The 60948-nt window shown below is 32.2% G+C and overlaps 4 protein-coding genes across 6 annotated transcripts; 2 read left to right on the top strand and 2 right to left on the bottom strand.

Annotated features, from left to right (window-relative positions):
* The first annotated feature begins 6381 nt into the window (after positions 1-6381).
* LOC120198350 (probable serine/threonine-protein kinase PBL21) lies at positions 6382-9580 on the top strand. Of its 2 annotated transcripts, XM_039199690.1 has the most exons (7): positions 6382-6996; positions 7069-7104; positions 7207-7370; positions 7502-7691; positions 8412-8803; positions 8941-9290; positions 9375-9580. In XM_039199690.1, the coding sequence occupies exons 1-6, from the start codon at positions 6897-6899 to the stop codon at positions 9250-9252; spliced, it is 1194 nt and encodes a 397-aa protein (XP_039055621.1). In that variant the 5' UTR covers positions 6382-6896; the 3' UTR covers positions 9253-9290; positions 9375-9580. The 2 variants fall into 2 exon arrangements, with proteins under 2 accessions (XP_039055621.1, XP_039055620.1); XM_039199689.1 differs by having other exon boundaries at positions 8941-9580.
* Positions 9581-17819: 8239 nt separating this feature from the next.
* On the top strand, positions 17820-30104 carry LOC120198445 (NPC intracellular cholesterol transporter 1-like). Its single transcript, XM_039199793.1, is given in 37 exon segments — positions 17820-18010; positions 18569-18624; positions 18926-19025; positions 19244-19351; positions 19698-19814; positions 20119-20269; positions 20352-20599; positions 20727-20912; positions 21148-21224; positions 21308-21348; positions 21351-21424; positions 21930-22013; positions 22655-22750; positions 22874-22975; positions 23443-23508; positions 23732-23827; positions 23935-24042; positions 24156-24269; positions 24458-24541; positions 25260-25388; positions 25563-25761; positions 25867-26010; positions 26143-26192; positions 26301-26381; positions 26471-26538; positions 26630-26707; positions 27235-27304; positions 27494-27805; positions 28124-28189; positions 28505-28598; positions 28892-28928; positions 29059-29116; positions 29224-29334; positions 29418-29485; positions 29631-29697; positions 29783-29851; positions 29940-30104. Coding segments are annotated over 37 exon segments (3759 nt in total). The 5' UTR covers positions 17820-17947; the 3' UTR covers positions 30027-30104.
* Positions 30105-30556: 452 nt separating this feature from the next.
* On the bottom strand, positions 30557-34042 carry LOC120198645 (protein NLP4-like). The gene is given in 6 exon segments (XM_039199949.1): positions 30557-31042; positions 31045-31851; positions 31961-32921; positions 32990-33037; positions 33141-33691; positions 33694-34042. Coding segments are annotated over 6 exon segments (2724 nt in total). The 5' UTR covers positions 33977-34042; the 3' UTR covers positions 30557-30968.
* A 19524-nt stretch (positions 34043-53566) lies between these two features.
* On the bottom strand, positions 53567-56765 carry LOC120198362 (catalase isozyme 1-like). Of its 2 annotated transcripts, none has more exons than XM_039199709.1 (8): positions 56663-56765; positions 56162-56258; positions 55618-55895; positions 54549-55325; positions 54297-54386; positions 53939-54006; positions 53751-53844; positions 53567-53629 (listed from the first exon to the last, which is right to left on the bottom strand). In XM_039199709.1, the coding sequence occupies exons 1-8, from the start codon at positions 56675-56677 to the stop codon at positions 53570-53572; spliced, it is 1479 nt and encodes a 492-aa protein (XP_039055640.1). In that variant the 5' UTR covers positions 56678-56765; the 3' UTR covers positions 53567-53569. The 2 variants fall into 2 exon arrangements, with proteins under 2 accessions (XP_039055640.1, XP_039055641.1); XM_039199710.1 differs by having other exon boundaries at positions 53567-53669; positions 56663-56677.
* Between the last annotated feature and the right edge of the window lie 4183 nt (positions 56766-60948).

Genomic DNA, 60948 nt, shown 5'->3' with positions numbered 1-60948 from the left:
AAAAACAAAAAATGGCAGAGTGCGATGGAAACGGGAAAACAAGGGTAGTTTAACCCTTAACACACGGAATCAAATAATACCTAAGGGGGTGTTGGGGAATAACATTCCCAGGAATGTTCACTGTTGGGAAATAAATCTTATCTTCACTTGGGAAAGCATACTGAACCAAACATGGGTATCATTGGTCAGGAAAAAAAATAATCCTACCGGGAATGTAAGATTACTCCATCCAAACGCACCCTTAGCGGTATCCAATTTAACTCGAAATGTTTATAACCTTTTATGATAACCTGTAATAGTGTTTTTATTAATGAATATTATCATTTGAAAATGATTATTTATTTATGGGTAAACTACGAGGTTAGTATATAAATTATTACTTTTGTTTTATTTTGGTATCTAATTTTTTTTTTCAAAATCATACCTAATGTTTGGTTTAAGTTTCAATTTGGTACCCTTAAAAAATTAATTGTTAATGTAACATATTGTATTTTTTCAATGATGTCACGGCATTACCTTATGGTGACACGTCAACATCACCGTTAAAGTTTTAACAGCAGGATACCAAAATGAAACCTAAACTATACATTAGGTATGATTTTAAATTTTTAAGCTGAAATAGAACAAAAGTAATACCTTAGGTACTAAATGTGCAATTTACCCTTTATTCACTTTGATAATAACAAGTCTTTGGGAAGCGTAGGACATGGCTTTACAGCTAATTCTTCATTCACTTTGAGACCCAAGGTTGTGCTTGAAATGCACACAAAGCTCATTCTTTTTTCTTACGATTCTCCAGACCTCATACTCTACGTGCCCCTCCACACCAGATTTATGTGTTGACTATTATATATATCTCTTAATTGTTTTATATTTTAACTCACTCCTGACATGAACTAAACTACTTCAATGATTAAAATAATATTTATTATTTTTAGAAGTCCTAGATAATACCAAAGATTGTAAGAACGTTTAAACTTTTATTATTAAATGATTACAATTTTTTAGGACATATACTACTTATAATCACTCTAGATTAATTAAAAAAAAAACTCACTCCTTCCTTTTCTTACGTTCAATAATAATTAAGTAAATATATATATATAATATTTAATAAAAATAATATATATATATATATATATATATATATATAATTAAAATCGGTCCAATTGGCAGAACCGTTGCTTGTTTGATTTTATTCCACGGTTTATTCAGTTGGATTACAATTTTCTAATTGGGTAAACTACATAATTAGTATTTAAGCTATTATTTTTGTTCTATTTTGGTGCCTAAACTTTATTTCTTTTCCAAATTGTACTTAACGCTTAATTTAAATTTCTATTTGGTATCTCTTCATTTAAAAATCAATAGAACTGTTGATATAACATTTTTTATATATTTTTAATGATGATGTGGTATTACCTTGCAGTGACACGTCAATATCACCGTTAACCTTTTAATGACAGCGTACCAAAATGAAACTTAAACTAAACACGTCAACAACGATAATTTAGATACTAGACGTGTAGTCTACCATTTTTAATTTAACCGACCAGTTCGATCCGATTCTAATAACAATGAAAATATATCCGTCAAAATGAAAAAATATGCCCCAAAATCCTTGATTAGTAATGTATTGTTCAATTTAGCCCAGAACCATGAAAGATAAAACAGAACAGAGGCCCAATAGAAATTTTTGTAAATGGCAAACTGAATTATACCCGATACCCATTTGAAGTTGGGCCACTTTTCGGGTGAGAAATATTGGGCCTTATATGATCCTTATTCAATTTTATTTCTTTTTTATTAAGACGGAAAAGGAGTTCGATCGATGAGGGATGTTTAAGATTTAAACCCTTACTTAATTACCTTTACTTACGGGTTATCGTAATCAATTTTCGATAATATACTCCAAGACGTTATTTGTGATTAATATAAATTCGTATTCTTTTAATAAATAAATAATAAATTGATTATTTTAATTTTATACTAGTTCAATTATTTAATCGAATTATTCATTTATTATTTTATAAAACCAACCCGATTAAAATAAGATTTGATAAAATAAATAAATAAAACCATTTATCTCAAGTACTTTACTCCTGAAGTCAATAGGGTTAGTAAGAATTCACGCTTTGGTGTTGGGTAAAAAGTAACAAATATTAAATAATACGTAGGAGGAAACATGACTGTACCCCTATTTTTCTTTTCATTTTCCAGTTCCTTTCTCATTATAGAAAAGGATTAGTGAGAATTTATTTAATTGTGTTAAACATAGTAATTAAATGTCATTAATGGTAAAATCATATTGATAATCCTCCCACGTTGGTAATTAAATCTCCACGCGTAAATCTTTAAAACAACAAACACTAATATTGATTATTTTAATAAATGTTTACGGTGAAGAGAAACATAAGGAGAAGTTTCGTTAATAATGCTAGATAAGAGTTTACTAATTCGAAAAAAAAATAATATCTACATTTAATTTGAACTGAAATGATCGATTAAATTAATAGAATTAAAAATAAATAATCTAACTAAATTAACTAATAATATATAAATAGAAATATAACGAATTGCTACGCACGGATAAAAAATAAAAATGAAATAAAAGACGGTTCAAAGTATTTTTATTTATGATATTTTAAAAAATTATCACATGACTCTTTCTTATCAGTTCGCAAAGTGTTTTCTTGGCTGTGCCATGTCATCGTAATGCTTTTTTCTTCCTTAATTGTTCTAGTAAAATGCACCAAAGGGTCACTAAATAATACTAAAATGACCATTTTAATTAATAAATTTTTAAAAACATAAAATAAATCATTAATTATTAAAATGATTCAATAAATATAATAATAATTTTACAATTTTAATAAAAATATTTTTATATAATTCAATGATACTTTACCTTATGTTAATTTAAGATGAAAACTAAAAAGCAACCAATTTACAAAGTTTGAGAGTGATTTGCAAGTGATCTAATATACATGGGAAACGTTTTGTCTTATTTAGAAACATCACATGGACCTGACATGTTCCATTCTTACTTTTTTCCCGACACCAAAAAATAATAATTAATTTTAATTTTCTGATATTACTAAGATCAAGAAAAAAAATTTCGTAATGACCTAAATCTAAAACCGTATCCATTTCTCTTTTTTTTTCTTTCTCTCTCTAACCTAAATTTTTCTGAATATTTTTTATTTCTTTTATTTTTTATTTAGTCGATGATGATATTAATCTAAAAATTAATTATCAACCGTCAGTTATTATTTTTTTAATAATATGTTCTCTATTTTTCTTGAAAGTTTTTAATTTTAAATAAGAATTTATGTATTTGTGATATTCTTTGCTCTAATCTAGTGATACTTTTTTTTCTCTTATTACGACTTTTGGTACGTTTTTCATATATCTTTACGCTTTGCGGTCATGTTAGTGCTTGCATAACTCACTACATTTGTTTTTTGATTGGATTGTAGGTGATCATCTATTGTCAGATTCCCTCTTTGGTAAAAAATTATTTACTGATATAATAATAATTATGTAGCAAAACATTCATCTAAATTATTTAGTTCACTCATCACTCTTTTATTATTTTATAAAGTGTCTCATTTGACGGAGACAAAAAATTATAAAGATTATTGGATTTTTTTACATTAGACGTTATTCTCATGGAAAAGTTTCATTTTTCTTCGTATTTTTGCGTTTAATATTTTTTGTTCAGGTTTGGATTTTTTTGCAACAATGTTCTCTTTTTCTCTATGTTTAAGTGTATTGTAATTTTAATTAATTTTATTGTTTTTACTAATGAGATAAAGTCCTATGCTAACAGTTGTTGTAAAGACCAAGACATTGAGACATCGGGAGTGGTGCTAGTAGCACTAAATCAATAATAAACAATAGATTAAATAAATAATCAATTCAATTAACTGAATATAATAAGGAGTGTATAAATTCGAATATCGGATTTGATCTGAAAATTCAGATATTAAAATTTTTTGGATATGTAAAATAATTATATGTATCTGATCTGAGAAAATCAGATATTCGAATATAAAATTTAGTTTGACAAACAAATTTATTTTAAGATCTATATTTTGTGACTTAATGTAGCTTATTTGATATCTATATTATATATTTGACTACTCCCGCATAATAAATAATTAAATATTTTAATTTTTATTGGGCTTGAATTTTAATGTGTTATTTGGTTAATCACTTTTTGGGCTAAAGGCTATCTAAAATTTAAAAGTTCATTTTTCAGATTTTCAGATAATTCAAAATTAAAATTTATTTAATTTGATTATCTGACACTTTTTTGGATATCTAATCCGAATTATTCGAAAATCAAAAAATGGACCGAATATTTGAATTTCCAGATTATATCAACAAATTAAATCGATCAGATCGTATCTTTTTGCACACCCCCTACGTGTGAGTCCTTTAATATTTTAATTTAACTTTTATTTTACGGTGAATTACATATTTGATCACCCAATTATTCTCGTTATTTTATTTTGATCCCCAACTATTTTTTAAAAATTATACATGAAGTTATATTTTTGTTTTATTTAGTCACACACTGTTAAAAAAAATAAATAAAGTTGCTGATATAATAATTTTTTATATTTTCAATAACGATGTATCATTATCCTATGATGACACATCAATATCATTATTAATTTTCTAACGACGAGTGATCAAAATATAACTTTAGGTATATTTTTAAAAAATAATTGAATGAACAAAACAAAATTACTATAATAGCCGGGTGACCAAATATGTAATTTATCATTTATTTTATGTAAATCATTTAAACATGTTGTTGTGCTTATAATAATTAAATCAGATTATAATTTAATTTAATACTTATTACTTATAATTATATCTTAAAAATGGATATTATTAATTAAAAACGATGGGGTCATGAAGCGGGATCCAAGGGTAGTTGAAGGAAAGAATCAGGACCGTTCCTTATTGCGAGAAACCGTATCACCCATCCAACGGTCGGTCCCATCTCCATCACGGGCAATAAAAAAAATTCAACTGTGATCAGTGTAAAATGGCGTAATAAAAGGGAGGAGATAGAGGGCAAAACGGAGAATTAAAGCGGGCAGGCAAGGCTGCGGCGGGGCCACCATCCACGCGACGGGAGACTAGTCGAGACGAGGGGAGAGGGAGAGAGCAGTAAGGTTTAAATGCGGAAAGAGGAGATGGAGAGTGACCTGCAACAATCATGCACGTCATATGCCTCCTGCATCCTTGCATTCAATTTCACCTTCAATATTCAAAAACCCTAAACATTTCCAATTTACGGAACAACCCAACGCTAACCCATTCTCATTTTACCTATATCGTGTATTTTAAATTGATTATTAAGTTTTTAAATATAATTAGCATCGTTATTTTCTTATATCCCATTTTCATTTGTTATCTTATTCATTTTTACTAATTATTAATAAAAAATTGTTTTTTTACTTTTCGTATATTTTATACATGTTTGTATGTCTTATTGGCATATCTTAACATTGCTCTTTAATATGTTTTACTATTGCTCATGTGACACATTTCTTCTTATATTTGTGGTAAATATATGTTCGTGTATAGTTTATCACTTCGCTCGTATTTAATTTGTGATTGTTAATTATTCTTTAGTACTTAGATTTCTTTTTGTAGTTGTTTGTCGTTATATTTAGATTTATTTTAAGGAGCAACATGTAAGTTTATTTTTGATTCACTTACCACTCATTCATCATCTCTAAAGCGTCTAGTTTGATAGAGACGAATAAATACTATAGATGATAAACATCATATTCAAAAGAAAACTTCTACCTCTATTGAGTCTCTCTGTTTTATTTTTTATTTTATCTTATGTTTGAATTTTTTGATGATCCCTAAAACTCTCTAATTAGTATATTCATTAAGGTTGTATTTTCTTTTGTTGCAATAAAAATTCAGTATCATTTTAAAATTAAAAAATACTTTAATTTTGTTTTTAAATTACAATTCTCGTTTTAAATTGATCCCTATATCTTTAAACATTTTAATTTTATTCTTAAATTATATCCCTTATTTTAATTTCATCCCTTTATTTTAAGTCGAGAGCTTAAGCGATTCGCCATGAGCTTGACCATGCGGGAGTGTACAGTACAAAGACTTAATTAGTTAGAAAGGATACTGTAGAGAGACTTTGTACAGGATTTGACCTTTTTACTTTTCAAATAAATAAATAAAATTAAAAATAATAAAATACATAGAAGTAGTAAACAAAAAGGCAACCTCATTATTGTTTGCCGCTAAATCTGGCCCTTGATTTCTCGCTCACATTCACACACTAAATTTTGGCACCATTATTACAAAACATTACTCCACCAAGTTCTTCTCATTTTTTATTTATTTCTCTCTCTTTTACCCTTCCCCCAGTCTTCTCTTGCTCTCTTATAGTTGTAATTTTCTTGTTCCAATCCACTTCCATTATTACCATTTTTGTTCTTTTTCCTTCTTTTATCATTTTTCGTCATTTCCCATATTTCTGCTCCTTTTCCTTTTTAATTATTGGTTGAATTTTCGTGGTTAGTGTCTGTTCGGTCCGTTTCTTTCACAGATTTCCAGTTCATTGCGTTGCCTTCTGCCGTTTGGAATCCGAAAAGCATAAGGCTGTGCTGAAGTTGAGTCTTTTGTTTGGACTTCGTTCTCCCTTTTGGGTTTTTTTCCAACAAAAAAACGTTTCTTTTACATGCAGAAAGGTGGATTTGGTTCAAGACCTTTTGGTTAAGAGAAAGAACCGATGGGAGATTTTCGTTAATGAAATCTGTGAGTAGCTTTGTGTGTGAGTGTTCAAAGTTCAAATTTTTCGTTGTTTAATTGCACTGGTTGTGGAGATAAGCAGAAAGAAGATGAGTTGCTTCCCTTGCTTTAATCCTCGTTCTAAAGATTCAAGGATCGACATTGACAATGGAAGCCGAACTACCTCTCGCCATTCCGCTGATTCCTCAGGTTCCCTTTTTCTCATTACTTTTCCGTATAATTTTTCTTTTCCGTTAACGTGTTCTTCGTTTTTGTATCCAGTTTCCAGCGCTACGAGAAGAAAGGCAATTTTAGAAGGTAATGTTAAGGTTTCTTAACATCAAATTTCTCGTAAAACTTTGTTTTTTCCCCAGTGGATTTGATTATTAGTTTATTTTTGTTGGAAATTTTTGGTAACAGAGCATAAGAAAGGAAGTGATAAGGGACAAGGCTCCAAAGGCAATGGGGCGCGTAGTTTCACATTCCGGGAGTTAACAACGGCAACAAGGAATTTCAGAGAAACCAATTTGCTTGGGGAAGGAGGATTCGGAAGGGTTTTCAAAGGTCGATTGGAAAAGGGGGAGGTAAAGTTGCTGCTTTTCTTTTCAATTACATGTATCTGTTTGTCATTTTTTCCAGAATCTATTGTCTATGTTACTTATTGTGTATCTTTTGAAGTGTGAGTTCGATCTTTTATGTTTTCGTATCCAACCAGATTGTTGCGGTGAAACAACTTAATCACGATGGTCTTCAGGGCTATCAGGAATTCATTGTTGAGGTTCTTATGCTGAGCCTGTTACACCATGTTAATCTGGTCACCTTGATTGGCTATTGCACGGCCGGGGATCAGAGGCTCTTGGTTTACGAGTACATGCCGATGGGCAGTTTGGAAGATCATCTTTTCGGTAATTTATATTAATTGCATAATTTGATCCAGTATGGCATTCTTGTATTTCAACATTATCTACTGTTTGTAGGACTTTTGCTAGTGTCTGTTCTACTTTAATGATGTAGAACTCTAGTTCTCATGTGAGGATTTTCCTGTTTTTTTTTGGAGCCATGTGAGGAGAAATTCGATTTCGAATCAACTAATGCTGTTTGTTTTGCTGATTTTTTCTTTAATTTATCGGCATTACGTGTAAAGCTGCCGTGATTTGTTCAGGCATTTTACCCTTTCGTTCCATGAATTTTCCTCTTATTATATGAATTAAAGACAACTAATTTCGATATTCATCTTGAAGCAAGAGTGCATAACATCCAAAGCTGGTAGAATATGCTTAGATTTTGTGCTTTGTATGGCTTTGCATTGCATGATCATCATCCGTGAGCTGATGAATGGTGTCTTTTTGTTTTCTTTGGATTGTTCATATTCATTATTGAATAAGCCTAGCACTTGAGAATGCAAATCTTCAAAAAATTCGGCCCAAATGGGATGTATTTTACCTTGCCCTCTCACTTGGATGCTTGGTCATTTAACTACCTTTATTTGTATGATTTCATGTAGGTTTTAATCAGACCGTTTCGATATACAAAAAGACTGTTGTAGATGCATGTGAAAGCAATAATCATTCTTCTGATTGTTATTATGTTTCCTCATATGTCCTTGATCAAATTTGTTTCCGCAGATTTAGAACCAGGACAAGAGCCTCTGAGTTGGAATAATCGTATAAAGATAGCAGTAGGGGCTGCTCGAGGAATCGAATATCTACATTGCAAGGCCAATCCACCAGTCATCTATCGTGACTTGAAGTCTGCAAATATTTTACTTGATAATGATTTCAACCCTAAACTCTCAGACTTCGGCTTAGCAAAATTGGGACCTGTGGGTGACAAAACTCATGTTTCAACTAGGGTGATGGGAACATACGGGTATTGTGCTCCGGAGTATGCCATGAGTGGGAAATTAACTCTTAAATCTGACATATATTGTTTCGGTGTGGTGCTATTGGAGTTGATAACCGGGCGGAAGGCGATAGATACAACTAAGAAGCATGGAGAGCAGAACTTGGTTTCATGGGTAAATTAGCCTTCTGTTTATTTATTTATGTTCTCTCTCACGCTGACCATTGCGTCCTGTGCTTTGCTTGGCTGATTGTTGTGTTCCTTCTTTTCTTTGTTTTTATAATCATTAATATATTCTTTTTCGTGTTGCAGTCCCGTCCGTATTTAAAAGACCAGAAGAAGTTTAGCCTACTGGTCGATCCTGTAATTCGGGGATGTTATCCTCGCCGTTGCTTGAACTATGCAATTGCAATTACTGCTATGTGTCTCAATGAAGAAGCCAACTTTCGCCCACTTATCAGTGATATCGTAGTTGCACTTGAATACTTGGCTTCTCAGAGTCAGAATTGGAGCCCAGAATCACAGAATCCCGAGGTCTGCAATGCCTCACAGTCCTCGCCGATACAAACAGAGAAAGGAATCCCTCGTCGATCTAATTCCAGAAGGGGTTCGACTGCAGTTTGAAGTTATTCAATAAGAACTATAAAGAAAACTGTGATCAAGTAAGCTGCAACTCATTAATGATCCCTTCTTCAAGAATCGAACAAAACTTACTTTCGTATTCCTTTTCATATAAACCGATATAGGCTTGTTACCTCTTCGAGCATAGAAGAAGGGTGTGATCTGGAACAAAATAGACTCCGTCGAGTGAGTACATATGCGAGTGTATATGTGTATCCGTGGAAGGGCTCGGCGTTTCATTGGTGAAAAATATGGTAATAGGAAGTGTCGAACCTTTTAAGTTAATTTGCATGGTGTGGGAAGCAACATCAACGGTTGTCAGCTTTGTTTTGAACTCTCATTGAATGCACAATAGATTTTCTGTGTACGGACATGAGCTCTGTTTTTTGTAAATGGAAAAATTATTAGATTGATATTATATACATGTGGTTTCGGATATTAAGAGCTATAGAAGTGTTTGTCGTGTTCTTACGCACCCCACAGAGTTTGGAGTTTAGGCATTGGGAGTCTGAAGCAAACAGGGAAACATTAATGTTGGTCACATGGATGATGTAATTGGGGTTTTGGATATTTCTCTTTCATCCTTGTGGGAATTGTACTGTCGTGTCCAATCATTAAAAGCCCAAGCCCCAAGGGGAATAACTCCTTGTTTCTGGTAAAACTATGGTGTGCCCCCATCTTTGATATTTTTGGGATCTTAAGTTTTTTCTCTCATGGAAACGTGAGTTTATTATAGCAATTAAATACTTAATTATTTAATTAATATTAATCAGTAAATTAATTGTTATTATTTAGTGGGCTAAATGATGTGACAATTAAAATGTTGATATAACTATATATTAAGTCTATAAATTCTACCAACTTAATCTTAATTTTAATTAATTTATTTATTTAATTAGATGATGATATGTGTCATCACTTGATTTGAAGAAAAATTTATTGAATTAATTAAATAAAAAATTTAGAAACTTTTATTTAACTAGGTGGTGATGTGTCACTATCTGATTACATTATTCTATTTATTGAATTAAATTAAAATTAAAATTAAATTGATAAAATGTATAATAGTATGAATCACATTGTAATTATATCAAAATTTTTAATTATCACCTCACCTTCCCTACTAAAGGTTACTTCTTAATGATTTAATTGATATTATTTAAATAACTAAATGATTTGATAGATAACTTTAAATGATCGATGGAGCTTCGATAAAAAGTCTCTCCCAATAAATGAACGTCAATATATTACCTACGTTTAACCTTTAATTGTACTCGAGAATTGAAGAAAATGATAAAGGCATGGAGTTTTAATTAATGAATATAGTAAGTAAAAAAATATGTTTTTTAATAATATGAGGTGATTTACAATATATTATTTGTTCATAATCGTTTTTAGTCATTGATAATTAATACTTCTTACGGACGTAACTGCTGTAACCTAAAAAAAATATTCTTCTTAATCACTTGGACCTTTGAATAATAATTTATTAGGACTAGATGGACATTCCTTTAACAACATCATCCATGTGACCAATATTAATGTTGTTAGGACTATATAGGATTCCAATGAGAGACTATCGAATAGAAAATCCTGATTTGAACTGAACTTTGGATTGGATAAAACATGTTTGGATATAGACGAACTCCCATATTAATGCAACATTTCCCCATCTTTTCTTTTATCTGTAGCTTTCACGCCTTTGCCGGAAAACTTGAAAACGGTGTTTACAGTACGGAGTTCCCCACCTAGAAGATGAGGGCTGAAGTTGCCCTAGAAACCAAGGATTATTTTATTATCTACATACTATATATATAATCATCTATATTTAATTTATTATTCGATTAATTCAAATTAACCATTATATAAATTTCTTATAAAAAATAACTTTTTTATTTTAATTTTTACTTTCACAACATGAAAACTTAAATTTATTTAAGAAACACAATGTTTATTTTTGTTAGAGTAGCTAATGATTATATATTTATTTATTTATTTATTTATATTAATAAATGAAAATCCCATATCATTATAAGTTTGCTTTCGGAGCTGTCATGGTATTTCATGAAGCAAATAGCATCTTTTAACAGACAATATGAGGTCAAATGAATCATTATTATTCAAACAAACGTTTTCTTCTTCAAATGAGTTTTTATTTTAAAACTTCTAAATGAGGAGCCAAAGAACATGATTACATGAAAACATTTGCATAAAATTATTTTATGAGTACTTTTTATACTCAACCGATGTAACATACATAAAATCTATTTGAACTGTCTAACAACCACCACAATCACGGATGGATAGAAGGGGAGGATGAAACAGTCGTCTCTAAAAATTTAAATTAATATATATATTTTAGATTTTTTATATTTTTAATTAATAATATATTTTTCGTTTTATAAAATTTTATAAATTCATATCATGAAATCTTTTGTCCGGATCTAACTGTATCACTCCTGTGTCATCCCTATTTAGGTAAAGTTTAAAAAACCAAGCAATGATTAGGTGTGCTTGCAACTAGGCCCTAACCTTTGAACCCTTACTGATGTAATATATGGCACGCTTTACTGATCCATAACACACGGCTAAACTTCCAGCGGCTTTCTAATCTTAAAATATATATGTTATTCTTATTTCATAGGACAAAGATGACAAGGGGTCCATTTTGTAGGCATGATTCAACATTCAAAGTAACACAAAAGGCTAGACTAGGTAGTATGCAATACGATAACTTAATTTAAGGTTAAAAAATAGAAGAAAAAGAATGTAATTGAAATTGTGATAAAAAAACATAATATTTTAGGTTGCGTCTAACCTAAAATATTATGTTTTTAATTACATTTTCAGTTATACTTATTTCTATTGTTTTTTAACCTTAAATTAGATTATCGTTAATTAAATTTTCCTACTTATAATAGTTTTGTGGTATGGTAACCTAATTTAAGGTTGAAAGCCAAAATAGGTTGCACCTATAGCTTTTGAGAGCCTACTTCCTCCTCATCTATAACATGACCTTGTCGCGGATGGGGCATTGTTTAAATTAGGGGCTTGTAGCTTTCTTGGGCCGGGACAATAATTTAGATGCCTAATATAGCAAAATTGATTGATGATGTTATGAAAAAAATATATATATTTTTATAAAAAATGTTTAGGTGATTACTTTCTTATTTAGGGTAAACGTTATAGTGCTCAATGAAAGACGTTTAGAAAGCACAACGATTTTGAAAGATGTCTAGAGGACACATATTCTCCAATTTCCATGCACGCCCTTTGAAACTGTATTTTCAAGAAACATTGAAGACGTCATATTTTATAGACAACTTCAAAAAATCATTGTAACTTATGCCCGTCTTGTATTGAACACTATAACATTCACCCTATATGAGAAAATAATTACATTAACATATTATATGAGAAAATCATTTTTTTCAAAGCATTATCTGACCAATTTTACATGCATGATATATATGTTTAATTAAAAATTATGGGTTCATATATTTTATGCATCTAAACTAAATTTGACAATTAATTGTTTTGTTTTGTTTTTATTTTAAAATCAAATTGTTAATATTTTATAAAAATATATCATCAAATAAATATATTATACCTAATTAGGTTCATAATTTTATTTAATTAAAAAACTTTTAAATTCTCAAATAAACAATCTTAAAATCTCTAAATCCGTGATTTTTATATCCCTAAATCTCATATGCTATAATTGAATCACTGTCGCACATTCCTTCTGTGGTTGGACCTCGCTCTTCTGTCGTTCATCCCCTATCGTACAAAACTCTCGAATTTCGTTCTACCATTTATTGATTCGTCATTATCAATGAACTTACATTATTCTTTAAATCATTAATGAGTTAAATGATTTTAGGGATTTACTTTTTTTAAAAATCAATAAATTTTGAAATTTATGAATATTCATATTTTTATTTTGAATAACTATAAATAATACGTGTCAAAAAATTATTAGATGATACATTTTAATTATTTTTAATTCTAAAATAATAAAAAAGTAAACATTATGTATTATTTTGAGTATAAAATATTAAATATTTAAATAAAAATGATAGTATAATCAAAACGCAAATACGTATATGGGCGTATCTCACACAATGGTCACGGCGCCGGATAGCCAGCGCAACAACCAACAGCCAAATACGCAACGCAATTAGCGATCCGCATGGGAAATTTGGTTAGGCCTTAGGAAAAGGCTAAAATAAAGAGAAGAATTTCGTACACGAATCCACCTGGCAGTTTGCACCTTTCTTGACTTTCCCTGTATGAAAAGGACAGTCTAAATCTTTTTTAATTTTGTGAGGAATCTGCTTTTATGTTTGAGTTGGAAGCGTCGTCTCTCCCGGTGTCCATGTGGCATGTGGTGTGGGTAAAAGTTCGCATGATCGAGGCGTGGCGCCGAGGGTCATGATTTACTTTGATGAATACTAATCATCACTACGGATGGGAGCTTTGTTCCTAAAGTTGCTCTTCGCCCCTGCACTTCGTTTCTTCGATTACCTCACTCGGATATCTAACATTAAATAAGTTTTGAGTTTGGATGAATTTAATTTTTTAGTTTTATATATTTTTTAATATCGTTAAACAAATAAAAATAGATAATTAAGATTATTTTCTTATTTTTTTGGATAAATTATATATTTAGTACTTAAACTATTATTTTTATTCTATTTTGATTTCTAAACTTTATTTATTTCAAAATTATATTTAATGTTTAGTTTATATTTCATTTTGGTACTCACCGTTTAAAACTTAATAGTGATGTTGATGTGTCATCATAAGATAATGTCATGTCATCATTGAAAAAATAAAAAATGAAACGTCAATAATTATGTTAATCTTTTAATTGTGGGGTATCAAATTGAAATCTAAATTAAACTTTAAATATGTTTTTGAAAAAAAATTAGGTATCAAAACGGAATAAAAATAATAGTTTATGTATTAAACGAGTAATTTATCATATTTTTTCTAGTGAATATATTTTTATTTCTTATTATTAATCTCAACCATTTATAATTATTCATCTAATTATCCTAATCAATATAAAATTAATGTGTACCAAAAAAATATAAAATTAATAAATTTTATACGACGCGAACAAATTTTGTCGCTTGTATTTTATAGAAAACTACTTTTAGATAATTATTGTATAGGATGTTATGGATAACTATTAGATTAATATATATATATATATATTATTTTAATAAGATAATTAAAATTAAAATAGAAAATAATCATAAATCTCAAAACATAAATCATAAAACACATATAGAATAAAAAATATATTGTTATTTTTATTCCTCTAATATAATTTTGGTATTTCCAATCTTTTAATATTATGGGTGCATGTGTTTGGATATCACGTCTGTATTCTCTGAAAATGTTTGACTAACAGAGTATAATCACATTATATTTCTATATTATGTTTGGTAGTATAAATTTTGTCAATAAAAGTGCATGTGCACTATACCTATCGAGAAAAACATAATTACTGATCAATTGACGATGTTGACTACCAACTGTGCTATTGAGAATACTCATTTTATAGACCTTTTATCGATAATCTTAACATTGATTGAAGATAATATGAAGGGATTAAAAATTTCTCAACCTGTAAAGATGCAATTTTGTTGTATAAATTGATAATTGAAGTAGACAAATTTTTATTTTAAAATGATATTTACATTTAGAAAAAAATCATATTGATACTCATATTAATGTGTCACTTTAATAATTAATTAAATATCTAATCTAATATAATTTGATTAAAATATTATTAAATGACGTGTTACAACTTATTAATTATTGAAATATTAAATTCAAATTATATATCAATTTAATTCTAAAAATATTAATATTTAGAGTAGGTGGTTAAAAAATCTCATTTGACACCTCCTTTCTTCCTAGGTGTAATTTCTTTTCTTTCCCCTCATATAAGTAGAAATTGTTTAAAAAAACAATCAGTTTATATAATTATATATCAATTTATCGTAAAGTATACAAATGATCCTCTAACTATAGGGTGATGCTCTGTCGAGTCCATCGACTATTAAAAGTTACAAAATAGTCATTCGACTACAGGGTGTTGCTTTGTTGAGTCCCCCGACTATTAAAATTTACAAAATGATCAACTGACTATTTAATATGTTTCAAACTCGTCCTTTTTCGTTATAAAATTGACAACAGATTGAGCTGGATGTTAACTTGATGACTAAGATATGATAAAATTTGATCTCATAATCTAAAAAAATATGTCATATCTCAATCAACAGGTTAACATCCAACTCAAATTGTTGCCAATTTTTTAACAAAAAATGACGAGTTTGGAACATATTAAATAGTCGAGTGATTATTTTGTAACTTTTAATAGTCGGGGACTCAACAAAACAACACCTTATACTCGGAGGACCATTTTGTAAATTTTAATAGTTGATGGACTCAACAAAACATCACCCTATAGTTGAGGAACTATTTACGTACTTTATCCATCAATTTAATAAAATAAATTTAATGTAATTATATATTAATTAGGTTGAGAAAATCACCTATGTAGTAAATTTTTGTAAATTTAATTTAAATTAATTGAGTAATAGATTAAATAGATAATATATATATATATGTTATGTCGTGTGAAAGACTTGGATAATGGCTCGCCAAAATATGTGAGTGGAGTAGAGTGGTTGGACAATTCTTCGCAAGTTTCCAAAACATGTTGCATTCTAGAAGGTTTATTTTTAATTTTTTTTAATATTTTGTTAGATTTGATTTTTGAGCTATTCTTATTATTTTAAGATATCGTAACAAGATATTGGTTAATGTGAATTAAGACACGATTGATCTTTTTTAAAAATTATATATTTATGAAACATTATTTTATACACATTTAATAAAAAATAATTTCACAAGCGATATTAAAAATAATAAAAATTATTTTAAAAAATAAAAATAAAAATATATAATACTTGTGATCATTTTAAAATAAATCATAAAATATAGCAAATACTGATTTATATTTTAATTAAATAATTATAGACAGAATCGATCATTATAAAATATAATTAAAGTGATAATCAAAATAAACTTAAAACAAAAATAAATTCAGATAAAACTTTTAATAATAAAATTTATAATAAATTTATATACCAACCACCTAAATCATTTGTTGCCCTTTATAATGAGATTAACACGTTTATTTTTGTTCATCTACAAGGTTTCCCACCTACATTTAATTGCACCATATTCATTTCTCACGCCTAGGAAGTAGATCTAACTAAAAACAACTAACAAAATCTTTATCAACTAAATAATTAAGATATATTTATGAATTATCAAGAAACAAATCATGTACGTTTTCGATAATAAAAATACTATAAATTATAATTACAAATTTTAAATATAAAATATTTTATTATTATTTTTGAATAATTTAAAGTTTACAATATAGTATCTATTTAAAACTTTTTTAATCAATTGATAATATATACAAACTTTATAAACATAATAATTTATATTTATAATCTTTAAAAAAAAATTACCACCGCTGTCACGTATTGATTAATATTTTTTTTGTTAATATATTACGTTGCATAAATTTGAAGTGATGCATTAAAGGTTGGGTCGTTTTCACACAACCACCCATGCACCAGTTCCATTTCAATTCCAATGTATCGCAAAACTGTGAAGATGTAAAGGCTTTGAAAGCAGGACTCTTTTTGGATTGTCACTGTAACATCGTCTGAGTTTCACACATAATCAGCGTCAGCCAGTTACTACAGGCCACAACTGTGAAGTGTGTGCTTGTGGGTGGGGAGTGGGGGGAATATACTTTAATCACGAGTTTGATAATAAATAAATTATCTAATTAAAATATTATTATAAATAAATTATTTAATATCAAAGTATTATTATAAAAGAATTGATTCAAATTATATTAATAATCGAAGGTTTTAATTAAGATTTATTGATAATAATCATTTTTACAAATAAAAACTAGTCTAAATCTATATATGATAATATAGATAGAATGTGATGTCTTTTAATCCGATCTTATCAAATCAGATTATATATAATTCATGTTATAATCAAGCTATCTGTTTGAGACGATGAGGCCGGATTGTGTTTAGGTAGAAAAATCTCTAACTTAACTCATCATGATAATAATATAATCTTACTAATTTTCATATATATTTAAAAATAATTATTATAATACTTGTATTTCTATAATTTTCTTCAATTATATATCTATTTTATAAATAAAATTAAATCGAATTCAAATAAATGAGATACACTTCTCAAAACGAGTTTACCGTCGACTCAACCCAATCAGTTACCATCTAAACCCCACAGATCCCCTAAGCCAACCGAAAGCAAGGGTATAATCGTAAATACAACGTATTCATCTCCTCGATCGTAATTCATAACCATGCCAGGAATTTTAGTTTTCTTTTTTATTTTGTTGGTGGAGAATCTAAATGAAATTCCTCTTGTAAAGCGTAAACCTGGTAGGTGTATATTTGGCTCGAAAGTAACTATAAATACCGTTTCTCCTTGTATACTCCTCCCCTTTAGCAATAACTCGGCCAAACGCCTCAGCTCTTTCTCTTTTTATTATACATTTCTCTCTCCGTCAAACCAGCAAAGCTCAGCAAAAGTCTTTCTGCAGTAGAACAAAATGGACTCCTCTCGCCGAAAAACAGTACTTCCTTTTGGATTTATTTTATTCCTTTCCTTGTTTCAGCCTTTCAGGTAAGCGTTTCCGCCGTTTTCATCATCTGTTTCCACTGTTCGAATTTTACGCTTTTTTTGCTTACATTTATGTTTAATTCTGGCTTCTCTAGGCGTTACTCTTTTATCTTTTTTTTTGTTTTGAAGGACAAATACGTCTCGTTTTCATCTTTATTCGACGCTTGAACTCTGAGAGATCAACAATTTATGACTCTGTTCTTATTTTTGGTCAAAGCGTGTCAAATGCTTTACTCGATCAAGTTCTTCTTTCTCTTAATTTTCAAAAAAATGAATCCGAGGCTTGAAATGTAGAACTCAAGTTATATTTTGTCTCCTCTGTTTCTATCGGAAACTGAATCTTAAAAGTGATTTGTTTTGGTCAATCTTTCATAAAAAGTGGAAAAATACAAAATCGTTTTTAATTCCTAGACAAAGAAGTCATGCGCAGATCCATTTTTTTATTTTGGCATTTCATTTTAGCAGAAGTTTTTACTTAAAAAGGAAAATGGAGATTGCAATTGAACTGCCCTTGTTAATTTCAACTGAATCTGCATTTGTTTTTGGTGTGCAGGTTATATTAATTATACAAGTGGTCGTTGCACAGACGACAAATGGTGAACTAAGGTAAGACGTTTGTGTTTATCTATAAACTAACTTTACTAAAAATACAAAAAACAATAAATTCCAATGCAGCTTAAATTTATTGTTCTGAGTTGTCATTTCGACGCGAATGGGGCATGCAAGTTTCCAGTGCCTTTTCCCCCTTCTGTAAATAATATCCCCAACAAAACAATTACTGGTTCAATTTGCGCTTTCTGAAAATCTATACAATAACTAATTATGACAAATGCTAATTTACTTCAGCTTGATTGAAAATTTTAATTGGTAAATTATTATTAATTGTTTTCACCTTTGTTATGTCTAGGCAGAGACATGCTGAAGGATATTGTGCAATGTATGACATTTGTGGAGTGCGAAGTGATGGAAAAGTAGTGAACTGTGCTTCCGGTTCTCCAGCAGTAAAGGTAAGTTACATATAACTGTCTCACATAAATTTTGTACTAATATTGGTTAATAGTGATTATATCAGGTCCTCACAGTCAAGTATGATATGAACTATATTACAAAAGCCAATTTGCATAGATTCCTTTTTTATATTATTTTTATTCCAAATAACTTTGGAAACACTCGATTACAAAATATAACTAATTATTTGACGTTTATATCTTATTTTGCTTCTCAGCCTGATGAGTTACTTTCATCAAAGATTCAAAGTTTGTGCCCAACAATCCCTGGAAATGTTTGTTGTACGGAAGCTCAATTTGATACACTACGGAGTCAAGTCCAGCAAGTAAGAATTATTGTTCAATTCAACTTTTCTGTTGTTGGTATGCTGACTTGCATTATTTGAAAGCGTGAAACTTTGCTTGTGTGGCTTTTGATGTTATTAGATTGTTATTTGGCACGAGGAACTTTTCTACTTATAATTCCATTTATTCCTGCCCGTACATTTCCAGTTTTATCGGAAGTATAATGTTTGTTTCTTACCTGGAAGCTCTATAACTACTTTAAGAGATGAATTTCATTCAAACATCATAGCTTTTATACCAGATTGGTTCAACTGGAGGTAGTCGGTTGCATGGTCCTAAAATTAATCTTTCTATAACATGATTTATTTCTATTGTACATTATTGCAGGCAATTCCTTTCCTAGTAGGCTGTCCGGCATGCTTGAGAAACTTTTTGAATCTGTTCTGTGAGCTCTCATGCTCTCCAAATCAAAGTTTGTTCATCAATGTGACTTCTGTATCCCAGGTCCGGAATCCTGACTAACCCTCTATGATCATGTTCTACGACAATTGAATATCTTGTCATTTGATTGTGGAGTTGTGTCTACCTTCTAAAAACTTCACAATGTTATTGATCAATATGAACTTGTGAATGATATCTTTGATCATATTTTCCTTTTCAAACATCATTTTATGGGTGAAAATCTGAATTAACCACTAACATTCATATTATATATGCTTATTTAAACAGATGGTCGTGCACTTCTTTAGGGGACACAAATTTTTATATCGAAGATGATAGATTACTTGATATATCTCTTTCTTTGCAGGTCAAAAGTAACTTGTCTGTGGATGGAATTGACTTCTACGTAACTGATGATTTTGGTGAAGGATTGTATGAATCTTGCAAGGATGTCAAGTTTGGTACCATGAATTCTCGTGCTATGGAATTTATTGGTGCTGGTGCTAAAAACTTTAAAGGTGAGTTGCTAGTTATAAGTTTGTATTTTAAGACTTGTGCATTGTGTCTCAATCACATTATCCGCATGATTGGTTCTGGCAGAGTGGTTTGCTTTTATTGGTAGGCGAGCACCAAATAACATGCCAGGTTCACCATATGCCATTCAATTCCTGCTATCTGTCCCAGAATCATCTGGGATGAAACCTATGAATGTATCCACTTATCCATGTAGAGATGTTTCACTGGGCTGTTCTTGTGGTGATTGCCCTTCATCTCCTGTCTGTTCTAATACAGCTATATCTACTTCCATTAATGGGGCTAAATGTTCTGTTCGAATTGGATCTCTTAAGGTGAGAGTTTTTTTTGTACTTTTTTTATTTAAATCAATTTTAACAAATGAGAATTCCCAAATTCATATGAAAGTAGAGTTGGTTTTCTAATTCGAGCTACAATTGCATAAATGTTCAAAATATGCAGGCCAAATGCGTCGATTTAGCTTTTGCAATCCTATATGTTGTATTGGTTTCTATGATTTTCGGATGGGGCTTGTTTAACCGGACAAGAAAAAGAAGACGGTCTTTTCGAATGAAACCATTTTTGGATACAGCTGATAGTGAATCTCATTCTATTAATAGGCAAAAAGCTGAGAACCTCCCCATGCAGGTGCTCTTTTTTACCCCTTACTTTGTGCTGGTTTTCTTCAATCTCATTCTATTTCACACTTGATATTTTGGTTTAGTTTATGGCTTTTATATGTGGCTTAAAACTTTACGAAATTGTAATTCTTATTTGACAACCTTTCTATTTTGTACTTCTTCTTCTTCATACAAGTGTGGTTATGCTTTTCCTACTAAATGATTGTCACGTGCTTTTGTTTGTGCTTCCTGTTTGGTTTCAGAGGCTAGAAGATGCTAATCTAAGTATCACTGCAGTTCGACTTTCTGCTGTGCAAGGATACATGTCAAACTTTTACAGGTTAACTTTCTATGTGTATAAGGCTTTATATCACTTGAGCAATGGTCAAGTCTCTGATTTTGTTCTAACCAACTTATTTTCAGGAAATATGGACTATGGGTTGCTAGACATCCAACCCTTGTATTGAGTTTGCAGTGGGAATGGTTCTTCTACTTTGCTTGGGCCTGGTCCGTTTCAAGGTGGAAACACGACCAGAGAAGGTAGTACTTGATTGCTGAAGAGCTAGATGTATCTTTATATAAATTGAACCTCTCTACAGACGTGCTTCATTCTAATAATTATGGACTATTGATAACTACCTGTGATCAATCATTTCTGTTTCCATACAAAGAGGCTAGCAATTATGATTACTTTGGTATAGAATCCATCCTCAAGGTTTACTATGCTTAGTAATTTCAAATATTATAAACATTAAATATTCATGGTGATCCACCGACAATCATCCCGGGCTTCTGTTTACTTACTTGAGATGTAAGTTAAATGATCTGCTTCATAATGTTTAGATGCATTCTTCGAATCTCCAGCTTATCTATAGAACTTGGCTCCAGGGATACTAGCATCTTCTATGTTGTTTTGAATGAATGTGTAAAGTCAGTTCATGTCAAGCATTTTGAGATCAGAGAATTGACTTTGATATACTTCTGGTTACATGCTTCTTTCAATACATTTTCTATATCTGAATATCTGTTACCAATACAATGTCAGCTATGGGTAGGACCTGGAAGTAAAGCTGCAGAAGAGAAGCGTTTTTTTGACAGCAACCTAGCTCCTTTTTACAGAATTGAGCAGGTTTTCCCCTATTTTATTCTATTTCCCCTCTTCTTTGCCACTTCATCTGGCTCCCCTATTGTTGGTTTCTGGTAAGAGGGTGAATATTATAGAATGATTCTGAGTTCAATATCTGCAACGTACATTTTTCTTGTTATATGTCATACCTTAGCAAATTTCAAATTATTATATTTCTTCATCCTTTTTTTTGGAGTAAAATATTCCTGCTAATTATTTTTCGGGATGTATATCCGTGAGGGTTCTAATCTTTTCCTATTTATATAATGCCTTCTAATCTTTTCCTCTCATTTTCCTATTTATTGTTCTCTAATGATATATTTATATAAGAACCATCAGTTTAAATTGCTCTTTGTTGGATTGAGCAATGTGCGATATAGTTTCCATATTTAATAGTCTTCATTTCATATTTTATAATCTTTTCCTCTCTTCTTCTCCTATCTATTTAAATCAATTTTGATTACATAAATTCTCTTCCTCGTCGCAATATTTTCTCATATTCCTTTGTCGACTTTTCTAATGCGATATTGTATGAGAACCATTAGTTTAAATCTGTTTATGGATTGAGCATTGTTTTCTGTTTTTATAGTTCACGTGTCTTACCGTATTAATTTGGAATAACTAATGTTACCTATGTTATTCAGATAATATTAGCTACAATTCCAGATCCCTTATATGGTAAATCACCCAGCATTGTGACTGAGGAAAACATTAAGTTGTTATTTGAAATACAAAAGAAGGTATACGTTTTACTTTAATTTATCAGGTTGGATTATCACATAGTGTAATTGGATTTGTAGTCGTTTGTACATTTACATTCTCTTAGGAAAGCCTTACTTAAACACTTTAAATTTACTTAACAGATTGATGGAATCCGGGGAAATTATTCTGGCTCAATGATATCTTTGACAGATATTTGCATGAAGCCGATGGGGCAGGATTGTGCTACACAAAGTGTTATACAGGTAGAATGCATGTCTTGTGTCTTCATATGAGTGAAGCATATAGAATCATAAATTTTCAATTGAAATGTAAATGTGTGGAAGTGGAACTGTGAATTGTTTATCATCATAAACTGTTCAATCTCAGCAGAAAAGCGATTTCTTTATATTTCTTCATATGGACAATTTAGTTGCTTTTCTATAAGCATATTTTAGTATTGAATTTTTTTGATGTAATATCTTAATAATAGTTTGTTAGTTATGATAATCCATTATTCTTATCCTTGTTCTCTGCTTTTCCACCATCTGTATGTGTTGTGACACTCTTGCTACACTTTTGACTTATCTCTGAAATAAATAATTGTCTGTCAGTTCTGCTGTATTTTATATTTCACCAGTGACTCATTATTGAATTTCTAGAGCACCTTACAAGTTTTCCTTTCTAATCCCTCTTTTTTGGTGTTTTTATTTTACTATGTTTCTCTTGGTAGTATTTCAAAATGGATCCAAGTTATGATGCTGATGATCGAGTGGAACACGTGAACTATTGTTTTCAGGTATAGCCTAATACCTCCATGTTTATTTTGTTTGAAGGTAATTGCCTTCCTCACATTTCTACTTATTGACCAGCCTCTATTCTAAGGCATGTTCAAGTTATAGATCTTGACAATAACTTTAAATTATAGGTTCTTTTCTTGTTTTCTCTCACACTCCTCTCTTTCACTATCTTTTTGACACCTGGGTTGGCCTTTAATGTTTTCATGTTATGTATTCTTTCAGCATTATACCTCTGCAGAATCATGTATGAGTGCTTTTAAAGCACCAGTAGATCCTAGCACTGTATTAGGAGGTTTCTCTGGGAGCAACTATACCGAGGTATTAATTTAACGTTTATGATCTGCCAATGCAGTCAGATCATTGAATGTATGATCTTTAACATATTTAATTGGGTGCTGTAACCTAAAATGATCTTTATAATACAGGCTTCCACATTTATAGTAACTTATCCGGTAAACAATGCTGTTGACAAAGAAGGGAATGAAACTCAAAAGGCAGTGGCTTGGGAAAAGGCCTTTGTTTGGTTAGCAAAGGTGTGGAACTTGTACTTGCATCATATCAATAATTGTTTATTGTCTTCCAATTGCCTTGTCTTGGCAATTCTCGGATAAGTGATTTTCACATGTGATGCCATGTTATGGAACAGGATGAGTTGTTGCCTATGGTTCAATCTAAAAATTTGACATTTTCGTTTTCCTTGGAAAGCTCCATCGAGGATGAGTTGAAAAGAGAAAGCACTGCAGATGTCATAACCATATTGGTAGGAGTTTTTCTTTTTTATGGCTTGAGAACATGATACTTGAGTTCTAGATATGGAAATCTAACCTTTGTAACTTATGGAAGTTTTAAGAGGCATGCCATAAAAAATCATTAATCTTGTAAATGTGATTTTTTTATTGTAATTTTCTGAGACTGCTTTCTTCTGTCTGCCGCCTAATTTCATTGCAGATAAGCTATCTCGTGATGTTTGCATACATATCTCTGACCTTGGGTGATACACCTCGATTAACTTCTTTTTACATTTCATCTAAGGTATCTTATTCACGGTTCTTTCCTGAAAGTAATATTCTGTGTTTTGAAGTATTCTTCCTCTACCTTCTGTTCTCTTTTTGGGTGTGTTTTCTTGGATCCTCTCCTAGTAGTTTAAGCTTTTCTGTTGAGGGGTTCTGTAGCTTTTGTACTGAAATTTATCTGATCAAGTGCGCCAGAATTGAAACCTTGGCATATTTAACCTAACAAAGTTAATATAAATGCACTTTCAACAGCTTCTGAAGGTCATCCTTAACTATAATTGTTTTTAGCAACAATGGGGACTTTTTATCTAGTGGATTAACATTTTGATATATCTCAGAAAGAACGGACCAAGCAAATGACACAGATTGGTTATATTACTAGAAATCCAACCATTTGAATGACTTTTCCTAGACCCCTTTCATATGCTTTTTCTAATTCGAAAAACTTATTTTAAATGACCTTTGTACCTAAACAAAGTGTGGCTATTCATGCTTTCAGGGATCTATATCTAATAAATGAGCTTCTCTTGGTTTTGAAAATTTGCAACCGATGTTTTATTGGATGACTTAAGGTTATGCTTGAATGTAGCAATAAATAAATGTCTCCTCAATTCTTGGACTGCCAGAGTTAGGTTAACAAGATCAGAAAAGTTACCTGTTAGGGTTGGATGAATGTCTGAAACATTTTCTGTTACTTATCTTCTATGATGTGTACTGTATGATTGACTGAATTCCAGGTATTGCTTGGCCTTTCTGGCGTTGTGCTTGTCATGCTCTCAGTTCTTGGATCAGTAGAATTTTTCAGTGCTATTGGAGTAAAATCTACCCTAATCATAATGGAAGTTATTTCCTTTCTTGTTCTTGCAGTAAGTGCCCTCCATATTTCAAATTCATATGATATTGTTGCTAAGTTTGCAACTATCATTTGTTTGACCTGGAGGATGTATATTACAATTAAGTCAAGCATTTTGTTTGTCAAGTTTCATCTCTCCATTGCTTAGTTCCGTTGTGGCTTGCCTTCTAGCTCTATCTTGTAACAGGTTGGGGTGGACAACATGTGCATACTGGTGCATGCTGTTAAGCGACAGCCTTTGGACTTACCTCTAGAAGGAAGGATAAGCAATGCACTCGTGGAAGTTGGGCCATCCATAACCCTTGCTAGTCTATCTGAGGTTTTTGTGTTTGCAGTTGGAAGTTTCATTCCTATGCCAGCGTGCCGAGTGTTCTCCATGTTTGCAGGTCTATATATTTGTCCATTTCATAGTGATATAAACTGAAAAAGATTTTTTCTTTCCTTTTATGTCAGTTATGTCATTCCCCTCACATCCATGCTTTCTATTGCAGCACTTGCCGTTTTGTTGGACTTCCTCGTGCAGGTCACTGCTTTTGTTTCTCTGATAGTTTTCGACTTTTTACGAGCTGAGGGAAGAAGGGTTGATTGTTTTCCATGTATAAAAGCAGCATCGGCATATGCTGAATCTGAGAAAGGTATAGTTGGAGTTGTATGATTCACACTAGAATAGAACTAGTTTCATAGTTATTTAATACTTTGAACCCTCTCTCATTCATTGTGAAGCTGTCATGAAGTCTTACTAGAGATTATTTTTAATGAAACTTTAGGCAGTGGTACTGGTGGGAGAAAACCCGGGCTATTGGCTCGATATATGAAGGTAATTGTTTCTACTTTAGAACTTAAGTAATAAGGTGATTATACTTTGTCTTGAAACAAGCTTCATTTGTTTTGCTCATTAGTTTGTTTCTCTTTTCACTTTCATGAGGTACATGCTCCCATTCTCAGTCTTTGGGGAGTGAAAATTATAGTCATTTCTGCGTTTGTTGCTTTTTCATTGGCTAGCATTGTAAGTAGCTTTAACTTTTTCAAGTTGATATATTCGATTCCTTTTGCCTATGACTTGAAGTAAACTTCTTATGCTTGTAAATTTGGCAGGCATTGTCCACCCGAATCGAGCCTGGTTTGGAGCAAAAGATTGTTCTTCCCCAAGACTCATATCTTCGGGTTCAATTTTTGCTTTCCATTTTCCTGAATGGAGAAATTAATCAAATAATTTCCATTTTTGTCATTGAGACATTGCTGCATTCTATTCCACGGCTATTTCAATAATGTTTCTGAGTATCTCAGAATTGGACCGCCGCTCTATTTTGTCATGAAGAACTATAATTATAGGTATTTCCATGTGATTTATAGTTTCTTTGTCTTCAGTTTACTACATGGTATCAGCTTCTGTGTGCTTTAAAGGAATTTTACCTGGTCCAAGCATGAAGAGACATATTGATCATTTTTCATTCTTGTTTCATCTCCTATGAGCATGATGAACATTGCATATAAAAACTTTTCAATGCCACGAATGAAACCTTAGTATTGGCTCTTCTGAAAGCTTATATTTTTCTTGTCTCAGATATATCAGAATAAATAAACACCTGAACAGAAACATGATGCAAGTTGCTTTCCCCTGATATGAAAAAGAAACAACTAATGGTGGAAAACTGACATTTTAGGCCGATTCTATTAGAACTCCATGTGAAAATTCTTCTATGCATTTTCCATAAACAAAATGTGTTATACTTATCATTTAAGAAGTGCTTGCTTTCCGAGAAGTATGTGAAGAAAAAAGATGGAGTTATTCAAATTTTCATCTAATTGTTTTTTTTGGGATAAATATGCTTTTTGTGCTGATGTTGTTCTATTCTCAGTTCAGAATCAATAGATACGAATAAGTTGTGCTCTATCAGCCAATGTAACTCAGACTCTCTTTTAAATGAGGTAAATTTGTTTGGTAGATTCTATCTCTTGAGTGTTCATTCATGGTATTAGATTTATCTTTAGGAAACCACTCTCTTCTATTTAGTTTGAAGCATGTTTATGTTTTAAGATTGCTTATCAACAAACCTTTGCCTTGTGTTGTTTCCGTATTTCATTCCATGTGACAGCAGTATGTTGTTGCCTCTGTAGATAGCTAGAGCATCCTTGACACCAGAATCAAGCTATATTGCTAAGCCAGCTGCTTCTTGGCTTGATGATTTTCTCGTATGGTTATCTCCGGAAGCATTTGGTTGCTGTCGGAAATTTACTAATGGGAGTTATTGTCCCCCTGACGATCAGGTTATGATCCTATTTTTCTTGGTACTTATTGTTGGATTTAATGCAGCTCCTATGAATGCCGGAGGTTCTTCATTTTCCAATAAGGTATACCAAAATATGTATTCAAATAGCTTGGACGGACTGCATCTGATGCCTCATTTGCATTTTGTTTGTGAAAAGAAATTCACTTGAACCTCAAATTACACGTTTCTTTAAAACAATATACTGCTATAATAGGTTAAAGGAAATTCTAAAATTTTGTATCTAATCTCAAGGGTGTAGGTTTAATAGCTTTACAGCTAAGCATTTTTATGGTAATGGTGCCTCCGTTTTTGAGTGAAATAACCAGATGTCTCAATTTTCCGTGTTCGAACTTAGCTATGCGTAGTAGTTGTCATTGCTAAGAAGATATCAATAAGTTCATTATCATTTACCTTATATCATGCTGTAATTAGGTTTTCAAAAGCTTGGTTTATGGTAATTGGCTTTCAATTGTTTTAGATTGATTATGTTAACTCAATGAGGGCTGCTCGACAATTTGCTGCACGAGTTTCTGATTCTTTAAAGGTAAGATATCAATTGTAATTGCTTGTCTTAAAACATTTAGTTCATTTGTTTGTGCTTCAGTAGAAAACATGGTTTTTTTTTTCCTACGTAATTGGGTACCCTTATCTACCTCTAATTTTGCATGGTACAATTGTTAGTCCTTAATTCCTTATCATACGACTTTATGGTCCTCATTAATTCTCCTACACCAGCATTGCATGGGAACTTGTTGGGGTTGTCATGCAAGCAGGCTCTTGTTTTGAATATATTTGCAAATTTATACGCATGCTAGTTTTGTGATACAATCTGTTCGTAAACTGATCTGTTCTGGTGCAGATGGAAATCTTCCCATATTCTGTGTTTTATATGTTCTTTGAGCAATACCTTGATATATGGAAGACGGCTCTCATCAACCTTGCAATTGCGATTGGTAAGTAATTTGCGGAAACCTACCCAAAAGTGTCATAAGTTAATACACAATTTCCCATAAATTATGTATTTTTAAGGCATTTTTGGTACACATTAATGATTCGAAAATAATTACCAAAGCCTAAGAGTAGACCGAAAGATATCTGCTGATGTTATTTGATTTTGCTGTGTCGTTTGTGTGTTACTGAATTTTATATTTGTACTCGACTATTTAGCAGCATTATTACAATGGCTTGTAGTTTTGTAGTTATTTCTAACAGTCAATTGCCTTTTCTTCTGTTTGATTGCTTTCAGGTGCGGTATTTTTTGTTTGTTTAGTTATTACATGCAGGTTAGCTTCCTACTTTTGTCCCTTGATTTAGAGTGAAGTCTATCAGTCTGGTTTTGTAAAAGCAGAACAGAACTGATGGATTCAACTATTTTTCTTTATTGATTTCTTCGCATTTTCCCACCAAATATAGTTTGTGGACCTCAGCGATCATAATGCTGGCGTTGGCAATGATTCTCATTGATCTTATGGTAATCTATTCTCTGCCGTCACCATAATACTTCCTTTGGTTGAACTGGTTTTACTTTGGCTTCCTACTTGCACCTTTTATACCCTCTTACGAAGTTAAACTCTTCAGGGTGTGATGGCCATTCTCGGAATTCAACTCAATGCGGTCTCTGTTGTTAATCTTGTTATGTCAGTTGGCATTGCTGTTGAGTTCTGCGTGCATATAACACATGCATTTTCGGTTAGTATAGTTCAGCTTTCCGTTTACTCTTGGTTCATCTCCCCGATTTGTTGTGCGAATAAAATTACAAGTTGTTCATGCAGGTAAGTAGCGGGAATAGAAATGAAAGGGTAAAGGAAGCTCTCGGTACAATGGGAGCTTCTGTCTTCAGGTTCGTTTCCTTCTCTTATAAGTAACCATCCACCTCCACTTCGTTCCATCTTTTCTGTCCGGAGTGTGATAAATGAAGAAATAAACTCCATATTTGAGCAACCTATTATTGCTTAACTGTCATTATTTTGATGTAATTATTGCAGTGGAATCACGTTGACAAAGCTAGTAGGGGTGCTGGTTCTTTGCTTCTCGAAGACGGAAGCTTTCGTGGTACCAATTCCTTCATTGAATTCTTAATTATGGGACCATTCATTTTACTGTAATTTTTAATCCTTTACCCTCTGCTCCTGGGTAGGTCTATTATTTCCAGATGTACCTAGCATTGGTCCTTCTAGGTTTCTTACATGGGCTTGTGTTTTTTCCGGTAAGTCCTTTTTTTCGTTTTATTTATGGGAAGTAAATGAAGTTCAGTTTGCAAAGCAAAAGCATTAACCAAATGGTTCTGTATTCAGGTGGTGTTGAGCATGCTTGGTCCACCATCGAGATGTGTACAGGTTGAGAAGCAAGACGAACGGCCTTCGGTTTCATCTCTGCCTTAGTGCGATAACCTTTCACAACTCCTTTTGTAGAGAGTTTACAATTCAATTTCTGTCTGATATAGAAACTTAATGTATAACCAGAGCAAAGGCTTGAAAGCAAGGGAAAAAATTAAGAAAAAATAGTTGCCCCCGTCCCATCCCAACATGTAAAGCTTTGTTTAGAGAAAGGAGGAACAAATTAATAGGAAAACCATATTGGCTGCCGCTGTTTTCAATATACTAAGGTAGCTGTTTCATTTAGTCTAAAGAATTAAATTACTTGGTAGAGAGCGATAGTTGTTGCAGCCTTTGATATTCTTATTTTAGAAGATGAATGGATGTCTCTCTCCGGATTCGAGTGTACCCTTATCTGCTCCCATCCTGCGTAATCTTTTTTTTTTCTTCCCCATTTACTTCGTATTTCTCTTATGCCAAGATAAAGAAGATAACGTTCTGATGTAACTCTTATACTTGGTTTTGCAATGATAAATACAACAAACAGCAAGAATCGTATTAATGCCAATATATCCATTCATATTTTACTAGGGTATCAAAACAGAATAAAAATTGTTAGAAAATATCCTCTTTATTACCATTACTAGTATTCTTTTTGACATGGCACCTTTTGCTGCTCTGATCATGACTAAAATATACAGCAAATCTCATTCTGAGAAGGAAAGCAAAAGAGCACGGAGAGATTCCAAACTGTCAGCACTCAGCAGCTATATGAGCTACCACAATCGTAACAGATCGTTTGCGTTAAAGTGGCTTTCATGGTATTTAGGATGATAGTGTATCAACTTCACTTCTTCCCCAAATGTTGTCACAAATCATTTCCTCCTTCTAATCAACTCCTCCAACAGTGCAGCTCGTCCCAAAGCGTTACTGTCCCCAAGGAGCATTAAGGTCACTGCCATTCGGAAACGTCAAAATAATGGTACCGATACCGATGAGACAGTTTCATCAAGGACCAGTGCCTGAAAACTGGTCCAAATGATGATGAGAAGCTTGCAACGAGAGTTTAATTGTGTTGCCCGCGATGATCCACACACTTCAATGCACTCCTCCAAATCTTCATCACATGTTAATAACACCCACTCGGAGTCATCATCCATGTACTTTATATCGAACCTAGTTATATCATCTATATTGAACCGTCTCGTAATTTCATGCAATAAATCTTTAAACCGCCATTCGCTCTGCATGCGGAACCGGATCTTCTCGTCTCCATATGTGACCCTCACCCTTCGAGCTTCTAAATCTCGAGCAATCTGGCTGGCTGCAGTCTTCGATACGGTTTGAAGATCGTCATGGTTAACCTGTTCCTTAAGAGAGATAAGGTTCTGGGATCTTAGGAACAGCTTTGATTCTTCTTGATTTAAAGCATGCAACTCGACATCAGTTTTCACCCTTTTCAGCTCAACATTCCCGAAACTATCTCCGATTACGAGCTCTTCATTAGCAGGCATGTTGAATTTCGAAGGCCGATGTGTTCCACTTGAAAAGCATTGGCTTGAACATGAACTCTGACTACACGAGGAGGAAGGCGAATTCGAAGTAGCAGCTTGGGACACGAAATTACCACCCTCAGGCTGTATGTTTATTTGCTTTGGCTTATCATTCGGCAGCGAGGTCGATAATGCACCATTTCCTACCAATTTTGGAGATGCCAACTCAGGAAAATTTGCATAGAAGTTACTAATATGAAAAGCACCAGATGCACCTTGTACCGAGTCGATGACGTGCTGGAGTTTCTGTAAGGAGTGTCCAACTTTCTTGATTTTTCGAGACGGCCAGCGTTTGATTCCGTGCTGCCTGCAGATTCTTTTCAAGGTTGTTGGACACACTAAAGATTGAAGGAAAACAGGACAAGTAGTCAAATCATAAGGAAAAATCAGAGACCAATGTACATTTATCTCCATTAGTATACCGTGCTATAAAGCTAGGACACTTACCACCAAGGCTTTTTGCTGCATCTTTTAGGCTTCCAGCAAAATATTGACGGAGAACTTGCAGAGTAATTGCTTTTTCTGTCTTGCTACGCCTCTTCTCTCCTGTTTTTCCCATAGCCACACTCGAAAAGCTTATCTCATTAAACGTGGAATCCCCGTATTCGATACTTTCTCGTAGGCTAATATGTTCTTGATGAGGCTTCACATCGGATGATTTTTCATCCAACGGCGCCCTTGGCTTTTCTTTTTCGAGTACTGAGGCAGTGTCACAACTCTGCTGGACCTTAGTGTGGCAAGAGGAACTTTCTTGAGGAAACTTATGTGAACCATGAGTGTACTGCTCTTTCGATAACTCGTCTCTAATCGGAATGCCATCCGAAGGGGTTACGAGTTCACTAACTGTGAAATCGGTTTCTTCCTCCAGCTCCTTATCCGTTACGACCCGTAAGGTGCAACATACTTGCTGTATAATGATGGATAGTGAATTAAGCATCTTCCTCTGTCCCTCCGGATCTCTGCAGTGTGCAGGTAAGAAGAACTCCAAGACAAAGTCTGCTTTACCGGTGCGAATGCATCTGAAACGTATCGCGACAGCAGCGTGCAACTTAAAAATCATCGCATGGTGAGCCAGAGGATATTCGGTCTTCTTAAAAGAAGTTATGTCTGGCGAGAAGCACGGCTGGTTAGTCACGAAAGCTCTCCCCACAATACCCTGACCTTTTAACAAGTGATGCTCGGAGCAAGCCTCGTGAAAGGCCTGGATATTAAGATCGGCAACACAGCAAGCATCGTCCACCGTAGACACGCAATGAGCATAGTTCTCGTTTGAATGCCGACAACCCTCTTTACCTTGCTGGATGCAAGAAACCCAAGCCTGAGCTAGGGGTAATCTGTGCGTCTCACAAGCACACCTTAACAGTTCTTTGATCTCGGGTAAAGCAGCTTGGTAGCAATTATTGTAAGCCTGATATGTACAAGAACAAGTTTAGAACACTTACCGATTGAACTTATTCGGTAACTGCGACGACTTACCTTCATGTTTCGAGTGCCGGAAGCTATCGAACTCCGAAGGTTGACGGCCTGCTTGCAAAGGAAAACCAGACAAGGATCACTTTCAGGAATCAGGACTTTATTTCGTAACATTCTACGACAATTATGAATGAAGAAAAGGTAAGAAAAAGACCTCTAATGCTTTGCAAACACTTTCGAGCTCGGGTCGAATCTTGATCTTCTCGGTCGTCATCACGACTTCGATAACACCCAAGCAGGTCCCACTTCCTTGTTCGAAAACCGGAAGGGCGAATGTTCCACGAACATCATGTCGTTGAGCATAGTCAACTCTCGGATATTCATCGCTTTTAACGAATCGAACATCGGGAGTCCACTCGGGAACCTGACTCAAGAACACCCGACCAGGCAATCCCGCCATGTCCTTGGAATCCTCCTCCGCTGGAAAATGATAATTGACAGAGATGTTCCTGTAACTTGCAAGCTTTTGGCTGTTGGGATCGAGCGAAAAGGGCTGCTCACTGGTAGTCAAAAAGCGTCTACCTCCTCTATTTACAGGCAACCATAATTGTACAAGCACATCGTTTTCTTTAGCAGAAGCTTTAATATAACCAAGTGCTTGAGTTAATCTCTGCATCACAGAGGTGGCCGGAGTTCTGGGTCCAATCCACCATCTTCGGCTCGACTCAGAACCGTCGGTTATACAATCGCTAAACTGAGGACTACCAAACTTTCACCTCGAGCGACATTCATATGTGAATTTGCAGGCAAAAATGATCTTGGAGAGAGGCCGCCGCCTGAATCACCTCCATTAGAATCCGACGTCCGCCATGTAAATGAAGGATCAAAGAAATGACTCGAAAAGGATGAACTTTGGTTTACGAAATCAGATCCCGGAGTTGTCTCCAACCAACATCCTTCTACCAACAATTCATCCATGTAGTCGAAGTCCATTGCCGAATCCGGTGGTCCGCCTAGCATGGCTACCGGCGAGAAAATGGCATCCTCCATTGCACAAAGACAACAAATTCAACAGATAATCCTGTTGATGAATAGATTGACCAAATATGAGACGGATAAAATACTTGGAGGAATACCAACTTTTGGAAAAAAATGGATGATAAGAGCAAAGAAATTTCCAGAAACTTGGAACAGCCTAAAAGACAGCAACTCACGATGTTGTGTATTGGTAGTATGTGGAGATTTTTTAAGATACCCAAAATCTCAAACGGATACTAACATCAAAAAAAATATATATATATATATAATTATTTTTATTTATTTATTTTCGTTTTGAAAGTTGAAGATGGAGCTGCAGCAAGCAAAGAGAAGAAGAAAGATCTCATAAACAGGCTGTCTCCGTTTAAAACTCCCCAAGATAAGAGCTGTTGGAAAAGAAAAAAGAAAATCTAAGAGTGGTGTGATTCTGGGTTTATTGAGAGAGAAGAATCGAAGATTCTGCCGTGGAAGGGCATCGTCCCCACGTCACCCATGAACAAAATTCTCCTTGAAATTCTCTCGATGTAAAGTCAACTTTTTTGAAGCCAACCGATGAAGAACAACACCAACAACAAACAATGAATAATCTGGCCTTGCTGATGTTATCATACTTTGATTAATAATGGACAGATAGTGGAATCAGAGGTTTATTATTTCTTTTCCTTCAAGTGCTAAAAAATAAATTAAAAATGGTTGCTTTCTGAGTGTGTACCACACACCCACTTGAGAATTGAGACGCTCTCATCATCACCAGCTTCCTTCTCTGCATTACTATTTTTTTCCACAAACATAAACTATTCGCTCCTCTTTTTTCATTTTCATTTATTTATTTCATACGTATATAAAAATATACAATATAATATTCAGAAAACAACTGGTGTACGATCGGGTGGCCGAGGATACTCCAACCCAGTGAGAAAGACTTGGAGACTATCGGTTTTAACAGTGAGTTAAAAGGTAAATGAATGATTGTTGAGGGTGTTGGATTCGGGGCATGGAATCCCCACCAGCCTCCATTTTGTTTTTGCTTTTGGCCAAATCTACCCTCCTTTTCATCTTCAAGTTGGGCATGAACATCATTATCTCACCCTTTTTTTTTATCTTTTCCTTCTCATGTTCATTGCACTGTTTTTAGAGATTTGTACATAAATACTTTTATGTTTTAAGAAAATAATTATAAAATAATAATGATATACTAAATAAATAAAATAAAGTAAACAAAGAATCTTTCGATTATAGGATATTATTTTGTTAAGTATTATAACTATTAAAAGTTATAAAATAATCCCTCAACTATAAGGTGTTATTTTGTTGAATCCTTTTACTATTTAAAGTTATACAATGATCTCTTGACTATAAGATGTTTCTTTATTGAGTCCATCAATTATTAAAATTTACAAAATAGACACTCAACTATTCATATATTTTAAACTTATCCTTTTTGTTAAAAAATTGATGATCGTATGAGTTGGACGTTAACTTGCTGACCGATATATGTTAAAATCATATTTTAATGATGTCTACTAGCACCGTTATTACTTTTAAGCACTAACTCGATAATATAATATTTCAAGCACTAGCTTGACGACATAATGTAAATGAAGAGTCAATCCATAAAATACAACTCATATAGTTTTGGAACCATATTTTATCATATCCAGCTAACAAGTTAACATCTAGCTCTGATGGCTGCTAATTTTTTTTAACAAAAAATGATGAATTTGAAATATATGAATAGTCAAGTGATCATCTTGTAACTTTTAATGGTTGAGGAACTCAACAAAGTAGTGCCCTATAATCAAGGATCATTTGTAATTTTAATAGTTAAAATACTCAACAAAACAATGTCATATAATCAAGGGGCTATTTGTACACTTCACCCAAAAAATAATATATATTATTAAATTTATTAAAAATATATAAATATTTTTAATTATATAAAAACTAAAAATTAAAATATTAGTAGAATTAAAATATCAGATTTGGATGGCTAAATAATCCATATGAGAAAAAATTGAAAAATTATAGGTGTTGAAAAATTGATTTGATATTTTGACAATTTACTTCGATGTATTTGAAATTCTTGTGTGAAAATGACTAGTTCATAAAATAAATAAATAATTGAAACTTGTGACGTGATTTGACGAGTTTTATATAATTTCTTTTAATCCACATGATGAATTTTATTTTTTTAATATATTTTATGAAACTCATTGTGTGAGTATAACAAGTTTCTTGTATACTATAACAAATAACCCAAATCCTAAAATAATTTTTCAACACGTACATTTTTTAGTTTTTGGTCCACAATATTTTTAAATTTTATTGTAAAATATATCGTATATGTTTATCTTATATATATGTAATACCCCAAAAATTTAGATAATGACAAAAATGCAAATTTTGAAAGTTTGATTGTTAAAGTATAAAATTGGGAAAAGTTTAAGGAATTAAGTGGTCATTTTCCCAAAAAGAATTTTATCCCATAAATAGATAATTTTCTCTTGAGAGTGGGGGTTTTATAGAAATCATATTTTGGATTTGGAATTTTAGTAAAGAAAAATTAGAAAGGGTAGAAGTCGGTAAGGAATCGACAATTCAGATCGAATTGAAATTTTATAAAAATTTGAAGGATGATATAGAATGGTTGGAAAGATTATTTTAATATTTTAGATCAGAGAAAATTTGTTTGGAAATGTGCAATTTTTCAGATTTAACCGAAACATTTGAATTTAGTGACTAAAATACAATTTTTGAAAAGTTCAAGGGAAATTTCAGAAATTAAAGTCAAATTAATTCATCTTTAACTTTGAAATATGATAAGGATGAGTTGTCATGGTTTTATGGTGAATAAGAAGATTCATTAAGGGTGATTTGGTATTATCCTAATTAAATGAATATTATATTCATTTATAGTGGAATATAGTTTAAACAAAGATGAAATGCACCCAACATTTCATCTAAATTTGCTCTCTTCTTCTCCAAAGATGTGTGGGTTTTCTTCAAAGGTGAGAGAAAGCTTCAACTCAATTTTCAAGCAATTTCCTTAGGATTTTGAGTATGATGTAAATAGAAAATTGTTGTATGCGAAAAACGCTATCATTTGGTACCAATATTGCTTGATAATCTTGCTAGTGTTCAAAGACCCCAAATTCTATAGTTTATGTTCATATAAGATATCATGTAATTGATGATGAATCTTGATATTTGTGAGGTAGTATATGCATATTCAAGCATGTATGATGATTAGAATATGTTAAAATTTGAGTATTAATATTGAGTTCTATGTAGAGAAGTGGATTTTGAAGTTAAAGATGGGATAAATGAGTATTAATGAGTTTAAGCATGTATATGTGACTTAAGAACATGAAAGGGGAAGAAACATGGAGTATTGAAGTTGAAAGGAGTGAAATTTCGTGCTTAAAATGAGATTTCTGGGCAAAGTGCATCGATACACAGGTGGTGCATTAATACACCCTTCAATTGAAAAATATCGAATACAATAAGTGCATCGATACACTATTAAGTGCATCGATGCATAAGGGCTAGAATTGTTAAGTTAGGAAGGAAATGTTGTAGAAAGATTAATAATAAATATTTTTATTAATGTTGAAGTTATAATGGTTAGTAAATACACTAACAATTGGTAATATACATGTACTCAATGAATGGGAGATAGATCGAAATCAAGCTCCCGAGTTGAGTAAGGCGAAAGGCAAGGGCCAAGTCTCAGAGTAATCATTTTGCTAACCAGGATATATAAGCAAGGTGAACTAGGTGAGTGCATCTAATTATACACGTACATGTGGTAATAGTTAAAATAGCATGATTTATTAATGTATGTATAGTGATTACCAAATGACACTATATGTGCTAAAATGATAAGGAAATCATACTGAATGTATGAATTTCCATATGGAGCACTGAGTGTGCTAAAATGATAAGGAAATCATACTGAGTGTATGGATTTCCATATGGAGCACTATATGTGCTAAAATGATAAGGAAATCATACTGAGTGTATGGATTTCCATATTGAGCACTATATGTGCTAAAATGATAAGGAAATCATACTGATTGTATGGATTTCCATATGGAGCACTGAGTGTGCTAAAATGATAAGGAAATCATATTGAATAGTTGGATTTCCAAATAGGGCATTATATGTGCTAAAATGGTAAGGGAATCATACTAAGTGTATGGATTTCCAGAAAAAGCACTAAGGGTGCTACAAGGATAAGGAAATCGTACTAACAATATATATTTTCATATAGGGCACTTCATGTGCTAAAAATGGTAAAGGGATCATACTAATGATATGGATTCTCGAATAGGGCACTTCATGTGCTAAAAATGGTAAAGAAATCATACTAATGGTATGGATTCTTGAATAGGGTACTTTGTGTGCTAAAATGAGAAGGAAATCATATTAAGTATATGATATTCCAGATAGAGCATTGAGAGTGCTAATATTATAAGAAAATTATACGAATTGTATAAATTTCCTATGGAATGTATGGATTCCAATAACGATTAATAAATGAGGTTAATGACATCACTGATGCAAATTATAGTAAGTATATTGGTAAAATAAGCTTACGAGCTTATGAAATTATAGTAAGTATATTGGTAAAATAAGCTTACGAACTTATGAAATTATAGTAAGTATATTGGTAAAATAAGCTTACGAGCTTATGAAATTATAGTAAGTATATTGGTAAAATAAGCTTACGAGATTATGAAATTATAATAAGTATATTGGTAAAATAAGTTTATGAGCTTAGGGATTTAATAGTAAGTATATTGGTAAAATAAGCTTACGAGCTTATGGATTAAATGGTATGTATATTGATATGAAATTTTATAGTATTTTGATCATAGTAAAATATTGGATATATTGATAACATGATTTCATGGTATTTTGATTTTGACATTGAAATGCATGAATTGTATTGCATTGTTTATTGTTTTAATTGCCTCACTAAGTATATACTTAGCGTGTGATGATTTCCACGCGTAGGTAAAAAGTCAGTAGTGGAATAAAGAGTTCAAGGTGACATCAAGCATCGAGGAGTATATTTCAATATCAGTAAGACATCCTATGATGAAATTTTGACTTAGATAGTGACATGTAATTAATAATGTTCAATTTATTTTATTGAACTAATTTGGAAACAAAATGGTAAATTTATAGTGATAAAAGATTAAGTTTTTATGAGTTTTAAGTATTTTTCGAAAATTATTGTAGCAGTGCATCGATACACATTTTAAGTTCGAAATTTTGGTGCATCGGTACACTGTTCACGGTACTGTAGCAGTCCATCGGTACATTGTTCACGGACACTGTTCATCTTTGTTCACGATATTGTTCATACATATAGTATTGTTCATGAAAAAGTATTTTTTTTTAAAATTGTTATAACAAACATAATTCATCAATATATACTCGTATTTTATTAATATAAGTTTAAATGTGTTGTGATTTTATAAGAACGTTGTTTTAAAAAGTCAATGTGATATCTCAGACTCGTATCCGGGTTGGGTACGGGTTGGGGTGTTACATTTAATGGTATCAGAGCTACATGTTTAGCCGATTCTAGGACTAAATCGAGGTTATTTTGAGTAAAAAGTGTATACATGCCACTAGAATGTCAAAAGTTACTAATAGTTGTAAATATATTGTGATGATGTTTATAGGGAGTAAAGTTATTCTTTACTAATGTATGATGATTCTGACTATGTTTAGATGTCGGAAATTAAAGACAAATGTTAGAAAGTTGATAATGTTGAAAAAAAGGTCTAGATTGAAATCGACCTAAGAGAATCTGACACGACTTCAGTATCACGCCTTAGAAGGGTGAATGTTGTTAGGGATTTTCCTTCATTCAGGTGGAAGAAATGCCCCAACTTTCAATGACATTTCTGAATTGGAAGAATTGATAAAAAAAAATTTAATGAATTACAAGAAAAGTTGAATCGGATGAGGATCCAAAGGAGATTTCTGAATCTAGTGATGATTCTGAGGTTTTTCCAAGTAAGCTTAAATAAGTGAGAAATATTTAAGCTAAGCATTAAATTGTTTAGCGCATTGTTGATTTGAGTAAGAGGAAATAAATAAGCGGTAATAAGTTGTCCGCAAAGAGTTTAAATAAAGTTGAGTTATTAGTTAATCCAATGATTATGAGTTGGATTGAGAATAGATATCAAGTTCATAAAACTGGATGGGGTTACCTTGTGAAGGTAAATATGTGAAAATGGGTTGTCTATCCTTCTATGCTATAATGAACTATTGTATAGATCGAGATTGTTTATCAAGAACTTGAAAAGTGTCAGGTTCGTAGTTAGATGAAAAATAGTAAATTTGCTTGATAATGTGATTTTAGCATTAACTACTATGAAGTTATTGCTACAAATTTATCAAGTTTTATTATTGCATGATGTGAACATTGAGACTTTCATTTGAGATTGAAAACGTTTCAACTGTTCGAAAATATTATTTTTGGATCTGGAAAAGTTATATAGATTTCCCTAAGAATGAAATAAGGAATTATAAAGTATAGATATTCAATTCAATTTGATAAAAGGTGTTATTATGGTGGAAGACCTATGGGTCATGATCCAAGTGTTAGACGGACAAATGATAAATGACTGATAAAGATTCAAGAGTTTATGTTATCGGTGAATCTTATGGGATTATCATTAACGAGTTTAAGATCATTTTGAGCAGAAGTTGGTTGTCTCTGCATTAAGGTTGGGTTAATAGTCGCAATAAACGATTAATTTAGAAAAATGCGAAGAAGTTAAAATTTTAATGATTGATGAAAAAGTGAAATCATCAATAAGTGATATCAACAATGGTTACGATTAAGATGATGTAAAAAGGATGCATAGCTTTTGTAGCTAAGGTGATAGATACTCAAGTACCTGAAGTAAGATCATATTATATTTCCATAACTCGAGAATTTCCATATGTCTTTTTAGATTTATTATTTGCGTTACCTCCAGATTGACAGGGGGAATTCAATATTAATGGTTATCAAGGCATTAATCATGTATCTATGGGTTCACATCGAATGGTTGCAATTAAGTTAAGAGAATAAAGAACCAATTGCAAGAACTGCTAGATCGAGGATTCATTAGACAAAGTGTTTCACCTTGGGGTGAACCGGTGTTGTTTAAAAAAAGGATCTATGTGATTATGTATAGATTATCGATAGTCAAACAAAGTAACTATCGAGAATAAATATTCTATTTCGACGATTGATGACTTGTTTGATCAGCTGAATAGAATAACTGTTTTCTCTAAGATTAATCATAGATCGGGATATCACCAATTAAAGATTTAAGAGGACGATGTTCCGAAAATAGTTTTCAGAACACAGTATAGACAATACGAGTTCGTAATAATGTCGTTTGGTTTTAAAAAAATTCTCTAGCAGCATTCATAGATTTGATGAATTGAGTATTTCAATTTTACTTGGATTAATTTGAGGTGGTTCGTATTGATGACATTATGGTATACTCGAAGACAAAGATAGAGCATGACACTTATCTTTGTACTGTGCTTGAAATACTTAAGGATAAAAAGTTGAGAATCAAGTTCTCTCAGAATTGTTGTAATTGATTTTTATTCTAGAGCGGAAGTGGTAAAAAGTCATTATGGATTTTGTTACAGGGTTACCTTTGATATCAAATAAAAAGGATTCCATGTGAGTGACAGTGATCAGTTAATTAAATCGACACATTTCATTTCGATGCTAATGGATAATACATTGGATAAATATACAGAGTTGTATATCAATGAGATAGTTCGACTACATGGAATGTCAGTATCCATTGTATCGGACAGGGATCCAAAGTTCACTTTAAGATTTTAGAAATCTTTGTATAAAGTTTTGGGTACTTAATTGAATTTCAGTACGACTTTTCATCCACAGACGGATGGTCAGTCAGAGCGTACTATTCATATATTGGAATATATGCTTAGAGAATGTGTGATTGATTCCAAGGAATCATGGGAAAAGAAAAGTAATTGTCTTTAGTAGAATTTTCCTACAATAATAGTTATCAATTGAGCATCAAGATGGTTTCAGATAAAGTTTTATATGGGAGAAAATATCGAACACCATTGAATGTGTTTGAGTTAAAAGATCGAAATTTGGTTAGCCAGATTTATTGAAAGAGGTTGAGGATAAAGTAAAGATCATTCAAGAAAATCTCAAGATGGCATTTGATTGACAAAAGTCTTATGCAGACTTGAAGCGAAAAGAGATTGAATTTCATGAAGGTGATAAAAATTTTCTTAAAGTATCACATTGGAAAAAGATATTTCGCTTTGGGCGCAAAGGAAAACTAAGTCCATGATTCATTGGATCTTATGAGATATTAAAAAGAGTTGGACTGATGGTTTATCAGTTAGCATTAACTCCGGAGGTAATTGAGATATGAAATTAGTCAAAGTTCACAATGTTATTCATGTGTCGATGCTTAAAAAGTATCGATTGGATCCTTCACATGTCATTGCATCAGAGGAAATTAAGATCCGACCAGATTTGACTTATGAAGAAGAAATCAATTCAGATCTTAGCTCGAGAAATCAAAGAAATGCGTATTAAGACGATTCCTATAGTCAAAGTGATTTAGCAAAATAATAATGTCAAGGATGTTACTTGGGAAAGAGATGATGATATGAAGAAATAATATCCATAACATTTTCATATCAGGTTGACGATTTGGACTAAACAAGTTCAAAATTTAATGATTAGCATGATCTTCACAAAATACTCAAATTAAGGAGGAAAAATCAGAATTCAAGAAGTCAGCAAGACCAGAAGAAGTTTACAGTTAAGGCGTTGGCACGTCTTATCAGTATGTACAACCCTAAATTAGGGTTACAAATTTACAATAAAAAAATAATCCTTATAAAAAGGAAAGTTAGGGGTTTCATTGAAAGTCTTAAAATTCAAGGATGAATTTTATTTAAGGAGGGGAGAATTGTAATACCCCAAAAATTTAGATAATGACCAAAATGCAAATTTTGAAAGTTTGATGGTCAAAGTAGAAAATTAGGAAAAGTTTAAGGAATTAAGTGGTGATTTTTCCAAAAAAGAATTTTATTTCATAATAGATAGTTTACTCTTGAGAGTGAGGGTTTTATAGAAATCATATTTTGGATTTGGAATTTTAGTAAAGAAAAATTAGAAATGGTAGAAGTCGGTAAGGAATCGATAATTCAGATCGAATTGGAATTTTATAAAATTTGAAGGATGTTATAAAATGGTTGGAAATATTATTTTAATATTTTAGATCAGAGAAAATTGTTTGGAAATGTGTTATTTTTCAGATTTAACCGAAACAATGGAATTTAGTGACTAAAATACAATTTTTGAAAAGTTCAAAGGAATTTTCAGAAATTAAAGTCAAATTAATTCATCTTTGACTTTGAAATATGATAAGGATGAGTTGTCATGGTTTTATGGTGAATAAGAAGATTCATTAAGGGTGATTTGGTCTTATCCCAATTAAATGAATATTATATTCATTTATAGTGGAATATAGTTTAAACAACGATGAAATGCACCCAACATTTCATCCAAATTTGCTCTCTTCTCCTCCAAAGCTGCGTGGGTTTTCTTCAAAGGTGAGAGAAAATTTCAACTCAATTTTCAAGCAATTTCCTTAGGATTTGAGTATGATGTAAATAGAAAATTGTTGTATGCAAAAAACACTATCATTTGGTACTAATATTGCTTGATAATCTTGCTAGTGTTCAAAGACCCCAAATTCTATAGTTTGTGTTCATATAAGGTATCATGGAATTGATGATGAATCTTGATGTTTGTGAGGTAGTATATGCATATTTAAGTATGTATGATGATTAAAATATGTTAAAATTTGAGTATGAATATTGAGTTCTATGTAGAGAAGTGGATTTTGAAGTTAAAGATGGGATAAATGAGTATTAATGAGTTTAAGCATGTGTATGTGACTTAAGAACATGAAAGGGGAAGAAACATGGAGTATTGAAGTTGAAAGGAGTGAAATTTCGTGCTTAAAATGAGATTTCTGGGCAAAGTGCATCGATACACAGGTGGTGCATCGATACACCCTTCAATTGAAAAACATCGAATGAAATAAGTGCATCGATGCATAAGGTCCAAAATTATTAAGTTGGGACGGAAATGTTGTAGAAAGATTAATAATAAATATTTTTATTAATGTTTAAGTTATAATGGTTAGTAAATACACTAACAATTGGTAATATACATGTACTCAATGAATGGCAGATAGATCGAAATCAAGCTCCCGAGTCGAGTAAGGCGAAAGGCAAGGGCCAAGTCTCAGAGTAATCATTTTGCTAACCAGGATATATAAGCAAGGCGAACCAGGTGAGTGTATCTAATTATGCACGTACATGTGGTAATAGTTAAAATAACATGATTTATTAATGTATGTATAGTGATTACCAAATGACACTATATGTGCTAAAATGATAAGGAAATCATACTGAATGTATGAATTTCCATATGGAGCACTGAGTGTGCTAAAATGATAAGGAAATCATATTGAGTGTATGGATTTCCATATGGAGCACTATATGTGCTAAAATGATAAGGAAATCATATTGCGTGTATGGATTTCCATATGGAGCACAATATGTGCTAAAATGATAAGGAAATCATACTGAGTGTATGGATTTCCATATGGAGTACTGAGTGTGCTAAAATGATAAGGAAATCATATTGACTATATGGATTTCCAGATAGGGCATTATATGTGCTAAAATGGTAAGAGAATCATATTGAGTGTATGGATTTCCAGAAAAAGCACTAAGGGTGCTACAAGGATAAGGAAATCATACTAACAATATGGATTTTCATATAGGGCACTTCATGTGCTAAAAATGGTAAAGAGATCGTACTAATGGTATGGATTCTTGAATAGGGAACTTCATGTGCTAAAAATGGTAAAGGAATCATACTAATGGTATGGATTCTCGAATAGGGCACTTCGTGTGCTAAAATGAGAAGGAAATCATATTAAGTATATGTTATTCCAGATAGAGCACTGAGAGTGCTAATATTATAAGAAAATTATACGAATTGTATAAATTTCCTATGAAATGTATGAATTTTAATAACGATTAATAAATGAGGTAAATGACATCAGTGATGCAAATTATAGTAAGTATATTGGTAAAATAAGCTTACGAGCTTATGAAATTATAGTAAGTATATTGGTAAAATAAGCTTACGAGCTTATGAAATTATAGTAAGTATATTGGTAAAATAAGCTTACGATCTTATGAAATTATAGTAAGTATATTGGTAAAATAAGCTTACGAGCTTATGAAATTATAGTAAGTATATTGGTAAAATAAGCTTACGAGCTTATGAAATTATAGTATGTATATTGGTAAAATAAGCTTACGAGCTTATGAAATTATAGTAAGTATATTGGTAAAATAAGCTTACGAGCTTATGAAATTATGAAATTATAGTAAGTATATTGGTAAAATAAGCTTACGAGCTTATGAAATTATAATAAGTATACTGGTAAAATAAGCTTACGAGCTTATGGAATAATGATAAGTATATTGGTAAAATAAACTTACGAGCTTAGGGATTTAATGGTAAGTATATTGGTAAAATAAGCTTACGAGCTTATGGATTAAATGATATGTATATTGATAAGAAATTTTATAGTATTTTGATCATAGTAAAATATTGGATATATTGATAACATGATTTCATGGTATTTTGATTTTGACATTGAAATGCATGAATTGTATTGCACTGTTTATTGTTTTAATTGCCTCACTAAGTATATACTTAGCGTGTGATGATTTCCACGCGTAGGTAAAAAGCCAGTAGTGGAATAAAGAGTTCAATGTGACATCAAGCATCGAGGAGTATATTTCAATATCAGTAAGACATCATATGATGAAATTTTGACTTAGATAGTGGCATGTAATTAATAATGTTCAATTTATTTTATTGAACTAATTTGGAAACAAAATTGTAAATTTATAGTGATGAAAGATTAAGTTTTTATGAGTTTTAAGTATTTTTCGAAAATTATTGTAGCAGTGCATCGATACACATTTTAAGTTCAAAATTTTGGTGCATCGGTATACTGTTCACGGTACTGTAGCAGTGCATCGGTACATTGTTCACTGTTCACGGGTATTGTTCATCATTGTTCACGATATTGTTCATACATATAGTACAGTTCATGAAAAAGTATTTTTTTTTTAAATTTGTTATAACAAACATAATTCATCAATATATACTCGTATTTTATTAATATAATTCAAATGTGTTGTGATTTTGTAAGAACGTTGTTTTAAAAAGTCAATGTGATATATCAGACTCGTATCTGGGTCGGGTACGGGTTGGGGTGTTACAATATATATCTGAAAACTAAAACTTTCGTAATAATATTGTATATAATTCTTAAAATTGAACTCTCTCTAAAAAATATAATAATTTAAAATATTTAAATCTCTATTTTAATCATAAATTTTAAAAATCTTTATTATTTATATTCTAACAAATAAATCTAAGTTATATATTTTAGAACTTTTTTTTGGTGAATAAAAGAAATAAACTATATCGGATTAGTCATCTATTATCAACGTGCAATCTGCAGCTTCTTGTTGGACTATCGATCACTTCCAGTGGTGGGGTGGAGAAAACTATATGCATCTCACCTCTAATCACGACAATCTTAGCAAGTCTATCCGCCACCTTATTTGCAGTTCGGCTGATGTGCTTTAGAACAACGTTCCAATCTCTATTAATCAACTCATTCATCCGGTCTATAAGAGTAAAAACCGAGTCTCTCTTAGAGTTTTCCTTTAACATCTGGGTAGCCTCCAAACTATCTATTTCCATAATGATTTACCTCTCTCCTAGATTCCAAGCATGAGTAAGACCTTCATGGATACCCCATAACTCCACTTCAACTATAGAACATATTCCGATCATTTTTGAGAATCCAAGCATCCAACCACCATTCGAGGATCAAAAAACACCCTCACATATCGCAACTCCATTTCTTATTTTACGGGACCCATCAGTATTAACCTTGTACCAATTGTGGGGAGGCGTATGCCAAGCATCAGACATAGACAATGAATGATGAGAAGGTTGAATCGTTGACAACGACAATTCCATTGCACGGGTAGCTTTAAAAGAGAGTCGACTGCTCTTCTCTAGTATAGACTCATGCTCAAAGTAATTCGGATCAAAGATTATTCCATTTCGATTCTTCCAGATCAACCATAGAATTAAACCAAACAGTAAATCCCAATCACCCTCCTTAGGTGCATAAAACCCCGGGGAAGCGATATTGATTTGGATCCAATCTCTGAGATCCCTTGTAAAAAATCCTTCAACTTCTCAGTTTTAACTAATGATGACCAAATAGCCATAGTCGTGTGAAATTGGTGAAAAAGATGGTCTGATGTTTCGCCCGACTGTGTAACATCCTCAATACCGGGTTAGTGATCAAATTATAAAGTTTCAGAATTTGGTGACTAGAGTAGAACCATGGATTAGTTCAATGATTCATTTGGAAATAAATCATAAAAGTTGTTAGTAATTATAAGATGAATTGAAGGGTAAAAGGGTCATTTGACAAGGAAGATTTTTATTTTCCTTATAAGATAAGGAAATCACGTGGGAAGAGAAAAATAGGTTCTAGATTTCTCTTCTCTTCTTCATTCTTCATACGTAAAGGCTTGACTCAAAGGTGAGTTTCTTTGTTTGTTGATTAATTATTGATTTTAAGGTTGGGTTATGATCATTAAATGATAACAACAAGATGAAAGATATAGAAGAGATTAAAGAAAATGAGTTTTTAGATGAATTTCTGGAAATGAGTTAATAAGTGAAATTTGAGATGGAATTTGACTTGTCATCACTAAGTATAAGAGATATATGAAGTTAGAAAGGATTAATAACAAAGTTGAAAGTTTAGCAAGATTCTTAAAATTTAAGAATCATGATGAGATATGGAAGATAAAGATGGTTTATATGGATATAAGTTGGTTTAAGTAATGGTAATTGAGTTTAATGACATGATTAGGGCTTAAAATAGAAGTTTTAAACTGAAAAGAGTGGATTTTCGGGCATAAAAATGAATTTTGGGATATGTGCACCGATGCACATTCAATGTGTATCGGTGCATCAAGGGTAAATTTCCAGAAATTGTTCAGTGTGTATCGATGCACTCCTTAAAATGGAAACATCGAATGCAATTAATGCATCGATGCATAAGGAGTGCATCGATGCACATATTAAGGGATGCATCGATACACTGTAGAATGCATCGATGCACTTCAAGGGGAAATAAAAATAAACCTTTCTTTTGGTCTAAGAAATGATATATTAGAGTATATTAATTGGATATTAATATGTATCAATGTATGATTATATAGATATCGAGCACGAACAAGTCCCAGAACGATTATCGAGTTATGATTCGATCGCAAGAGAGGAAATTATAAAGATGGATTGGAACTTAGTGAGGCCAAGGTGAGTTCATATTAGTTAGTTTATGGTGCTAAATGGAAACAAGACTTGTGACAAGTCTATTTCCTATGTTAGAATGCATGGATATATGATTATATGTATATGCATGACATGAATTGTATGTATGCATGATTATATGTGTTAACATGCTTTTGAATATAATGATATGAGAAGTATGTACTATATGATGTATATATATGAGTCATATGACATGATATATGTGAATATGAGAAAACAAAGTATAAGACATAAGCTATGTAATCTTATGAGAATATGAAAATAAGCTATGTGACTACATGTATATGTGAAAGAAGTTATGAACTTATATAACATGTGATATGAAAGTGTACATGTGAATATGTGACATGGTAGATTGCTAATGCCCATGTTATGTGTAAAGAGAGCTAGAGGTATAGTTGGCATGCCAAGAGTCGAGGGTTCTACGTGGTCCTTCGGGATATATATATATTATTTGGAACATTTACAGGGTCTTGTGAGATACATATGTGATCCATTGGAATATGTATATGGTTCTTAAGGAGTGGTCCTTCGGGACAAATACAGTACATAGGTCCTTCGGGATAAAATTCATAGCCCCTAGTGGGATCCCATACGAGCTGTGGTGACAGGATAGTGCACAACCTCAATAGACTCACATATATACAGTTCTCACAGATGCACATGGGCTAACAATAAAGATATATATTACATGTAAAGTATATGCTTTTGTGATATGAATGGTATTATATGATTAATATGATGATGTGTGTATGGTTTGAATGAGTCATATGTTGATAAAAAAGTATGATTAAAGGATATAAATGATAATAGTATGGATAATAGAATAAGGTTAATGATGGAAAGGATGAATGATGTGTATATGTGTACATTTGATTACATGCAATGCTATATTGTTTTGTGTGATAGCATGATATGATATGTTAATGCATGGTTAAGTAGTTAGAGTTACTTTAATGTGTTTAATGCCTCACTAAGTCATAGACTTAGCATGTGATTGTTTCACACGTAGGTTACCGAAGTGAGAAGAGTAAAGAGCAATGTGGAGCAAGACATGTCAGATTCTCATTTCCACAATTCAGATCAGAAATATGTTTAAATTATGTATTTTGTCATATGAAATGTAGTTGGCACGTAAGATAAAAGATTTGTACTGAAAACGCTCTGATCAATTCATAAAACTATACGTTTTATACAATAGAAATTATTTGGATTTTATTGGATTTTGTCAAAGTAAACGTTTTGAACGGTCAATGTGACACCTCAGACTCGTATTCGGGTCGGGTACGGGTTGAGGGTGTTACAGATTGTTTGCAAACTCCATAACTATTAGTTATGGCCATATGGCTTCGTAATCGCTCCGTATTCGTAAGTAGTCGATCGTTCGCTAGCAACCATAAGAATGTTTTAATCCGTTGTAGTCCTCGATACTTTGATATCATCTCCCACACTTTATGCGTATCATCATTCAAAGTTCCCCGCCTCAACTCATAAGTTGATTTAACCGAGAATTACCGATCAACGCTCCATTTCCATCCCAATGCATCCATTCGACAGCTTTGCCGTGGTGGCATTGTTGCTGGCAGACGTTGAATGATGCTATTCGGCAGCTTGTCAATGATGAATTCCCAACGCCATTAACCATTATGGTACACCATAGAAGAAATCGGTTGCCTTGGAAGAATAGCTCTCTCTGCTATATTAACAACAAAGTTCTCCAAAGGTCCGACGTCATTAAGCCAATCCTCCCTCCAAAAGTCAACATTTCAACCATTACCAATATTCAAAACAAGGCTTTGCCACACCTCGTTCCATACTTGAGAAATACCCTTCCAAAAATGTGAGCTAGTCGTGCAATTAATGGACTCGGGGACCAATTCCACCCACTTATATTTCGAACATAACACTCTAGCCCACCACTGATCGGAATTAACCACCAATTTGTAAGCTAGTTTCATCAGAAAAGCTTCATTCTGAATGTTTAATTTCCTCAGGCCCAGACCACCCTTAACCGTTGGTTTGCAAATGTTCTCCCAAGGAACAAGAGGTACTCTGCTTCCCGACTCGGTACGACTTGAAATAAAACCCCAAATTAGCTTTTCTATATCATCACATATCCCTTTCGGAAGCATCGTTGATTGCATTGAATATGAAAGAATAGTCGATAGTACTGCTTTCGCCAAAGTAATTCTTCCAGCCAAGGACATAGATTTTTCCTTCCATCCTGTGAGCTTATCACGAACTCTTGAAACAATATAACTATACGAAGATTTCGTAATTCGAGAATGTAAAAGTGGGACTCCAAGATACTTACCCAGATTTTGAACTTCTTGGAAGCCGAAAGATGCACTAATGGAATTTTTCAAACCGGAGTCCACATTCTTTGTGTAATAAATAGTCGTTTTCTGGATATTGATTTTTTTGGCCCGAGGAATTGCAAAATAACTCCAATAGTCCCCGTATTACATTACATTGCTCGATAGAGGCCTCAACAAAGAGTACCAAGTCATCCACGAAGAATAGATGAGACAAAGCGGGCCTATTACGGCACAAGTGAATAGGTTTCCACATACCATTGTTTACTGCTCCAACTATCGCATGCGCCAACCTCTCCATGCACATCACAAACAAGTAAGGTTATAAAGGATCACCTTGACGAAGCCCTCGTGATGGGCTAAAAGAGGCAGACATAACACCGTTCCAAAAAACCTGGGTCGAGACTGAAGATACACAACGCATGATAAGCATCCTAAAATTGTCTGGAATTTGGAGCTCTTCTAACGTGTCATCAATGAAAGGCCATTCAATCAATTTTGATAGCCATATATCTAATCTTACCTTTCTTCAATCTCATGGTGTGGACAACCTCTTGCGCAACAATAATATTATCGGTGATCATTAAAGTTGAAGAACTTTATTCCTTAATAGAATAAATAAATAATAAAGGTTAAATTGTGCAAGTCCTCTCCAATTATATGATATCTATTGTTATGTAAAATTATAAAACCAATTTTTAACAAAAAAAATTACAAGAAATAATGTATCAACTAATAAAAAAATCAATAACTTCCACATCATCTCTCATGATACTTTTAACAGAAAACGGTCTTCTTACTTTTTTTTATTTAAATATTTATTTTATAAAATAAAAGCCCTCTATAATTGAAATTTTATCTATATAATTAACCCATAAATAAATTGGGATCTTAACCTCGGTGCATGAAATTAGAGAGATTCACACCAATTTAATTCAATTTAAAGAAAAAGCTCTTTCTAGTCTTAGACTTTACCTTACCACTTAGAAATTAATTAAATCAAAAGGCAATAAAAAGAAGGGCATTTTTCTATGTTTGGTATTATTTTGTGTGAATCCAACACACGCAATCTTTAAATAATGTATGACTTGGGAATTAAGAATGAATTAACGTCAAAGCAGAGTGTTATATTATAGATTTGGAACATAGTGGCGGGGATGATTTGTTTAAGAAGTAAGAAGATTCCACTCCTCTATTTTATTAATCAATTACTTAATTATTATTTATATGGATGCTCACCTCAGCTAAACCCTCCTAATCCTAGCCATGTTGTTGGATTTTCCAATGTTACTTTTACTTGTTTTTATTGCTAATTTATTAAATAAATTATTATAATATGTAAGATTAAAAAAATCAAATAATTTATAAATTTAAAACTCTCCATCTAATAATATATGACATAATAATCTTATATTTATAAGATTTTTTCTCTCGCTATTGATAGTTTATGCTCCTCAAATACATTCACACAAGACACATCAGCACTGTACTTTAAAATTAGTAGTGAACAATATAATTTTGTTGTTTAGTATAGTTGTAAGAGTATTATTTAAAGCATTTTTTGTTTGATGAAAATATTTGAAGACAGCTTTAATTAGTATTAGCAAAAGATTAGTGAGTCTGAGTATGGGGACGACTACACAGTCACAGACAAGTTGGGTTGAGAGCTGAGAGCAGCAACTTGGAAGATACGTCCAAGGAACGCGCGTTGTGGGAGAGTGTGACGCTCATATTATTCTATTTTTTTACTCTAACAAGATAACCTACCCTGCTTTTTTGTATTGCCTAAACTACCCTATGCCCTACTTTAGTTCAGTTACTGCAACTTTACTAATCAACCACCCTCGGTTACGTTTTAATTAACGGTTCACCCACACGGATCTTGCCTCGTTTTTTTAAAAAAAATTGAGACCCTTGAATCTCGAAGTTCAGTAACTATAAAAATCCTGACTAATATAATTTTTTTTTATTAATTTAGATAAATACAAATAATATATATTTAAAGATTTTTAATTATTTAAAATTAATGATTTACATATTCTTTTATATATATATATATATATATATATATATGATATTCAAATTCAAAATCTTAAAAAATAATAATAATTTGTTAACTATTAAAATTATTTAATTCGTGACCAAAACCAAAAGAAAGCATAGGCACGACATGAGAATATTTACGTGGATGAGACAACCCTACGACCTCAATCAAATGGAAGAGATAATACAACTTGGACAAAAACCCAACACCAAACAATAAAGAGTCTGGGAGAGAGAATACCATTTGGGCTAAAATCCAACACTAAACAAGAAAGCGTTGGTTGGGTTTTTATTTTCTTCCAGATTTTATTATCCTATCCAATGTCTCTTTTTCTTTTTAAATATGAAATGACCATCAAGCTTTGCTTGGGTTTTTTTTTCTTCAGATTTTTTTATCCTATCCAATACTTCTCTTTTTCTTTTTAAATATGAAATGGCATGAATCTAATCCAAGCTTCATGGTAGCTAAGAAATGCAGCAGTGCAAATAAATACTAGTACACATAAAACTGCATCTATTAATCAGGACCATAAGCTTAAGCTTAAAACTCGCAGTATGTGAAAATATAATTCAATATTACAATTATGGCACACAGATCAAAAGGATCGGCAATAAGTTTTATGCTTTCCAAACAACTGGATGGCCTCTCTATATTTGAGTCAACTCACATTTTCAGCAAGTGTATCCATGTTTTTAAATGCTTGGTCTTACATTGAGGCGAGATGCTAACTTCTGACCCAGCGATTTATCAGCCTGCATCATAATGCCAGTCATGGATAACTCTATCAGTAAGCTATTTCGAAAGAATTAGACCAGTAAAGCTCATATGGGTACATGTAATTTGAGAAGCGTCGACTGGAAAAGAGTGTTTTACCTGATACCAGTATGAGATCCATATGCTGCGGATTTCATGAGTTACACGTGGATCAGACAAGGCATCAACCCAGCGGCGGATGAACCGTTCTTGCCTGATTGCAGCAAGACAAAGCAGACAAAAAAAATTGAAATCGAAAGTTGTATATATTTATTTTAGTTTATAAATAGCAGAAAACTCAATTATACCTCTCTGATGCCCAGGAGCGGTATCTCTCTCCAGGCTGTTTGAAGTTGTTCTCCTTCTCAATGATACACTGTGACCACAAAGACTTGGCAAGTACACATTACTCTCACAAGCAAAAAATATAGCAATTCTGTTTTTCTATTTGCTTACTAGAAGATGGGAACATAAGAAATATTTTCAAAGCTACTTTTGCAATTTTCAAATCAAAATTTAACGGTCAAATCAAGGCAATGGTTGTGTTGAATGGGATTGCACGAGAACAAACTTACAATACAGGTCAACACACTTGAACGAATAAACTTAGTTGAAACTACAAACATCATTTTGAAAAATAAGACACAAGAAAGTACAGGAACTGACCTTCTCACGCCTTCCAGTGAGAACAGCAGGAGGGATGGGGAACTTCTCAGCATGACGAACAGGATCATACCTTGAAGGGAAGTAATTTATCTGAAAAACAGCACCACATCATCTGATCAGAACTTATAGCATGCATTAAAATTTATGCTGCCATTTAAAACAAGCATATACATATATATTTAATTCAACACATTTAGACATTCAACAGTTCATGATTGTGTTAGGAGAAATTAATGGAAAAGAGCCAAGTACCTCCTCATCCCTGTGCATGAAATTCATAAAACCTTCGTGGTGATTGTTGTGATGAGCACACTTGGGAGCATTGGCTGGGAGTTGCAGATAGTTTGGTCCAAGCCTGTGCCTCTGGGTGTCAGCGTAGGAGAAGATTCGAGTCTGGAGCAACTTATCATCAGAGTAGTAGATTCCAGGAACCACAATGGCAGGGCAAAATGCAAGCTGCTCATTTTCGGCAAAGAAGTTGTCAATGTTCTTGTTCAAAACCAAGCGACCAACAGGCTGTAGCGGAAAGATGTCCTCAGGCCAGGTCTTGGTCACATCAAGAGGGTCAAAGTCTAATCTGTCTTCATGGTCAGGATCTATTGTCTGGATGAAGAGCTTCCACTCCGGATAGTTGCCAGCAGCAATTGAGTCATAGAGATCCTGAGTGGCGTGGCTGTGATTAGCTCCTCCAACCTTGATTGCATCTTCTTCCAGCAAGCATTTGACCCCACAAGTGGGCTTCCAGTGGAATTTCACATAGTGTGCTTTCCCAGCCTTGTTAATCAGAGTGTATGTGTTTACACCAGAACCTTCCATGTGCCTGTAATCTTGTGGAACACCCAAATCATCAAAGAGGAAAGTAAACATATGCAAGCTCTCGGGATGGTGCGAGAAGAAATCAACAATCCTCCAGTTCTCTTGAATGTGAGACTTGGGGTTGGGCTTAAGAGCATGGACCATATCAGGGAATTTCATTCCATCACGAATAAAGAAGACTGGGAAATTGTTTCCCACAAGATCAAAATTACCCTGGAACAAGAACAAATCAACACAATGCCAAATAAATAATATGTCAAAAAAGTAGTGCATAATAGACTCAGGAATTCACTCACACGCATGCATATCTTCAAAGCATGTTTTAGCTGATAACAAAAGTTACAAGCCCTTTAAACTTCTTTACACACACCCACATAATCGTTCAAGGCATGTTTTGTCTAATAAACAAAGTTACAAGCCCTCTAAACTTCATTTTCCTTTACAAATTTCAATGCACCAGACGAGATTATTGGTGACAAAAAGGAGGTAGCAGGTGAACTCTTACCTCTCGGGTGTAAAACTTCACTGCAAAACCGCGCGGATCCCTCAGTGTTTCAGGGCTTCCACGCTCATGAATGACAGTTGAGAAACGTACAATAACAGGGGTTTGAACTCCAGGTGCTCGAAGAAAATCTGCACAGGTAAGGTGAGCAATATCATGTGTAACCTCAAAGAAACCCTTTGCACTGGCTCCCCTAGCGTGGACAACACGTTCTGGAATTCGCTCCCTGTCGAAGTTGGCAAGCTTTTCCACCAGATGATAGTCCTCAAGGAGGATTGGACCTGTCCAATAGAACGGTGTGATCCAATTTGTAAACAATGTGTTAAAAAGACAAAACATTCTTCAAAAAATTTCAACATACTCTTCAAGTTTTACAATTGATCGACACAAGACGCCAAGTGCATACCCAGGTCCCCCCACACCACCACCAAAAAGAGGATGCTAAATATGGCAAATTGCCCGCCAAAAGATTACGGCTAATAAACCGACAGCCAGCGGCTCATGAATTTCATCGTAGTAGTAATGAGGGGGCAAAAAAATCATATACCTCTGGGTCCAACAGTGAATGATGAATTATTATTCCAAACAGGAGCGCCAGAATTGGTTGTCCAGAATGGAGAGTTGAAAGCACTTGAAGGACGGTGCTGCATCATCCAATTTAGAATACCAAATGGAAAAAAAAGAACGATTATTCACAAATTACAGATAATTGTGCAGCAAAATGAAAGACTTCGATAGATGCAAAAAGAAAAACAACTAGATTAATCAATAAAATTATCGTTACAAAGAATCTTATATGAAATAGTCGTCAAATAAATTTCATGATCCCTCGTCATACTATAATAACCCAAGATAAGAAACAAATCCTGAAGAACACATGAGGAAGCAAGAACCAGTTCGGTACAACCGTACAAAGATCGTCGAGGATCAACGATGGAACGCAGTACATCATATTCGATTTGATTAAAAAAGCAATATAATCAGAAAAAAATTAAAGATAGATCAATTAATTAATAATCATAATAGAACTGGGGAAAAGATGGGGCACCTTGTAGGGATCCATGACTGAAAGAAGGAACGGGCGGAGTAGACGAAGAGAAAGCTCGAGATGAAACGGAAGGGTGGTTCGTGTAAGAAACGTTGATGTTAGGTGATTATTTATAAGGCGAACGTGGCTCGCGTTTCTATTTCCGAATCTACTTCGTTTTATCTAAACATACAGTGATTAATTTATTATTTCATTTCCCTCTCGAATCGCGATATTTACAATATCTCACCGAATTTAACGTTTCCCAATGATAAAATTTGAATCGAAGGTCTAACTAGTTGGAGAATTAGTTTTGGTTTCATAAAACTTTAAAAAAAAACAATTTGTGAAAGGATGATGTGCTACGCTCAACTAGCACGGTTAAACACCGTTAAAGAGTATCATTAAATTAATTTGTAAAATATTAAATTTATAAAATATTGTACGTATAATTATAAATTAATTAAAAATTTAAATATAATTTAAGGTTTTTAAGGTAAACTATATCATTGATCATTTAATTATTTACTATCTTACTTTAACCATTAATTTTTTAATTTTATCAATCGAGTCACCTAACTATTTAAATCTTGTCAATCAAGTTACTTGTCGTTAAATATTAACGGAGGAGATGATGTAGCAGTTAACAAAATTTATACAATTACACATTTAGTCATCATTACTTACATATTCTATTAATTTAGTTCTAACTTTTATTTAATTCAATAAATTTAATCATCAATCAGATGGCGACATGTGTCACTGTGTGATTAAATTTTTTAACATTTTTTATTTAATAAATTTTTCATCTAATCAAATGGTGTCATGTGTCACCAATTGAATAAATGGAAATAACTTAATTCAATAACCGCTGCTGGTAGGGTTTGAAGCTATGACGCAAGCCAAAAAATTTAGTGCTCGAACCACTAAACTTGTCTAGTATACGAAACATAATTTATATAATTTATAATATTGTTAATGGTAATAAATGACCTTATAAGGACTCAAACATGAAATAATTGAATAATATAAAAATATAAAAAATATATAAACAAATATTATAATTGATTAATAAGTGAATATGTTTTATTTATATTTTAAATCATACTTAATACAAAATAAAATAAAATAAAAGTGATTTTAATATGTTATAATTGAAATGTATCATTTTACATATTTTAAATTAATAAATTGTCTTCATTATTCTTATTTTATTGAACTGAAATGTATTATATCTTATATTTTAAAATATTATAATGTCAATCAAATTCTAATATTATTTAACAACTCTATATTAAAATAGACGAATTCAATAAAATAAAGTTTTCCCTAAAACTTTCTTCAAATATATAATGAATAAATAATAAAATATAAAATTCTTACTCTAACCGGGATATAAACAAATCAATGCATAAGTTAAAATGCTTACTACGATAAGCCCTCGACTAATAGGAAAATTCTAAGTCAATGAAACACTTCGTTATATTTCAATTATAATATATTAAAATTATTTTTATTTTTCATTAAAATGATTTAAAATATAAATAAAATACATTCACATATTAATAGGTTATAATATTTGTGTTTATATATCATATTGTCATATTATTCAATTATTCCATGTTGGAGTTCTTATTATGTCATTTTCCCTTTTTCATTTCTATTAACTATATATATTATGTCGTGATAGGTTTGTCATTTGAATGGTACAACCCAATGGTTGGGGTATTTTCTTCCTTTCCTTGTATCTTGGGTTTAAACTCCACAAGAAAACGATTATTGATTCAATTTATTTTCTATTCGTTCAATTGGTGACATGTGACACTATTTGATTGGATGAAAATTTTATTAAATTAAATAAAAATGTTAAGAAAAAACATTCAATCAGATAGTGACACGTGTTACTATCTTATTGAGGATTGAATTTATTGAATTAACTAAGTTAGGGCCAAATTAATAGAATGAGTAAGTAATGAGGACTGAGTAAGTAATGAGGACTAAATATGTAATTATATAAATTTTATTAACTACCACATCATCTCTTCCGTTAATATTTAACGGCAGATGGCTTGATTGACATGATTTAAATAGTTAGGTGACTCGATTAACAAAATTGAAAAGTCAGTGGTTAAAGTAGAAGGAGTAAATAATTAGATAGTCAATGGTACAATTTACCCTAAAAACTAATGTTTTTATAAATATTGTATTTTAATTAAATTACATTTAAATTTTTAACTAATTAATAATTATACGTTTAGTACTTTATAATTTAACATTTTATAAATTAATTTAATGGTGTTTATCGGTAACGGTGCTCATCCACGCACGACGATTGATGTAAAAATTTTCTGTGAGATTATCTTTTTATGGGCGTGTATCATATAAATTCTTTATTTTTTTTATTTTTAAATAGTATGTGATGATAATAAAATAGTATATGTTTATAATTTTTTACTAATTGATAATGTTATCTCACAGATGCAACAACTAAAATTATATTATTAGATACATGATTTAATGACCAAAATGATATACAATTAAAATTAAAATAAAAATATGGAATATGGAATATGAATTTATGATATCAAACTTTATAAATATTAACATTATCATTGAATCAATGGTATATATTCAAGGGTAATTAGTAACCAAATGTCACATTAAGAGGGAGTTATTTGATTTTTCAAGTTTAAATTATATTTTTAAACTCTTTAGATTTTTTTACGAAAGGAAAGTAGAGTGATTGAATTAAAATTTATTAAATTATATTATTAGATATACTATTTAATGACCAAAATGATATTTAAAGCTTTTAAAACTGTTTAAAATATGGAATATGAATTTATGATATCAAAATTCAAACTTCATAATGTCGCAACCGTCTTTCGGTTGGGCCCCGGAATTGGGTTTTGACTTAGGAAAATAGATTGGAGTCGCCACCGATCATTTATTGGGTTGATCGGATACCCTATTTCTTACCTGATCTGCGTTTTACCAAGGATGTGTCGGATTCGGGAGTCGGTTACAGTCAAGGAAGGGTTAGCACCCTTGAACTGCCCTTTCGGTACTACGTAATTTCCAGTTGTCATTAATTAAGAAAATTGAAAGTTTAATTCAAAAGGTAAAATCACGATCCAAAATTGCTTACCTCTGATTGATTGAAAACGTACCCTTTAAAAGTCAAAAAATGTGTTAGAAAAAAAATGAAAATAAATAATGAAGAAACCGAAAATAAAAGAAAATAAATAAATAAAATGAGGAAAATAAAAAAAATGAAATAAATAAAGTATAGGAAAATAATAATGAAAATAATATATACATATTAAATAAACAAAAGCAAGAAGAAAATATATATAAATAAGACAAATGGTAATATATAGGTATATACAAATACTAATATTAATATTAATAAAATAAATAAGGGGAAGAAAATATATATGTAGACTAATAAAATATACTATTTTTCAAATAAATAGAAAATACGTGCATATATAATAATAATACACGCATAAATACAAACATGATTAGATATTAGAAAAAAAATAATAAAAAGGAAATAAAATAATAAAATATAATAATTACTCACAAAGGATTAAATTGGAAAAACGATAAAATGTAGGGTGAAATTAGAAGCAAATCGGTGTTTAAAATCGGTTTAGGGGGGAAAAATAAAAGGATTTAAAATAAAAAGGACTAAAAGTGAGATTGTCCCTATTTTGCGTGAAAACACGTGGATCTGATATGAAACGGGTCGGGTCAGCTGGCTCCACGGGTCGCGTATTTAACTTAAAAATCTGTTTTAAAAATTCATTTGTTCTCAAACCCAAACCGAAGCTCATCTCCCCCCTCCTTTTCTCTCAATTTTTCCTCTGTAATGTTCTTGTGTTCTTGAAGAACACATGTACACCGCCGCGAATTTCCAGATTCCGTGACCCACGCCGCCTCGCCGCCGCCGTTGAACGGCGACGGCCGCCGTTCATCGGCGGCAAAACCCAAAAAGTTTACCCTTTTTTGAAAGCTTTTCGAATTCCCTTTTCAAAAATCGAGACCATTTTTCAAAAATTAACCCTGTCAAGTGTAGATCTAAAAAAGAGAAGAAGAAAAAAAAAACGCACACAACAAAAAAAAAGGGCCTCCTTTCGTCCTCGGCCAAAAAGCAACTTATGGGTTCGATTCGCACCAAACAACACAGGAGATACAACATGCAAAGCGAGAAACCGAACAGACAAGGTAAAAGAAAAAAAGCTACCTCTTTTTTATTATCTTTTTCAAAAATCTTTACAAGGGCTTGGACTTTCTTGGCTATC

The sequence above is a fragment of the Hibiscus syriacus genome, unplaced genomic scaffold (genome assembly GCF_006381635.1).
Source record: "Hibiscus syriacus cultivar Baekdansim isolate YM2019G1 unplaced genomic scaffold, ASM638163v2 tig00117056_pilon, whole genome shotgun sequence".
Lineage (NCBI taxonomy): Eukaryota > Viridiplantae > Streptophyta > Magnoliopsida > Malvales > Malvaceae > Hibiscus > Hibiscus syriacus.
This window is presented reverse-complemented; position numbering and strand designations above follow the sequence as displayed.

Bases quoted from the DNA above. Each gene is read 5' to 3' on its own strand.
- LOC120198350 (XM_039199690.1), top strand. From the start codon at position 6,897: ATGAGTTGCTTCCCTTGCTTTAATCCTCGTTCTAAAGATTCAAGGATC. The intron at 6,997-7,068 runs GTTCCCTTTTTC...TTTTGTATCCAG, and splicing joins CCATTCCGCTGATTCCTCAG to TTTCCAGCGCTACGAGAAGA. The intron at 7,105-7,206 runs GTAATGTTAAGG...TTTTGGTAACAG, and splicing joins AAGAAAGGCAATTTTAGAAG to AGCATAAGAAAGGAAGTGAT.
- LOC120198362 (XM_039199709.1), bottom strand. The intron at 54,387-54,548 runs GTACTTGGCTCT...GCTGTTTTTCAG, and splicing joins TCATGCACAGGGATGAGGAG to ATAAATTACTTCCCTTCAAG. The intron at 53,630-53,750 runs GTAAAACACTCT...ATTATGATGCAG, and splicing joins GGATCTCATACTGGTATCAG to GCTGATAAATCGCTGGGTCA.